Source organism: Juglans microcarpa x Juglans regia, chromosome 4D (genome assembly GCF_004785595.1).
Source record: "Juglans microcarpa x Juglans regia isolate MS1-56 chromosome 4D, Jm3101_v1.0, whole genome shotgun sequence".
Classification (NCBI taxonomy): Eukaryota; Viridiplantae; Streptophyta; class Magnoliopsida; order Fagales; family Juglandaceae; genus Juglans; species Juglans microcarpa x Juglans regia.
Genome location: NC_054600.1, coordinates 34,374,625 through 34,443,980, shown reverse-complemented (window position 1 = coordinate 34,443,980; position 69,356 = coordinate 34,374,625). Strand labels below are relative to the sequence as shown.

The 69,356-nt window shown below is 35.7% G+C and overlaps 9 protein-coding genes, 3 long non-coding RNA genes and 1 other non-coding gene across 15 annotated transcripts in view; 7 read left to right on the top strand and 6 right to left on the bottom strand.

Moving 5' to 3' along the window:
* Window positions 1-6,818, top strand: part of LOC121260381 — a 17,929-nt gene extending 11,111 nt beyond the window's left edge. The window contains exon 3 of the long non-coding RNA XR_005939707.1: window positions 6,805-6,818. This is a non-coding gene — a long non-coding RNA (uncharacterized LOC121260381). The remainder of the gene's footprint in view (window positions 1-6,804) is intronic.
* Window positions 1,446-2,234, top strand: LOC121260380 (14 kDa proline-rich protein DC2.15-like). The gene has a single exon (XM_041162235.1). The coding sequence runs from the start codon at window positions 1,541-1,543 to the stop codon at window positions 1,925-1,927; it is 387 nt and encodes a 128-aa protein (XP_041018169.1). The 5' UTR covers window positions 1,446-1,540; the 3' UTR covers window positions 1,928-2,234.
* A 1,105-nt stretch (window positions 6,819-7,923) lies between the features above and the next one.
* On the top strand, window positions 7,924-15,691 carry LOC121259251 (PX domain-containing protein EREL1). The gene is made up of 10 exons (XM_041160756.1): window positions 7,924-8,489; window positions 9,475-9,585; window positions 10,495-10,593; window positions 10,797-10,883; window positions 11,725-11,833; window positions 12,037-12,836; window positions 13,569-13,733; window positions 13,821-14,063; window positions 14,659-14,877; window positions 15,257-15,691. Exons 1-10 carry the CDS (start codon window positions 8,400-8,402, stop codon window positions 15,506-15,508), a joined length of 2,175 nt encoding a protein of 724 aa, XP_041016690.1. The 5' UTR covers window positions 7,924-8,399; the 3' UTR covers window positions 15,509-15,691.
* Window positions 15,692-16,017: 326 nt separating this feature from the next.
* LOC121259252 (adenine phosphoribosyltransferase 5-like) lies at window positions 16,018-20,161 on the bottom strand. 2 transcript variants are annotated; one of them, XR_005939544.1, is made up of 7 exons: window positions 19,870-20,161; window positions 19,630-19,740; window positions 18,719-18,811; window positions 18,033-18,182; window positions 17,859-17,948; window positions 16,932-17,004; window positions 16,018-16,274 (listed from the first exon to the last, which is right to left on the bottom strand). XR_005939544.1 is itself a non-coding variant. In XM_041160757.1 (7 exons), exons 1-6 carry the CDS (start codon window positions 19,958-19,960, stop codon window positions 16,933-16,935), a joined length of 576 nt encoding a protein of 191 aa, XP_041016691.1. In that variant the 5' UTR covers window positions 19,961-20,160; the 3' UTR covers window positions 16,018-16,274; window position 16,932. The 2 variants fall into 2 exon arrangements, 1 of the variants encoding a protein (XP_041016691.1); XM_041160757.1 differs by having other exon boundaries at window positions 17,859-17,917; window positions 19,870-20,160.
* Window positions 20,162-28,141: 7,980 nt separating this feature from the next.
* Window positions 28,142-31,383, top strand: LOC121259489 (myosin-11). The gene is made up of 2 exons (XM_041161094.1): window positions 28,142-28,434; window positions 28,890-31,383. The coding sequence occupies exons 1-2, from the start codon at window positions 28,372-28,374 to the stop codon at window positions 31,140-31,142; spliced, it is 2,316 nt and encodes a 771-aa protein (XP_041017028.1). The 5' UTR covers window positions 28,142-28,371; the 3' UTR covers window positions 31,143-31,383.
* A 654-nt stretch (window positions 31,384-32,037) lies between these two features.
* LOC121259490 (E3 ubiquitin-protein ligase KEG-like) lies at window positions 32,038-36,022 on the bottom strand. The gene is made up of 5 exons (XM_041161095.1): window positions 35,828-36,022; window positions 35,021-35,398; window positions 34,803-34,894; window positions 34,219-34,692; window positions 32,038-33,212 (listed from the first exon to the last, which is right to left on the bottom strand). Exons 2-5 carry the CDS (start codon window positions 35,387-35,389, stop codon window positions 32,258-32,260), a joined length of 1,890 nt encoding a protein of 629 aa, XP_041017029.1. The 5' UTR covers window positions 35,390-35,398; window positions 35,828-36,022; the 3' UTR covers window positions 32,038-32,257.
* Window positions 36,023-39,623: 3,601 nt separating this feature from the next.
* Window positions 39,624-44,303, bottom strand: LOC121261541 (UDP-N-acetylglucosamine transporter UGNT1). Its single transcript, XM_041163968.1, has 10 exons — window positions 44,085-44,303; window positions 43,550-43,626; window positions 42,713-42,874; window positions 42,473-42,606; window positions 41,750-41,880; window positions 41,620-41,664; window positions 41,424-41,521; window positions 40,711-40,818; window positions 40,182-40,238; window positions 39,624-40,064 (listed from the first exon to the last, which is right to left on the bottom strand). The coding sequence occupies exons 1-10, from the start codon at window positions 44,251-44,253 to the stop codon at window positions 39,990-39,992; spliced, it is 1,056 nt and encodes a 351-aa protein (XP_041019902.1). The 5' UTR covers window positions 44,254-44,303; the 3' UTR covers window positions 39,624-39,989.
* A 5,486-nt stretch (window positions 44,304-49,789) lies between these two features.
* Window positions 49,790-52,989, top strand: LOC121259681 (auxin-responsive protein IAA29). Its single transcript, XM_041161368.1, has 4 exons — window positions 49,790-50,204; window positions 51,810-52,084; window positions 52,194-52,287; window positions 52,642-52,989. The coding sequence occupies exons 1-4, from the start codon at window positions 49,906-49,908 to the stop codon at window positions 52,694-52,696; spliced, it is 723 nt and encodes a 240-aa protein (XP_041017302.1). The 5' UTR covers window positions 49,790-49,905; the 3' UTR covers window positions 52,697-52,989.
* On the bottom strand, window positions 50,773-58,357 carry LOC121259683. The gene is made up of 3 exons (XR_005939618.1): window positions 58,219-58,357; window positions 54,232-54,234; window positions 50,773-50,786 (listed from the first exon to the last, which is right to left on the bottom strand). It is a non-coding gene; the product is annotated as an uncharacterized LOC121259683 (long non-coding RNA).
* Window positions 54,968-56,023, top strand: LOC121259682. The gene is made up of 3 exons (XR_005939617.1): window positions 54,968-55,138; window positions 55,231-55,392; window positions 55,634-56,023. It is a non-coding gene; the product is annotated as an uncharacterized LOC121259682 (long non-coding RNA).
* TRNAR-CCG lies at window positions 56,728-56,800 on the bottom strand. Its single transcript has one exon. It is a non-coding gene; the product is annotated as a tRNA-Arg (tRNA).
* Window positions 58,241-60,960, top strand: LOC121259680 (probable clathrin assembly protein At4g32285). Its single transcript, XM_041161367.1, has 2 exons — window positions 58,241-58,533; window positions 58,674-60,960. Exon 2 carries the CDS (start codon window positions 58,730-58,732, stop codon window positions 60,698-60,700), a length of 1,971 nt encoding a protein of 656 aa, XP_041017301.1. The 5' UTR covers window positions 58,241-58,533; window positions 58,674-58,729; the 3' UTR covers window positions 60,701-60,960.
* Window positions 60,961-65,930: 4,970 nt separating this feature from the next.
* LOC121261569 lies at window positions 65,931-68,974 on the bottom strand. 2 transcript variants are annotated; one of them, XM_041163996.1, is made up of 4 exons: window positions 68,479-68,974; window positions 68,167-68,322; window positions 67,369-67,749; window positions 65,931-67,148 (listed from the first exon to the last, which is right to left on the bottom strand). In XM_041163996.1, exons 1-4 carry the CDS (start codon window positions 68,824-68,826, stop codon window positions 66,204-66,206), a joined length of 1,830 nt encoding a protein of 609 aa, XP_041019930.1. In that variant the 5' UTR covers window positions 68,827-68,974; the 3' UTR covers window positions 65,931-66,203. The 2 variants fall into 2 exon arrangements, with proteins under 2 accessions (XP_041019930.1, XP_041019931.1); XM_041163997.1 differs by having other exon boundaries at window positions 68,167-68,353; window positions 68,479-68,612.
* Window positions 68,975-69,356: the final 382 nt, after the last annotated feature.

The window sequence follows — 69,356 nt, the reverse complement described above, 5'->3', positions numbered from 1 at the left end:
TCTAACTACTCATGTATATCATGTGGACCATATCTAGAAATGGGCTTTAAAAAAGAGTGACATTATAGATAGATGGATAACAATATTATATATTCTTGTAAAGTTTCAAATACATCAAAACAAGTGGGACAACTGACAGTGAATAATTTATGAAAAAGCCGAAAAGAATTAATGGGAGCAAGACCATGTGAGAATATTGAGAGATATGCAGCATGCATATAGATCTAATCTATTCTCGTGCTCTTGGTTGGGATGGTTACAATTTACTGAATAAGTACCAAGTACTGTTCATTTGTCAACTTTCAAACCTTGGCATCAGTGGCCGGGAAGCTTCAAGAATTCATGCATGCATGTCATGATCATCCGCACAACACAGAGCATTAATCGCCGCTAATTATCAGTACTTCTTCAAAGAATTGCAGATATATATATATATATATATATATATATATATATATATATATATAAACACACACCATCTCCATATATATATATATATATACCATCTCCATATAAGCTGTGGTCCATTGCCTTAAGATTGATTCTCAGATTGTTGTCCATATCAGTCGTGTGGAGCCAATCGATATATTGCTTATATTTTGCGTCCACGTTAAATTTACATTATTGATACACTAAATTTGGTGCCATAAAGTTCATGCAACTCATGATGATTCCTAACTTTTAGTCTAGTTTTCCCTTCGGAAATTTCGTCACTATATTCGCTTTTCATTTTGTTAAAAAAAAAGTCATGTAAGGATATGGTTTACCATGCATTCAGGGCTAATAATTAGATGCATACATGCAGCTAATCGCGTTCCCCAGACCTCATTGCTTCCCAATAATTGAAAATAAACCAACCAAATAATGGACGGAAAACAAGACAAAGGAATATCAGAGTGGTTCACGCCTGTCGACACAGTTTATAAAAAGCTAGCTGGAAGCCATGAGCGGCCGCCTGCATTAGTTTGTGTCTTTGGTTCAACTTTCTTTTGCAACCGCCCATTCCAATCTAGGGCACTGAAAATAACTGCTGCTCTCAAAACTTCGGACCATTTAATGGCACGATGAAGACTAGTGAATGTCAACTTTACAAGATCAGTAGTTAAGATTTAAGAGACAACCAGTAGTACTAAACTCATTTCAACAATTCTTTTGGGTTTTAGTCCAATTACAGTGCACCCAGCTAGCTTTTTTAATTATCATTTTTTTTTAATCCTTTTACTGCGTCTCAAGTTAGATCAAAGCCCGCCCGGCCCGTAATTTGTTTTTTAGAATAGACATAATTTCCAAGTGAAATTATTACATAATTAATGTCCCAGTAGGAAACAAAGTAAAAAACTACCTCTCGGCCAAATGCTAGCATACAAAAATTCCAACTGTTACACGATCGTCCTTTTCCGCTCTCTTCCACTCATCAATCAGACGACCAACATCCTCCTCACAATTTCCTTTAAAAAAGATGCTCTCCCTCCCCCGAAGAAGGTACCTAAAGCCCTTGAACTAGCTAGTAGTACTACTCTTAATTCCTAGCTAGCCAGCCATGGTTTCCAACAAGCTCTGCGCTGCCATTTTAGTCATCTCTCTCCTTTTCTACTTCACAGTCTCTAGTGCATGTGGTATATGCAACCCCAGCCCCAAGCCCAAGCCCACTCCTTCGCCTGCTCCCATGGCAAAATGCCCCAAGGACACATTGAAGCTTGGAGTTTGCGTCGACCTTCTTGGACTGGTTAACCTTGAGCTTGGATCCCCTCCTTCCAGCAAGTGTTGCACATTGCTTGGAGGCTTGGCTGACCTTGAAGCTGCACTATGTCTTTGCACTGCCATTAAGGCCAATGTGCTTGGAATTAACTTGAACGTGCCTGTTACACTTAGTTTGCTTGCTAGTGCTTGCCAGAAGTCAGTTCCTCCTGGTTTCGTATGTGAATAAAAAGGAAAACAAATTAACAAGGGCTAGCTCTGGCAAGTAATATGTTCTGCAGTGTGTTTCTTAGCTTCTAGGGTGTATTTTTGCTTCTTGTTGCTGTTCTGGGTTAATTTCTAGATGCTTTGATTTATTTTTTGCTCTTTTTCCATTTGTTATTTTTTGGGGACCGTGATTCGGGTAACTAGTTGTTCCCATAGAGTAACATGTATGTGATTTGTTCAAATAAGTAGGCAAGCTGTCTGTTTGCCTTGAGAGTGTTTATCAGAAAACTTATATATGTCTATGTCAGAGCTGCATGCATATTGCTTTATTAGTTTTCTTTTCTTTTTCTTTTCCCATGTTTGAAATATCTTCATGTTTTAAAATCGAGTTATATATATTAAAGATCAGAAACAAATGGCATTACTTTTGCTAATTTACAAAAGTTGAGTAATTTTTTTTTTTTTTTGGACAGCTTATATAAATATATATATATCCCATTTATAATACAGTATCTGATCAAGGGCTGGGTTCCGATAGAACCGGTTTAATTAATTACTTGCTGACCCAGTTTTCGATTTTGACAAATTATATATTGATTATATATTATTAATCACTAGTTTGAGTATTTTGTTGAATGGATTGGTTGCTTTTTCAAATGCTTTAACTCATCATTTTGTTTTATTGTGATCTAAAAATTGATTGGCAAAAATTATAATTAATTAATGAACAACTAATTTCTTTTTTGTAGTTAGAATATTCATGAACGTACAGTACTTTTAAGTTCTCTTGTTTGATTTCAAGAAGATCACCGAAAGAGACCGCGTACTAGTACAAGCCAATGATGGAAGTTACCTCCAAGAGTTATAATTATGTATGTAGACCAACTCTATTATAATAAGTTACTGATGATCGATCTTTGGGTCCCCATGCATCCTTTCTAGCTGGGACTGCCCTATATATATATATATATATATATATTGATTGGTGGCCGCACCAAAACCTAATTGTGAATTGATGATTAATATATTAATGAAACATTAATATTTTTCAAGAGTAGAACTGCACTTTCTAGCAAAACCAATATATAGATTCTCAAAAATATTAATATGCATTTAACTTCAACAACTAGCTAGGGATCGAGCTAATTAATTTTCTGGCTTAACTACTTCTCTTGAAAAATATTAATGTTTCATTAATGGCTCAGCTAAAAAACGTACCTATGGCCGTTATGTCACGAAGACAGCCTTTTTTTCTTTTACACGCGGCGTTAATTAGCTTGAAAATTGATATATGGAGCATTTATGGAATACGTAATTTCTTTAGATCCATCTTTACAAATAGATAAAACGATTCTAGATCTCCGTTTCATTTGAAAATGTGAGATTGGCGTTTAATTAATAACCATCGATGATGAAATTAAGAGGTAGATCGATGACTTTAATTATTTCTAGATAGGTGTGAATTAAAATGGAATTTCTTTTACCATTAATTAATTATCTGGACGAATTAGTAGCTCTCCTCGATCGCCAACAATTAATTAGTATCAAAAGAGATCAATCAAGCATGCAGCTTTACATTAATATTGATCAATACTCAGAAGGAGTACTTTTGTTAAACGTGGTTCTAAATCCGATTTGAATGATTGATATTCATGCATAAAATAAAGACATGAATAATCAGACATCACATCAATGAGAGAATTTCTATTAAAACTTTGTCTGCAGTATCATTTTTCCTTGTGCATGCATAAGATATATGAGATCGATGCAGTACTAATTCTCATGTAATTAAGTTTCAGTCGTACGTACGTGTATAGAATTGAAAACGGAGATTAAAAAAAAAAAAAAAAAAAAAAGGTCAAAGATGATATAAGATACTGCATGCTGAGCAGGCACACACCATTTGGAGGGCCCAAACTGTTTTTGTGCCCATGTGGTACGGTGAGGTGTAATCGTCATACAAAACATGGTTGACATCATGACTGATCAAGAGGAGCCTAGCTAATAACTCTTACACATAACCTTTTCCTCACCAAATTAAGTGCCTACTTCTCCAGCATTCTTCTTCTTCTTCTTCGATCTTCTCTCTCTCTCTCTCTCTCCCTCAAAACATTACGCTAGCTACTAGGGTTGAGATGATCGAACAATTCTGCATGGGGGTTTTAAAGGGTCCTCTCTGTGGTCTTCCACAGCTTTCTTGAACTGTATTAGCTAGGGATCGGAGCTTCTTCCGGGAGGTGATCTCGTGCAAAATAAATGTCATAGATCAGACAATTCAAGAAAGTTGTGGAAAATTGCTGATAGGATCTGTAGTAGTACTTGCTATAATTCGAGCTGGTCTACTTATGATCATCACCATATATAAGAGGTTTGCTAGCTGATCTGCTTGTAAATTCTTTTTGCAACTCTATTGACAAGATTGGATTTTTGTTCCTTTTGTTCTCCTTCGTGCTTTTTTTTTTTTTTTTTTTTTTCCTGTGATATATATAAATATTTTGGAAAACTTAATTTACTTTTTCCTGGCCGTATTATTCAATGTTTTCTCAATTTCTTTCGCTTGCATGTAGGAAATTAAATTGTAATCTTGTCGTGATCAGTAAGAAATATTTGATGCCGTATTTAGCTATGATCTAATTAATGGTCATGCGATGATTCTTTAAAAAGAAAAAAAAAATGAACATGACTTGACTCCCTTATATATAATTCCTTTCTCTGTCTTTCCCTTGATCTCTTGTAGAAGGCAGAAGTTCGTATTATGAGGGACTAATGCAACAAATAGGAAAGGATCGGAGCATGTATATCTTTCATATATCTGCTTATTGGCAGGTAAGTTCAAGAGATGCATGGACGTTGATGACAAGTTCTTAAATTTCTCTTTACTTAATTAATTGATCAGGGATTAATTAAGCGACCCTGCCTGCCTATATATGTTTGATTTCCTAATTAGCTTATACGATCGATGGCTCGCTCTTTTTTTGTCTTTAATTATCTTAGTACGACGAACGACTGCTAAAAATTTTATCCCAATTACAATTTTAGGCATGCAATATTGGTTTAATTATCAATACTTTTAGATGCAATTTAGATATTAGTGGGATAAGATGAGATGGTTTTAATTAATTAGATAAGATAAGATGTGATGATTTTAATTAATTATTAGATAAGATGAGATGATTTGAGTCTTTATAAATTAATTAATTTAATTAAATGGACAGAAAATTGCCCAAACAGATGGAGGGGCGGGGGTCATTTTACGTTCGTGTCCGTTGTCACTATCAATGTCTAGAAGCAATAGAGCAGTACTACTAGCGGAATATATTTTTACTTTTATTTATAATTTTACTTATAAAGCTTATTTTGTTAATTTTTTTTTAAATTTTAAATTTTATAATTTTCAACGTATCAATAATTGATATATGAAGAAATAAATTTTTTTCTAAATTTTTATTAAATATATTTAACATTTTCCATGTTAAAAACTCATCACCAACTATCGGACAATGAGCGCGCTAGCTTGCACATTAAATGTGCATCGCAAATTTGCACACTAGTGTAAATATTTTTATTCCTTGAAGAATTTTTTAAACATTCTTAATCATTAAAATTAAATTAAAAAAAATACAAATTCACTAGAATAGCAAAAGTACTATCGTTGATCAATGCGATCATGACTTTGCTAATTTAGAATTAATTTATAGTACTGGTTGTGGAGAATTTTACTATAAGAAGAATGTTTATTTACTATGAAAATTATGTTTTCTACCAAAATGATCAGTCACTTGTCAGCACAAATGCTCTTCTTTTTTTTGTGATAAATTAGAAGGAATCAGCCGGAATTTGAATACTGAAATTTACTTCTAATCAATTTAATGATTATGCCAATTAAGAAAGCTGAGACGACGACTGACCCAACTTATTAGAATCATTTCCTCGTCTATATCTTTTTATAGGACTCCGCGAATCTGGCTAATACGCATGCAATTAAAAGTCAAGATTGAGAATATTATTAATTCGTTTAATAATTTTGGTTGAGACGTTGATCTGACTGACTTAGATTATGGGTGTTGAATTGAGTTGAGTTGAGTTGAGATGATAAAATATTGTTAGAATATTATTTTTTAATATTATTATTATTATTTTAGAATTTAAAAAAGTTGAATTGTTTATTATATTTTATGTTGAGATTTAAAAAAATTGTAGAGATGAGTTGAGATGAGTTGAGGGGAGTTTAAGTTCCAAACATATTACACACGTAATTTTGAACTCTATTCGACGCAAACTAAACCCAATACATGAAGACATTCAAACATTTTTTCTCAAACATTATTAGACAATTAATTAGCACCACCAAAAATAGAATTTTAAGATTCATTTAATTAAATCCGCCGGTTTAGAATTAATTAATTTATACATAGAATGCGATTAAGCACGCCCAAATTTGACATGACATCACGAGTTGCTAGTAGCCCTAATTGTTGTACGTTGCTGCTTTTAACTTTTGAGAGGAGAAGCATTTAGGCATGGTTTGGTCACACAAACTAAATCATTTTATCTCATTTCATATAATTATTATAATTTTTTTAAATTTTTACATAAAATATAATAAACGATTCGAGTTTTTCAAATCTAAATAAAAATTATATTCTAATAATATTTTATTCAACTTCTAACATTTATCTCATTTCATTTATTCTGTATAACCAAACGAGGTCTTAAGCTATTTCAAATTATACTAATCTTTTTAAAAGGAAACTTATTAAGGTAGAAGGTGAATAAATTATAATTCCCATTTAACGTCCTCTAGAATTCCCGAAATCACAATAATTAATAGATGAAATTACCCACGTACATCTGTATCGTAACACAATGATCTACCAAATCACTCAACAAATTGGTTAGTGATTAATAATGCAATAATTTGATAACCAATAATATTCATATAGTTAATAGAGTGCGTTATACCAAATTTAGTTACGAAGGAAAACCCTTTAAATAACTTTTTAAATGTAAAACCATATGGGACAGCCAAACTCAGAAAAGTCAATTTCATTATTTGAAAATCAGTTACAAGTAATTCTCAATTATAAAACATTTGCTAATTGATTCTCTTATTTGACTTGACAAACAACTTGTTTGCCTCTACCGCAATAGCAGCCAAAACCTTTGACGATCCTCAAACTATTAACTTCTCTCTTGGAACTCCAGTGATTGAACTCGATCATTCAAACTCCAATATGTATTAAGCACGCACTTAAGAATTTTCTCACACGTAAGCACTTGGAAAGACTCTCCAAAATCTCCAAGGCCTAAATCTCTCCAGACCCTAACCAGTAGAATCCCTTAAATAAACCATCTGATAGGAATTTGACTTGCAGTATAACTTTGTTGACGGAACAAATCTAATAAGAGTTTGAGTCACAGTGAAACTCTACTAATGCATTTTGCTGGCGCCTGATACTTATCTTCTTAACATTGGCAGTTTCACATTCAAACTCTTCTCTGGATAATATCTATTTCTTAGAACTTGAATTCTACACTTTTGACTTATCTAAAACACTTCCTAACAACCTCTAGATAAAATCAAAATAGTCATAGATAAAATCAAAGTGTTTTACATTCATCCAAATTACAAAACCAAAAATAAGATAAACTCTATCATCTTATTCACTTAATTATATTCAAACTTATCAACTTCGTCACCAATCCTAACCAAACTTTTGCATCCACAAATAAAGTATCTTGATACGCATGATTTTATCAAATCAATTTATTCAGTAACTTGAAGAAACAACCTTTTTCAAAACACAAACAGTCAAAAACAGACCACTCGGAACATTACATTGAATTTGATGGGTCACTAACTAGTGGCCCCATAAACTTCAAGATCCAGAAGGTATCAACCCACCTCATGGGCGAAGCCCACATTCCTAATGGCCCAAGACAAATAAATGCCGTCTCTTTAGCCTTCTCTAGCCCTTCTTTTTTGGGGCAACGCCAGTGGTTAATTGGCCTTTCTCTTTCTCTTTAGCGTTGCCGTAGAGATCGAAGCAATTTGCAAGAGAAGATTGTTAGGTGAGTTTTTATTTTTATTTTTTATTTTTGCGGTTCAGTAGACGGTAGACCCCAACCCGAAGAAAAGAGGCAGAATCCAAGCAGGTGACAAAACTGTGCTCAAGGCTCCGTCCGCTTAGCCACGTTACCTTGGCAATTCGGCCATTCACCGGTCGACGTGCGCCGTCGGATTGCACCTGACAGCACTGTACTTAATGAAACTGTTCGGACTCCACCTGTATCTTCCCTGCTCTTATTTCTGTTGCGTCCGATCCGATCCGATCCGATCACCAATACCCTAATTCGTGAGAGAGAGAGAGAGAGTTTTACTGATAGAAAATTATCTAATTTAGATTCCTTCAGAGAAATTTCTAGAAAGATCAACCTCAATTCGTACGAGAGAAAAGATAATTGTAGACGGAGGGATAGAGAGTGATCGGAGGATGCAGGGACGCAGTCCTCCTAAGCACAGGCACGATGGCACTTCTCCGCTGCCTCTGGGAATGGATTGGAGTCCTCCTCCAAGAAAATGGGTATCTTTTTCTGTTCTTTTCTATTTATTTTTAAGTGTTTTTAATATAGCTCGCTATTGTTGCTTAATCGGAGAACTTTGGGACTTCAGATGAATTTGAATTTGATTTTATTGGTTCGGTTTGTATGAGTTGGAATTTTGAGTTCATCCACCACTTGGGGTAATCCATAAGCACTGAAATAAAATAGGTTTTCAGCATAGAATTATGAAGATCTAGAGCTTCTCGATTACTCGGCTCGATTTGAATTTCCAAATTTTTTAAAAGTGAATTGAACTGCAAAAATTGAGCTCATCAAGTTCATCAATTTCTAATTAGGGTTCAACACTCCCTAAATATAGACCAAGTGGTGAAGACCTTGGTCTTGGGGTTTTACTTCGTTCAAGGTTCAAGGTCCAAGGTTCAACGCGCAAACAATCATTTGGGGCCACACCCCTGTGAAAAGCCAACGATTTAACCAGTTTCGTGTAGGAAAACTTCTTAGAGTGCATTGCACGGGACCGGGATTTATTCTGCAGGAGTGAGTCCAAAGGCCTTGGAGAGGTTCTCCAACATAATAAAAAAAAAATAGGGTTTTTTTTTTTTTTTGGTTTCTTTTCCCTAATTTTCACTTACCGCAATATTTGACTTAGTCCATGAGTGTTAGTCATCGTCATTTTAAGCTTGAGCACTAAGTTGAGGATTGGACCTCCTCTAGTTAGCCTAAGATTCTTGCTAATAGACAGTGTCTTTGTTTGAAGTATTGGAGTTGGTTTTCTAAGTTCTTTGCTCTCTTTCTAGTGCAATTATATTGTACTCGCATTGTGCTGAAAATAAGCAATGCATAGCTTTAAATTCTTCAATGTAAATGAACGGCATTTGAAGTGCCATGACTCTTCAGCTAATTCAGTTTTCACTCCTGCATGGCTGAATTATAGTGATCTCTTCGAATTATATTTTAATTCTTTTAATATCATTTCTGTCTCTAAAGTTCATATTCATCATGCAGAAAGGGCGGGACACTGTGTGGCCACATGATCCCCGCACAGGATGGAGTTACTGCGTCACTATACCTTCCTGGGTTGTCTGTCCAAAATCAAGAGATTCAGAACCTGTAGTGGTATTCAAATTAAATGACTCTTCAGTGTTTGTCTATGCTTAGGGTTAGATGCTGTTTTTATACCATATTCTAGGATTTGTTTGAATGAATATTAATTTCCCTCACTATGGATACTCAATAACGTTGTGCTTTGATATGTACTAATAAAAAACGACAATGCTTGGAAATATACAATTTTGTTTTGAATGTTAAGTTTACACATCAAACGGGGTTGAAATCCTGACCTCAATCAACACCTCATACTTTTTTTGGGGGTGGGGGTGGCCATTTGGCCCTAAGGCCATTGGCTTTCATATTTTTGTGATTTTGTAATGTGTTTCAGGCTTTCTACTAGAAAAGGGGCATTCCTTATTCATGGTCAAGCCATCTCTTATGTAACTTTTTGTATATCTTATAATTCCTGAAGTCCAAAATTGAATGAAACAGGCTTACAAAAATTAACACAGTTGACAAGCATTTTAGCATAATGCATAATGATGAAGAAATGCTTTTTATGATTCACATTACTTGTTATAAAAATTCCTTATCGGCTTGATTTGAAATTATTCATTGATAATTATTTAAGGTATCTCCGCTTTTCAGATAAAATTTCATTAATATTTATTAAAAATCCTCTATTGGTACTTACCATAAAAAAAAAAAAAAAAAAAAAAGGAACTGTATTGGTATATGTTGCCAGTTTTCTGGTTGTATTCTTGCTTTCTTCATGAGAAATTAACAGATGCTCCCCCAATTTGATAGTGATTTGAATTTCGTAGAATGTTCTTATGTTCATTTAAGTATCAAACTAATGATCCAGAGCTCTGTTTTAACATTTGATCATATTTCAAGCTGAATTGTCAGTTTCATGGGCTTTCATTGTTCTTTTTATCATTCTACATGTTTGGTTTTAACATTTTTAAGGGGCAGTTCTACAGGGTTCAGGTTGGTGTACAATCCCCAGAAGGGAATACGACAACACGTGGCATATTAAGACGGTTTAATGATTTTTTGAAGTTATTTGGTGTGGTAAGCTTGTTCATTTTCTTAGCAGTTCGGTACTTACAAACTTCATTTTCCTTGTCATTTCGGAATTTGAACCAAATTGTGTGAACTTGGTTATTCTTTGAGTATTTTATGATGATTAAAAAAAAAAAAGAGGCCTTATGAGTTTTCACTTTTCATTTCAATAATTACCAATTGTACAATGTTCTTATGGTTGTCTTTTGAAGCTTAAAAAGGCATTTCCCAAGAAGAACCTCCCACCAGCTCCTCCCAAGGGACTGTTGCGGCTGAAAACCCGGGCTCTGTTAGAAGAGGTACCAGTGTGTTCTTTACTTATTAACTATGTTGCATTAGCTGTATGGTCAATTTGTGTAGGCCACTTATTCCTCAGATAATCACTGCTAGAAGCATTTTATTATTTGATACACAGAGGAACTTATAAATTCTTTTCATAACTAAAAGGCCGATGAGAAACTTATAAATAGCTCTTAGAGCTACTGAAATTGTGATTAGAAGTTGATACAATGATTATAAACCCAGCAATCCTGCTAGTTTAAGCACACCAATTAAGGTTCATTGCTCTTGTCGCTTTTTTATTTTTACAAGGGACCAGAAGCAATCCTAGCTTTTTAAACAACAAACAAAACTGCAGCAGCAGTATAGCTAGTGCCTTCCAGAATGAATGTGCTACGTGACACTTATCAAAAAATACATGTTACTTGCTTGCTACCTCTTATATTTTCTTAAAGCTCACTTGTGGGAAACTCCTTGCCGAGGGCCTGTGCACCCCTGGGATTATTTGGGACGTTGTTCGTGGTCACCCAATGCCAATAAAAAAAAAAAAAAAAAATTCTTAAAGCTTAATTTTTGTCCATAAAAAAGTGCTCTATTGGGCTCTTTCAATTACATGTTGCAAATTGATCTTGTGTACGGTCTGTGCTTTTTAAAATTCTGAAGCTGTTATGGTGGAATAGACCCTAAGTTTATGTTGCAGTGCCATCTGAACAATATTTGAAACTTTAAATTTGAGGTTGGATTTTATTCACTTAAAAAGTTTAATTGAAAATTCATGAAGTTTGATGTGTAAGATAAAAGGCATTGTTTTTAAGATAATACACAGTGATTAGTATTCTTAAAAGACTTGCTTCATTACAGCGAAGGTGCTCTTTGGAAGAGTGGTTGACAAAGTTGTTGTCTGACATTGATTTATCAAGAAGCGTTGCAGTGGCATCCTTTCTTGAACTAGAAGCTGCTGCGAGGTTTTGTATGTACCTTTCTAGCTTCAAGGTGTACCTAAACAATTTTTTGGTTGTGCAATATCTATGTTTGTACTCATACCAAAAAAATAACATCCTGGTTTGGGAATATTTAATTGAAATCTTTGTATCTTTCAGCAAATAATAATTTGTTTTGTTATTGGAATTACGAAGAGTTAAACATTTCATTCCATGTCATAATGCATTTCAGCATTCCAAGATGTAAATCAGCAAACTTCAGAAGCAAGCCCTGCTTCCAATAGCACAGTTTCTTCATTGGAATTACCACCCCATTCAAGCTCACCTGTTGTTGCTGGTAGCTCATCAATCACAACAGATTATGGCAGTGATACAGCATATGAGACATCTGAGCTAGGAACCCCACGGCTAGGAAGGGATGACAATTCTGAAATTGGTTTTGAGGATCTATCGTTGGATGAAGATTCACTAGAAAAGCTAGTGAAATATGGCCTGTCCAATATTGACGAGGGACTGTTTATGGGCCAGACTATTCTTGAGCAGTTGGAAGGCCTTCCTAGGCATAAAATGAATGACAGGCATCTCAACAACGTTATAGAAAAGGATAAGTATAATGGAAATGCTTCTAAAGCTTCATTTTTGGTTGGGAATGGGATGGAACTTTTCTCAGGGCAAGAGCATGGTAAGGTACTTGGTCATGCTCGCAAGCTCTCAAATGAGAGTTTTGGAAGTGATGTAAGTTCTCTGAGAGGTAGTGAAATGTCTAATTCTGGGATTCCAAACTCATCTGGTGACGGATCTTTTGACCTTCCTGGTGGTGCCGAGTGTTCCGGTACCACAGAGATTCTTGGCAGTGCAGACTTTCAGTTTTCAGGCGATGCTCAATTAGTTCTTCCGTTGGATCAGCGCCATAAATTGAACAGAGTTCTTTTCACAATGCAGAGAAGATTAGTCACGGCAAAAACAGACATGGAGGACCTTATAGCTAGATTACATCAAGAAATAGCCTCGAAAGATTACCTTGCAACAAAGGTACATTTAATCATGCTATCTGGATGTGAAGTGTTCAGACTTACTGGTTTGGTTTGACCTATAAATAAACTTCCATTATCTGCCCACTAAAAAAACTTCATTATCATTTCTAGTTTAATCATACACCAATTAAATCGTAGTGTACTGATAAAAGATTTATCCTCTTACTTGTTTGCTATTTGGATTCCCTTTGCCCTGAAAAATAACTCTAGTAAATAAACTTTATCTTCTTAGGTGTGTATACTTTCTATGTACTTTAGGTAGCACCCATTTTAGATTTTCAATAAAGCAAGCTTACTGAAAAGAAATAGTAACTCAAGTAGTTTTACTCTTTAAAAAAATCTTTTCATCTACAGTATTCATTCTATGGTGTGAGATTTTTTTCCTTTTAAATTCCAGAACTATTGAGTTTCAATACCTCACACCCACCCACCACATGCCAACTTACATTTGAGTGGCTTGCATGACAGGAATAATACTGAGATACACCTTGCTCATACTTCTAATTTGAAGTATGGATTAATTACACTCAATTATGTGTTGTAGTTATAGTGGATTTTATTTTCATGGGAGAACATAATGGCTGCTGCGAGCCTGCCAATGAATTTTTTTTTATCGGTAAAGGTGTAAAATTGACAGATCATTTACCAAACTTCCTGCTTGTAGACCCATTAAATCGTTGAATATTGCTTGGATGCCAGTCGATTACCATAACAGATTGAATCTACTCAGGTGAAGGATTTGGAAGTTGAACTGGAAACTTCCAAACAGAAGAGTAAAGAAAACCTACAGCAAGCACTCTTGATTGAGAGGGAAAGAGTTACTCAAATGCAGTGGGATATGGAGGAACTCCGGCGAAAGTCAATGGAAATGGATATGAAATTGAAGCACGAACAGGTTATATATCTTAATCTGCTTTTCTCCTCTTCAATTTACATCTTTCCCTTATTATTATGTCACTGATGATATGTGGAATGTTACCAGAATGAAAAGTCACATACGGAGTCAAGAAAAGAATATCCTGTTGAGGAGAAAGATTTGCTGCTGCAGGAGTTGGATGCTAGGAAAGAGCAGCATAACAATTTGTTGAAGCGATATGAAGAGCTAGAAGCAAAATCAAAAGCAGATATTAAAATTCTTGTTAAAGAAGTCAAATCTCTCCGAAGGTCCCAAACAGAATTGAAGCGGGAGCTTAGTCAAACACAGAAGGAAAAGTCTGAAGCTGAGGTAGTTTTTTGATCTGCTGCAATGTATGAGTTTTTTATTTTTACATGGTGCTGCTTGATTAATCTGGACATATCAGGAGGCCAAATAAAAGGGACATAATTAATGCTTCGACATGGATATTCGTAAACCTCCTGGTGTGTTCAGTGTCTGACAAGTATCTGATATAACTCTAACACAGCTGGATACATGGCTGATATATGTCCATAGATAAATATGTGTGTGTGTGTGTGTGTGTGTGTGTATTTTTGAAATTTGCATGGCCATGGTGGTTTATGCAAATGTGCTTAGTGTAGGAGTTATGGGTGCATAGGGTACTGATGAACACAATGGAAATGATTGCTTCTTATGACAAGTTTTCCTTTAATTGGTTAGTATACTCTGCAGTGTGTCTCCCCATTAGCATGACTCACCAAGGACTCAGTTAATCTCCGTGATCCTCTCCTTTTCTTTTTTCCCCTTTTGGAGCCTACATTCATACTCCAAAGTCTAGGATTGACATAAACAGAGCTGTGATACTTTTTATATATGATGAAGATAAACAAAGAGTACAATGAAAATTATACCATGATTTTTTTTTTTTTTTTTTTCTGTTTAGAAACTCATTCAACAGGAAAGACAAATGAGAGAGCATGCCAAAACTGCAAGGGAAAACCTGCTGCATGAATGCGACGGTCTTATCAGTCGGCTACAAGTGTGTAGCATCAATTTAATCAAGGAGGATGAACATGACTTTGTTGTGGATTCTTCATCACTGGCAGACGCTCTACATTTGTTAACAACATCCGATGATCAGATTGGCCCCCTACTTGCAGAGGTACCTATTATGTATTTTAGTATTGTAGTTTTCACATTTTATTTTTAAGAAATGATATTTGCAGTCATGGAATGCGCAAATGCTGGGCAATCGCTACATGAAAAAAAAAATGAAATTTTTTAATAATAGACTTCACTCTTTTTCAAAGCGATTGTCCAGCACTTGCACACTCTACGACTGTATGTAACATTACCCTTTATTTTTTATGCCTTCTCCATATTCAACGTGTATCTAGAGCTGATCTATCGTTATGGTTTATCATGTGTAGTCTTCATGTATAGAATTTGATGCAGCATGCCTATGTTATGGATGTAAAATATTTCCTCCCATGTCTTTCTCAACTTCACCTTACATGGACATTTCCTTGGAAATTGGACAGGCGCAACACTTGACTGAAACAAATGAAACCGCTGCTTCTGGTGGTGTTGGTGAAATTCATGACATGAATGACGAGACAAGGACAATGGATGAAGAGTTGAGGAAGATGCTAGCAGATATCTTCATCGATAACGCTAGATTAAGAAAACAGGTGAATTTTATTATACGCCGTGCTCTCAAAATGGAGGACATGTCTAAGCAAGATGGGGCCCCTTCAGAAAAAATCGTAGTAAATACATCTGTAGAAACATAAAATGGGGATACAATTGTAATTTTTTTTACCCTTTTGAGAAATGTACTTTCTGTTTGGATGCCACTCCGGTCAATGGTCCGTTGTTTTATACAGACAGTTTGTCACACTGATGTAACAGTTACAAAATTTTGTGGTTGCACAAATACAAACAATTATGTAAAACAAAGATGGAAGTTCAGTGCACGTTCGCTCTGCTGTTCTCATCGAAAAATGTAGTGTCAATTTGCCATATGATGGAATAGATGGAACTGACAGGCTTAACAGTCCCGTATTACCTTCGTCTGGTTTAAGTTATATTTTGAGTCAACGCCCATGGTTCTCTTTACACAAGGGGAGTGCCTTGCGCGGCAGGTGAACCAAATGGGGGAAAAGACAGGTTGATTTGGGAGACAGAATACGGAGCATTTGCAAAAGCCTAACGCAAGCAAAAGCACCAAAAGCAAATGCCTCCAACCTCCCATCCCACAACTTAAGACACGGGCATAATAAAATTGAAAGACTCGCTAAAATGGGCACTAAAAATGACTTAAAAAGAACAAATCAAACATCACGGGGCAACAATTCTTCAACCAGGAGGCTTGTTCCAAAACTATAAATCGCACATAACAGCCTACAGAAGATGCACATCTCATGCATAGATAAATTATACAAATCGATCCAAGAAATGATGGAATTCCGCCAAAACTCGGTAGAAACTCATCATGGCCTGTTTGCTCAAGCATCATCTTTCCTATAAGTCAGCCCAAGCAGAATCAAGCCCACAGATCTGCAATGTGAATAACATCGAAACAACTCATTGTGGCGCCGAATTGGAAATGCGACAATTCAGCTCTGACGAAATAAATGTCACTAATTTAATTTAGTTGTCTACGAGTCGTTATCGTATGGATCAGAGGTTTCGACTGCAAGACAATATGCAGAAATCTGATGTAGCAGACATTAACCTACGATGCTAAGAATCCAGAAATTATTTCGTAATGTAAATAATTACTTTGAATAAAAAATATATTTACTATTGACATGAGATTTTGTTTGGAAGATTTAAGTCCCTCCAATTTTATTGATAACACTCGACAGAGGGGAATACCGTGGCTGCATCCCAAGACCTTGGATTGACTCGCATAGATAAAGAAAATCAATATCCTGTGGTAACAGCGTAGGCACGTAAATGTAATGCATGTCTTTTCTCATATTACCGAGCAACACAAGTGGGAATGAATTTCATTAATTTATATGCATAGTTGAAATAAGAGCCAAATCAGATTTAAGACAGGAAATAATCTTTGTGCACTTACTACTAGAATAGAATCAATTCTTTTAAGATTCTTAGACTAATGCAAAAAGTGAGGAACAGAAATGATCATCCACTGCCCATGCATTTATTTTCTCAGTACGAGATTTTGATTTCAGTATATGGTGTTACCTTAATAACAATTTTCTATTTCGCGTGGCTCCACAAGTATATAGAGTGGGGTCCCATTAAGCCTGCGTTGTCCCTGAAAGGTATTGGGTTGTGAAAAGAGCATCTCAGTTCCAAATGTCCATCTCTAACAATATTGGCCAGGGAGGAACAGGAAATATATCATCCAACTATGGTAACATTGAATGAGAAATAAGTATAGAGCATGAACGCTGGAAACGCAATGGCATCAAATTTTCTTTTCTTTACTTTTCTTTTTTTTTGCTGGAAAAGGGTGCAAACATCTTTTCTTCCTTTCACTTTTTGCCCCTTTTTTTATTGGGGCTGGGTGTCTTGAGAACAATAACCCAACTAATCCCGGGAGTGTACAGGCCCTTGACAAGGAATTCATTTCACCTTTTGCCCTTATCTAATAAATCATTCTCGATAAAATAGTTTGCATAGTCAGATTTATCATGTAAATCTCATATCAGTCTGCTGTTTCCACCAATAAAGAAAAATCAAGATCAGGAATTTTTTTAATAACCAAACATACACTTAAGACCATATACTATTTTTTGAACTACTACTCCTACAGTTTCAAAGAGTTTGGCAACAATGTTAGATTGATCCAAGACTCAACCGAAACATACACAAGGCATGGGGAATCAAACAGTCGAGATTCAAACATAATTCATAAAATGTTTGAAGTTAACATTTTATGCTTTTCAAAGGTAGTTTTTCTTGATAGGTAGCATATCATAAACTTTGTAATCAATAGCTTTACATGCTATTCATCACTGTGTCATCAAACAGTTCCATATACAAATTAATAATGACATGGACATCTAATTTATGATATGCTATTGACAAATAAGAAAATAGGATGAACTATTCAGAGACCAACAAGGAAAAGGAACAACAGTTAAGATATAGGGGTTTAAGCATTACCTTCACCTCAGGCAACCCAACAACGCATGCACATTCAACCACTTCAGCCCCCACACGTTCTAGATAAACAGCATATTTGCATTTCATAAACTAATTACGAGTTACCGACTGAACCAGTACAAGAGAATACAATAAACTAGAAAATGTAATTCTTAGAAAATATTGGGAACTCACCTAAAAGTCTTATTGCTGCTGATAAAGTCCCGCCTGTAGCTACCAAATCATCAATGATCAATGAACGTTCACCAAGTTGAACAGCTCCAACATGCATTTCCAGACAATCAGTTCCATACTCCAGGACATAAGCTTCAGAAATCACTTCACCTTTATATGAGCAATGTGGGAAATCAGAATAGTGAAGTACATTCTGTGAAGCCCCATGAATGCTTATCCAAAATATATATTAAACCATTAGTTATAATAACTAAACATCCCAGACATTGTCTTCAGCAAACAAGAATCAGTAAGGTTTCTAATCTAGCTGTCAGAGTTGGCTGTCTGTGAGTGTGTGCGTGTATAAGGTATAGAGAGAGAGAGAGAGAGAGAGAGAGAGAGTAGTCTGAGTTCGTCACCAGACATTATGTTGACTAGGTGTTCATTTCCAATCTACAAATTAAAGTGGTTCTTTATTCACTTACAGTCACTTCTTAATTAGCTACTTTTTCCCTGGTTCAGTCACTATGCTAGTCCAACAAATTTTACTTGCTCCGTACAGAAGCAACATGTGGCCCTAAATGGAGTATTAGTAAAACATACAGCTTGATCTACCAAATGTAGCAGCACCATTGAAGAGTTACTATTTCTAGTTTTCAACAAATAATGAAATGATCGCTTAGAAGTACCATTTTCATTCAGCTTACCTGGTAACTTTCGGGGCTTACGTAAAGGAACAAACTTTGCACCAATAGCCAACGCAATGGAGGGACCAAACATGAATCCCCTCGCTTCGACCCCTACAAATAATTCGCAAAGATGAGAAATATGCGAATAAAGCACAGAAGCAATCACTATTACAGAAATCTGATCTAAATGCTATCATTTTGTAATTCTGAAATCTTCTGTATCTAATTCCCCTTGTCAACCACAAAAAAAGACCTAGATGATTCTATGGCCCTTAAATAACAAGTTCCCATTAGAAGAGCCTTCAATGACAGGGAAAATCGAGTGACGGTGGAGAGCTCAATTGTTTCTAGCACAGATTACCTCTGAGGTGACTTAAGCATCAACAAGTTGTGTCTTATTCATGTTTCGGCATCGCCCGAATGCAGAGTAAACGTTCAAAGGGCACATAAGTAACTGAAAACATGTCGATCGAATTCACCCTTGCCCTGTGATTATTTTAGTGATGGAATCAACATTACGTGATTCGGACAACATAAGGTGAGGAATCCATTAGGCAAATAAAAACTAGTCAAAATCCTATCCAAGTTTTCTTTCCAATTGTGCTTTCTATACCATAGTAGCCAAAGCATAACTTTGGACATGTCTAAATAGACCTGCAATTTGCTTAACAAGGACTCTGGCACTTCGGTCTCATCCAGCAGCGACAAATTAAGAGGTTGTCGAGATCAACTCAAATAACTTTTTTTAAAAATGGTACTAAGCTTCCAGAGTTTGCTAGGCGCAGAAACCAGTACTTGGATGATATACGAGTCGGAGACATCAGTGGAGGGGTAAAACAAGTGCCGGTATAAACTATAAAGAACTTCTTGTACTGAAATTTAGTAAAAATTGGGGTCAAAACAATTTTAGGGAGAGAAGGAGAGAGAACCAGCAACAACAGAGATGCCCATGTCTCTGTAGCGATCAACGAAAATATCCACCGTGTCCTTGAACGCCTTGGGATCCAGCAACAACGTTGTTATATCTTGAAACATTATTCCTACACAAACGAAAATTAAAGGTAAAAATTACATACAGTCACTGGAAGCTAACAGAGCAAGATAAAAGTTAAAGTAAACATCTAAAAAAAACCAAACGGAAACAGAAAACGCAGAAGAAAACATTGAACCTGGCTTTGGGAAGTGAGGAACGACTCGAATGGCTTCGGAGATGGCTTGAAGCCTTGGGTCTCCTCTAAGTCCATTCTCTGCAGCAAACATGATCAATCTCTCCCTCTCTCACGGATTTCCCTCTCTTCAATGGCGAATGGGGTTTCCAAGAGATTTCCGATAGATTCAGCAAAGATTTTCTTGAATTTTCTCTCTCTCACTCAGCCAATCAACCTTGTTGAATAGTAGCTTTTGGGTTTTTCCCTCCAAAACTGGGTTGCAGGATGAAATTCTCGCTTCTCTCCATGTCACCTGTGAGTGCTTTAATATGTTGTCCGAACCAGAGCTTTGCGCATACTGAAAATCGATCGAGCATTTCAACGCGATCTAAAGCGCGTGTAAGACACACTTGATCACTCCCCTGTTCTACCTTTAGGGTTGGTTTAGTTTTACAAAATTAAATTATCTCATTCCATATAATTATTATAATTTTTTCAAATTTTTATATAAAATATAATAAAAAATTTAACATTTTTAAATATTAAAACAAAATTTATATTATAATAATATTTTATTCAAATTTTAACAAACATATCATCTAAACTACGTAACCAAACGAGGTTAGTCTTTAGGCACGTTTGGATTAAGAATCGTTTGGATAGTGAGATGAGATTAGATGATTTTAGATAAGTTGAATAAAATATTATTAGAATATTATTTTTTAATATTATTATAATTTTAAAATTTGAAAAAATTGAATTGTTTATTATATTTTATGTGAAAATTTAAAAAAGTTATAATGATGAGATGAGATCGTTTCTTCCAAACAAGCCCTAAGAGTTGATCTAAACTCATCTCATTTCATCTAATCATTACAATTTGCTCAAATTTTTATATAAAATATAATAAATAATTCAATTTTTTTAAAATTCAAAAACAATAATAATATTATAACAATATTTTATTCAATTTTTAACTTTCATCTCAACTCACTATCTAAACCTAACTAAGGTTACGTTTGGGTAATGAGGTAATTTCAAATATTCTGTAAATAGTACTAAAAAAATAATAATAAAATATTAAATAGTAATAAAAATATGAAAAAATTAATGATAAAATAATAAATAGGAATATAGTATTATAAGAATACTCTAGTACCCAAACTAGTCGTAAGGCTCTGTTAGGGTAGTGGAGTGTTTACAGAACACTCTGTTACTATTTATTATTTTATCATTAGTTTTCGTTTATTTTTTACTATTATTCATTTTTATTCATTATTATTTAATATTTTATTTTTTTATTTTTACTATTATTAGTATAATATATGAGATTATCTCGCTACTCAAACACAACTAATTTTTCGGTACGAGAGTCATCGCCCTTAATTTGCATCTGTTTATTACGTTTATTGATTGACAATTATTACTTTTTTATATTTAACTCTATTCAATTCGATAAAATTCAGAGAAATAATCATATTTTTATTAAATGGTCAAATAAAAAAATTATAAAAATATATTTATATCATTTTTTTAAAGTTATAAAATACACAAATACTTTCATTACAAAAGAATTTCGCTAAAATAAACGAATCTTAATGAATTATGTCAAATATAAAATTATTTTTCTAATAAAATGAAAGTAAATTCGACAGATTCATGAAATTATGTTAATTTATAAATTTATTTTTATAAAATATATTTATCAATTTTCTATAAAATAGTCACATGGATATTATTTTTGTAAAAAATTATAAAATAATTATTTTTGCTACTTATTACGGTAATATCATACATCTCGTATGGTCACTATTATTGTGGTCCACAACAATCACCTTTTGTAACTTATTCTCCAATTATTTTCTTTTCATTTTATTATTATCTCATTGATTGTATTCATTATGCAACTCATCATTACATAAAACATTATTAATGTCAATCATAGTAGTTAAAACAGTTACAACACATCAGTTTTTGTAATTATCATCACTGTCACCTTTATAACTCGAAATCAATCACTATCTAATTCATTATTAAAATATGATATTTGTTTTATTTACCACCAATCAAGAATCATCTCTCTTTGCTATATTTTTTGTAGCACATCTAAAACTAACATAATCTTAATATTAGGGAAACATTAATTAGAATGCTTGGAAATATCTTATTGTCAGATAAGATGTGATGTTGACATCTTAAAAGATTAAAAAAAAAATGTAAAATTTACGTTCTCATTATATTATCTATCCTATTACGACGCTATAAAACTATATATAAACTTTTAAATCAACCATTATTTTTTAATTCAACAAGGCATTGTCAACTGGACCCGTATAAGAGACATGCACAAAGATAAATAATATATACAAATCTCCTACGTGTATACATTTAAATCTTTTATACAAAATAACCCATCGAGAAGAGTGCGATAATTTCTTTCTTAACATATTTATAAAGAATGAACAATCCTCTTTCTGTAGAATTGAATTTATGAGATTAGTTAGATTTATAAATTTTTTCATAGTATCAGAACCTGCTACAAGATGAGTGAGAATCCACACTACTTACTCCTGATAAAGATCAAGAAAAATATTAGCCTACACGTGAAGGATTGTGTTAAAAAATAATCATATATTACCTGTAGACAATATCTTGAACATATTTATAAAAAATAAACAATATTATTTTATAGAATCGATTTTATGAAATAAATAAACCCCATAAATATCTTCATTTTTAAACATGGAGGCCATTTTTTACAAAAATTCGGTGTAAAATTTATGCATTTAATACTTATACCTTCATTACACATGCACAATATATCAATTTTAAATTATACGTCCAGTACTGCCTTCCGATTAAACGCAGAAAATATATATATATATATATATATATATATTATTTGACGAACAATTTTTAATAGATACTATATAACAAAACCTTCTCCATCGTGTAGAAATGGAATGTCAACGGTTGAGACACGCGCGGGTGATTCGAAGTAGGAACAGCAGTCAGCACACACATCAATCCCGCTGTCGTTTTTTCAATCTTTTATTTTATTTAATTTTTCTGTAAAAATCGATACTGCTGTAGAATGTCTGACTTGTACATGCCTTTTCAATGTTTAGTGTATCTAACCAGTCTAACCGATCAAAACAGGCATTTATTCTATATTTCGCCCAAAGAACCACACCGTCGGCCATTTTAAGATCAACGGTGATTCGACGGCTACCGTCGACATCAGCGGCCATATTAGGTTTAACTTGTATATGATCGAGTTTATCCCGTTCCTGCCTCTAATACTTTTGAGAACAACGAGGTAGTGGCATTCTGGTCATTTAGAATAAATTGACGGCTACTGGTTGGCAGAGAATCGAGTAGCAGAAGATTTTAGAGATTTGGAGTTTGGTGGTGGTCCCAACTCCCAAGGGTGGTCCCTCGTCTTTGCATTTATGACGTGGCATTGCCCAATCTGAACGGGAGCTGTCTAGTGGGCCGTTCACGTGGCATGATGAAAAGACTTAAGCAGCGATGGGTCAGTGGGAATGCGACACGCGTCGAGATTGGCAATCTATGAGCTTGTCGTTTATTGTGTTGTATATAATATAATATAAAAACGAATTTAGTTTTATGTGTATATTACTCGACAGAATATCTAGGCCTGTGTTTAATATCGCGGGCCCGGCAGTTGGATACGACCAACGTCATGGTTCCAACGCATGCAAAAACCTATCAAAAGTATCAGGCGTGAAGCTTTGACAGCACGCTCCGTATCTTGTTTAATTTTATTGTTGGTTGGTTGGCAGAAACACCGCATCACTGCTAAACACATTCAACGACTTCTTGAATTTGAAAGGGATCTGTGCTCTGCTCTGCCCTGCCAACGAATTTCACATTTGTTTTGTTGTGTTGTGTTGTGTACCTTTCTTTTTTTCATTTTAATTATTTTTTTAATAACATATAAAGAGAATAATATTAAATATAATAAATATATATATATAAATCTTGTTGTTAATTTTAAGAAAAGGGAAGAAAATTTCTTATAAGAATATCCAGATAGTTATAACTGAATTATTATTATTATTATTATTATTTTGTAAGAAAGTGAATGAATTATTGAGGAAGAATGACACATGCAGCCGCAGAAGGGGATATTATTGGGTGGGGGTGGTTGTTTGTAATTGAGATTGGAGAAGCAAGTGTTTAACAAACGTGAAGAAGAGCACGTGGAGGAAGCAGGAGCACAATGGATTGTCGTGGTCCCACAAAATAAAATCAAAGGTACAATATTACTGTTCACTCGCACGCGAGTGTACCAAGGAAAATATGATAACACGATCATTAAGAGCTTTGGAGTTTGGATAGACCACCACATCTCACATCTCCTAGATTACGATATCCCCCCATGTTTCTATCCCTTTTTTATGAGGTACGTTCCTGTTGAACGGCACAGATCGACCCTCGTACTTTATGATCTTGACCGTTCAATTCGACGTCTGTGAACATTAACAAAAACAAAACAACATGGACGCGTACACGCAAGGTCAAAGAAAAAGATAAGCGGATCAATTTTATGTGCCCACGCCTATCTTTTCCGTTTTACGTGCCAAAGATCAACAGTTTTAACTCCGTAAAAAAAAATTTACCCTCCTTTTTTAAATTCTATTTGCTGTCTTTGTGATAATGATAAGTTTATTATTTTATATCATTTATTATTATTTTTTAAAAAATTTGTTTAATTTTTTTTTTATTTAAAGATTAAGAAAGTGATTAATAATAAAGTTGTATATTTTTTTAATTTTTTTTAATGATTACTTAAAAGAAAATCATAAAAAAATAAAAATTCAAATAAGAATAATAAAAAGGTGAAAAGAGGAAAGCAAGCCTATTATTATCATAAAATTAATAGATGCAGTGTAACTTCAGGCACTTTTAAAATTCTATACATGGATTTATTTTTTATTTTTTTTAAGATGTGAGAAATTTATTATTATTAAATAATTATTTATCATTTTATGATAATAAATACATCACATCTTACATAATAAAATAAAAATAAGACAAAAATATAGTGGATAAACATTACTCTTTATTTAAACAATAAATTGGGTACGATAAAGTGCAAGATAAAATGTTGGACGGTGCTATCACTGTTTTAAATTTCGTACTGTATCGGTTAGTACAGTTGAAATTTTCTGTATTGATCCAGTGGCTAGTACAGGTACTCTATACGTTTCCTACCGGCTCAAATACCAGTCATACCAGCCTGTATCGACCTATATTTTGGCCTTCAAATTTTTTTTTTCATTTTTTCAAACTACAAGCTTATTTTTTAACTCTAAACTCAGACTAGGTTATTTATAATTTATATATATGTATTTATATATAATTTATTTATATATAGACTATTATTTTGGAATATAATTTATATATATAATTTATTTATATATTGATTATCTCAAAACGATATACAAAATAGTGTCGGTATCGAAATATTTCGTTCCAGTGTCTTGACCGGTACGACTTTCGGTACGATATTCAAAATATTGCTACTCCCACTACTGGCAACGTTAGTTGTTTTCTGTTTTTTTGTTTTTTTTTTTTTTTTTGACTTTTTTTTTATGTATTTTTTTAATATTTTTAAAAAAATAAAAATATTATAATATTATTAAAAAAATACTTACTTAAATAAAAAATAATAATAATAATAATAAAATAAAAATATCTCAACAGTAACTTACAGCGGAAAGAACAAATAGAAAGACTAGCATTTTCTTAAAATGAGAGTTCATTTTATAGTGTCGGAAGTAAGTGATTAAAAAAATTATGTTTTTAAATAGCTTTATACTACATACTATTCACTTGATATAATTTAATTTATAAATTTAAATTAATTATACCACATAGTATGCAGGGTAAAGAATTATTAAAGACATGACGTAAAAGCGTAGCCACGTATTTTCTATGTAACAAAATAGCCAAATTTGTAAGAGTTTAGTAGAATCGAAGGGTGCAGAACAAAGACGCATTCTGATAAAAATAAGCACGGTCACAGCATAAGTATCTAACTATCCACACTTTAGCGGTGCTTTTTGGATTGTGTGGTCGATATGAAATTAGATCCTTTTAAAGATTTGGGGCCACGTCGACGCATGATATTTCCATTTAAATAAGGTAATGGCCGTCAACCTCATACCACCAAATAATAATGAGGCCTATCTACGATCTATTTTTATATAGCCGATGATCTGGGCGAGCGCGACACTGACTTTTGTTTATATATTTGCTTTATTTATCCACTGCATTATAATATCTCCTCCGATTATGGAAAAAATAAATAATAAAAAAAGGTGCCAGAACTAGGTCTTTTTTAATTTTTTAAACATTTTTAATATATAAAATTAAGATAGTCATTCTCGTTGGCGCCTCTCTCTTTTCTCCGCTGATTTTTCAATATCTTTATCAGATCCGAGTCAGTTCCTTTGTAGCAAAAGTTAGTTAAAAAAAATAAAAAATAATAATAATATTATACATCACATTTATTTTAATCATATTAAATAATATATAATATATTTATTATTATTAAATGATAAAAAAATATGTAATAAATAATTATTTAATAATAATAAATATGTCACATCATACTTAATGAAATGAAAATAAAATAGTAATATAATATATATAATTTAAAAAAAAAAAAAAAAAAAGATGCAGATAGCGGCAGCTTGAGATGGCATCTCAAGGTGAATGAATGAATAGCAGAGATAATTGATGGTTGAGATGCAGACATTGCCACTTTAAAGATTGGAAAATGTTTGTTTTCCTTCTAAATGTGCTCTTAAAAGGATCTGAGTGGTTTTTTTTTTCCTTTTAAATATTTAAAAAAAGTTACTATTAATGAATTGAATTTGTAAAGACAACCTCACATCACCTTTAAAGATCATATCAATAAAATGACAAGTAACAGCTAATCAAATCCATGACTGAGATACATGCAAAGGTACTTCAACATAGCATGAAGCCTTAGAAAGGACCTTTCATCTGTAATATCCTCTATGCACCTTTTCCAATAGACAATTTTTTTTTTTTTTTTTGGCAAATTAGTTTGTCACATCCTTAACATTTAACATATTCAAATTTGTAAGTGGGTGGTACTACAGCCACCGAGAATCCCCTACAACTGTATTTCTTTTTTTTTTTTTTTTATGTATTTTTTTAATCATCTTAAATATTTTAAAAAAAATTCACAATATTATTAAAAAAAAATACTTTCTTGATATTAAGTAAAAAAAAAAAAAAAAAAAAAAGGTATCGGGACTTTGTAAGTTTATCGTGTCAGTAATGCAAAGAGCAGATGCTCAACACCGTTCATAAAAGCAAAGAACATTTTTCAAACACTTTTATATTATTCTTTCCCTTGTAAAAGAGAAATAAATTATGGGGGGAAAGGTATAACTGCCAATGGTTACTTGAAAACTTAAGAATTACCAGTCAACGGTTAGTAGTTATTGCATTTGCTTCCGCAGCAAAAAAAGAAGAAGTAGTTATTACTGTATATGCATTCAGTGGATTTGTAGCCCAACCAACCTCCGATCCAACGTGAAAGAAGTTTTTATCATATACTTATGGGCTTGGGTTTGTGAGGGAAAGAAATTCATGCAGAAACAGGCATGGATTCAATATAATGCTCACAGCCGAAAAAGAAATAGAAGCCCAATAGTTTTGTTAATTCAACCAAATACAGCCTAGCACCTATTTCCACTTAGTTTATTTTTGCAGATAAAATAAAATAAGATGAATTAAGATTAAAATTAAATATATATTTATAATATTATTTTTATTTTAATATTTTAAAAAAATAAATTTTTTATTTTATTTTATATGAGAATTTAAAAAATTTATAATGATTAGATGAGATGAAATATGATAAGTTGAAAAAAATTGTAAAAATAAATAATATTTATTACTCTTCTTTTCTCTCTCTCTATAATAAATCTTATTTATTTATTTTTTTAAGAAAGGAATAACTCTTAGAAAAGAAAAATAAAAAATCCCTGGTGGAAACTATGACACGTGACAGGTACCGGGTTCATCCACGAACCTCTGCCTTTCTACCCAAGCAAGCTTTATAGACGAGTCTTGCCGATAAAGTACACGTTTATCCACTTTTTTTTCCTCTCTTTATGTACTCCTCGACAAAACTTTTCCGGCTCGTTTCTTTCATGTGAAACTTAACCTGTCTTTCCCGGCGCAACTTAGCCTTTATCGAAAGGAAACTTGTGGTCCTGTACTATCGTGAGCCTTACCGTCTCTTTTCCCTCCAATCCAATCCCTTCCTCTTCTTGCAAGCCCTCCCTATTCCTTTCACTACTCACATCACAATCTCTTCGTCTCTCTGTGAAAACTTGTGATTTCTGTTTGGGTGAGATTGGTGATGAATGGGATGGAAAGAGGAAGTGAGGGATCAGAGGAATATTAACTCATATCAGCAAGGAGCACGGATGTGCACCCCCGAGGTTGGCCATGGTCTTCTCTGCCGCTCTACGCCCCATTCTTCCCGCCACCTCTTCTCACCTTTGCTCCAAGGTAACCCCCGCCCCCCTCTGTGTGTGTGTGTATTTCCTGGTTTCATGATATTTTGTTATTTGGTTTCCGATTTTAAAGAAAGGAAATGAATAACTGGGGAGAAGGAATAAAAAGAGATGATATAAACAAATAATGACAAAATATACTTCGAGTTCCCTGGGTTCCTAAGATTAAAATATTTTTTTACAAAATTAGCCAGCGTTTGGGCAAAGCTTTGGCAGATTGTAATTGTAGTGAACAGTAAACTTAATGCTCGTGTGCTCTTCACAGAAATTGAAATATCAATGGATCTAATGAGCTCTTCCTACTTAAAAATTGATTGAGTGGTAGTGAATGTGAAATTTGGGGTTGATATGTTTCTACTTATCTTTGAGACAAAAGAAAAGAGGGTTTATTGGGTTTTCCAGATATAAGGGTAAAGCAAATTTCTATGGTGTATTTTTTTTTTCCTGCAGTTATGCTACTCGAGGCTCAACAAGAGGCAGGATAAACTAGCTTTTTGGACGACAAAAAGAAGAGGCCATTGCTTGAAGGTCGTTAGAGCAGTCTTAAATAAGAGGAAGATTAGCATTAATGACAATGGGCCAACTGAGTCTGCAAAGATTCTTCTTAAGAGATTGTTTGAGCAGACGCAGAAACTGGAAGAACAGATGACCCAAGATTCTTACACCCCTGAAGATGTTCAGCCGCTGCTTAACCTTGAGGTACTGGAGTCTGATCTTCAGGCTGTATTGTCAGCCTTGAAGCAAAAGGAAGAAGATCTACAGGATGCTGAAAGCATAGTCTTGTTCGAGCACAGTCAATTAAACTGTGCAAAGGAGGAGTTGGAGCGGCGGGATGAAGAAATTGCTGCTGCTCGCTGTAAGCATGAACAATTAGAAGAGGAGATGAAGAGATCTACTCGTAATTTAGCTTCTCAAGCCAGGCAGATAGAAGATCTAAAGCTTCAACTCAAGAAGAGAGACGAGGAGGTTGCCACTGCCCAGTCTTCCCTATCTTTAAAAGAAGAGGAAATGGAAAAATTGAGAGTTGAATTGGTGAAGAAGATTGAAGAAGCTTCGAAGACTGATTCTGAACTTAAATCTAAAATCCAGCTCTTAAATGAAGCCAATGAAGTCATACAGAAACAAGAATATGAGCTTCAGGGACTCCGGGAAGCTATCAGGGAGAAAGAAGAAGAACTAGAAGTTTCCTCGACCCTAAAGAAACTTGAAGATGAGAAGCTAAAAGCTGCAGAGGCCAATTTGGAGAAGAGGACAATGGAGTGGTTATTAGCCCAGGAAGAACTGAATAAATTGGCAGAAAAAGCATCCAAACATGCAAGGGAAACAGATGAAACTCTTGAGGATTTCAGAAGAGTAAAAAAACTTCTTGGTGACGTGAGGTCCGAGTTGGTTTCTTCTCAGAAATCTCTGGCATCCTCTCGGCAGAAAATGGAAGAGCAAGAGGTCCAGTTGGAAAAGCAACTAACAGAACTTGAGGAACGGAAGAAAAATGTTATGTCTTATATGTTGAGTTTGAAAGATGCCCAAATTGAAGTAGAGAGTGAGAGAGCAAAGCTTAGAGTTGCACAAGCTCGAAAGAAGGAGCTTGAACGGGACCTATCCATGGAGAAGGAGCTGATGGAAGAGTTGCAGGAGGAGTTGAATAAAGAGAGAGCTTCTCTGCAGCAGGCAATCCAGGACATGTCATTGCTCCAGGAAGAGCTAGACCGAAAAAACACAGAATTTGAAAGGATGAATAATATTCTCCAGGTGAAAGAGTCAGAGTCGGTGGAGGCTAAGCTTGAAATCCAGCACTTGAGATCTGAGCAGGCTGCACTTCAGCTTATCTTGGAGGAGAAGGACATGGAACTCTTAAATGCAAGGAAGAAGTTGGAGGGATTAAACCAGGAAATTGGAGAGCTAAAGAAGCTTATGAACAGCAGAGAGGACCAGCTTATTTTAGCCACAACTATGCTGAAGGAGAAGGATGAACATGTTCAGTTGATGCAAGATGAGTTAAATGATGTCAAGCTGAAGTTCTCTGAAGCTAATACTGCGGTGCAACAGATTGTAGAGCTAACGAATAAATTGGCCATGTCCATTAAGGATGAAAACTATACTGCAGTGAGTGCATTTGATGACATGGGCCACGAGTTCCTCCAGCAGCTATTAGAGAAACCTACAGACGATTTTAGTTTGCAGAAAAGACAAGTTGAGACTGAGCTCAAGTTGACCAGAGAGAGCTTAAGAATGAAAGAAATTGAAGTGCTAGCTGTACAGAGGGCCCTAACACTCAAAGACGAGGAACTCAGAACTGTTATTGGGAGATTAGATGCAAGGGAGAAAGAACTACACAAGTTGAAGGAAGAACTGAATGAAGATGCTAATGATCTGGGGAAGCTTTATGCTTTGGCACAAGAGAGAATTGGTGATGGAAGTATTGGGGACTTGGCACTTGAGAAGCTTCAACTTGAGGCAGCTCAATTGGAAGTTGAGGCTGCAACTTGTGCTCTCAGCAAACTTATAGATATGGGTCGGCAGCTTTTAAATAATGCTAGCGTACGCCTTGATGCTGACAGTGATGCAAGTGTCTTTCCACAAGATGACTCCGATACGGGGATAGATGTGGTTGGGCACAGTGAATGTCTGACTGAGGTTAAAAATGAAGTTGAAAGGCTTTCAGCTTTGACAGAGCAGCTTGTGCAAGAGGCTGGAATTGCGTAATAGTAAACTGACTATGAAGCTAGCGAGCAGATTTTGCATACACATTGTTGACATTGTCTAACAGCACCAATTCATATGGATCCGCTCCTTTATTGTGACATTGCTGACGAAATATGTTCATATGTGAAAAGTTAGATTTTTTTTTGTTTTGTGGTAAAAAAGTTTTTACTTGCGAGTATTTATATTATAATTTCATTTTTTTTGAGTTAATTTGATGATGAATCTGGAATTGAAGCGGTCATTATTTGCATAATCTCTCTCTTGATCTTCCAGCAGCCTCTCTCTCTCGGAGGCAGGCCCAATGGTGCACAGGCTTCTACCTCGCACAACATGCCTGTAGATTTTATAACGTCAATATGCCTCGATTTTATACGAAGTAAACCATCGAAAACCTACTAAAATCTAAGCATCGACGTAAACCTGGGGTTTTATAACATCAATATGCCTCATTTTTCCCGACAATCTGAATGGGATTTTCCATTCGTTGCAGGAATCGGAAATAAATAGTGCGGATGCTGAATAAGGAAATTTAAGTAATGTAGGAAACGATCGATGTACTGAAAGGGTTTCTTCTGAGACCCACATCATCACCCCTAATCATGTGCAGGGCCACAACCCCACATCACAATTGCTAGAGGGAATACCTAGGTGACCGTGATTCATGAGGGATTTTCTTCTACATCGCTCGGCCAAGAACCCGTACAAGTCTAACGTCATTGGAAGTACCCCAACAAAGAATCAACGAGTCTAAATACCTGCAAATTGCCATTATATTCATAACCTATCCGAGTTTTAGGACTTGGTTTTCCAGAATCTAAAACAGAGCACGTTCATGTGCTAAACCAGCCAACATTACTAATAATCACAGCAAATTAGTTGACTAGCATAAGTGAATCTAATAATCACAGCAAATTAGTTGACTAGCATAAGTGGATCTTTACAAATTATGGACAGCCAGACATGTCTGTGCTGAAGCTATACATAATAAACATTTGGCAGAAACATTAGTTCCTATTGTACCGTAGCTGGAAATCAGTCAAATACCCTGACTGGCTAACAGACTAGCGATGCTAACCTGCATGAACTTTAGCCAACTTTAACTCTGGGCATATAAGCTAAGCAGGGCTAACACCTTCTCTGAAAAGCATATTTGCCACTTTTGGAGGGATCCACAAAGAATTGCTAGCATTTTGGCCATCCATGTATTGACTGTCGGTTTGTATTGAACCGGCCTCGTGCTTCTTCACTTTTGATCTCCCCATTTTCTTTCCAACAAAGATTCCTAGCTTCATGGCTGTAAATAAGCCTAATGTAATCAGAAGTGGTCTCACTGCCCAGTGAAAATCCTCCAGGTGTTGATACTTCCTCACCATCCCTGGACACTTTTTAAATGTAACCATTTCTACTTCAGCTGGATCAGCCAAGAAGGTGGTCCATTCATCTCCAAAAGTCAAAATCCCTGGAAACTTAACTATGAGACACCCGTTTGCTAGGATCCGCCAAATCCTTCCCGTTGCCCAAGTCCCACTCCTTTTACGAGGCCATTCAAATCGAGGGCTCAGAATATTGGTTTTCAGTCTAACAAACTGGCCCACATGGTAGGATTCTGCCATCTGGAATTCGGAAGGGCTTCCCTTCCAAAGAGTTTCCATCCCTATAAATCCAACAGCCACACTACCATCGCGATTTATAGAATGAATGATACCTACTGGTGAGTGCTTCTTGTCTTCTTCCTTCAAGCATACCCAATCACCAGCTGCCAAGCCAAATGTTACCCTCTCCAGTGTTGTTATGGGAACTCTTAATGGGTCATGGACGCCGTGGACCCTCACCAAAACAAAACCATCTCTATCTGTGTCACGTTCCAAACCCAATACCGTCCCTTCTAGGACATCCATGTTTTCTGGTTTACGTGAGTTTGGTGCATTTCTGGAACGCACCATGTCGCCCACTTGCAGATGATCCTTGGCAAGGAACCACTCTGTGTAACCGGTATTACTTGGTTTTTTCTTGATTGGCATGCTCCCAAGACCCATCCAGCCTCCATCATTGTCGATGGCATTCTTCAAGCTGCAAGTTTTGTGATCATCAATAACACAAAAAAAAAAAAAAAAAACAAGTTGTAAACGGCAGATCTTTCATTTGTCCCACTCAGATTTACTACCATCTGAAAGATATCTCAAGGGGAAAAAAAGAGAAGCCAAAATATTACTGTACAAAAAGAAGAATAGTTCCCTGGTGCAGTTTTTGAGCATAGCAATTCTTATCTTTTCATAATTTTTTTTTCCCTTCTTCTTCTTCAAGTGTTTGCTTTGCTTCTCAATCCTCCATTTGGCAGATTGATTAGTCTTAGACACTGGTAGGCCAACTTGAACACAGCAAGATACAGTGAGCTTGAACCGTTCTTGGGGACAGCTGCTTAGAAAAAAGTTTTGAATTCAAAATATCTATAAAGAATTGCCAACAGCCTGATGGCACACAGCCCATGCACTTCTCTAGATGGAGAGCATGGGTTCGAATCCCCCTCCCCCATTGTATCAATATATATATATAAAGAATTGACAAACAAATATAAGCCACATAGAAGCAACAATATGACAAAGACTATTTGGCACTCATACGAGATTGAGCCCAATGATCTAACCATCCCCTCCAATAGGGGAGGATATGCTATTAAAAGATTATTGACTTAACAGTGCTGATTTTCACTGAAGAAAATACATTCTTAGTCCTTGACAATTTTGAATTCATTAACTGATCTAAAAAGTCCAGGCTGGAGGCTTACAATTTTGAATGCAGTACCCTTATGTAGTCTAAAATATGAATGATCATTTCATCTACATATGACCTCTACTTTATTCATAAACTTGTACAGCCAATCAAAAATATCACAGAGCCACAGACTGGGTATAAGCTGTCCTTGAATTAGTGCAAGTCACACATCCCAACCAATGAACAAGACTAAACGCAGCATGGCAGCAGTTTCTGGCAGCTAAGTCCAAAGGCAACCTAATATATGAGAAGACATTTGTCTGTAAACGTGAATGAAACATACAGATTTAGAACGGAGAGTTACCTTCTAAACACATGCAGTATGTGGGTCATCAAGGGTCGATTCCTCAAGTCATACTCAAAGCAACCGATAAGAACATTGTCCAGTAGAGGAGGAAGGCCACCAGGAATATATGGTGTTTCTTGCTTTCTGACAACTGAATGATAAATTTCATCCACCGATCTCTCACGCCAAGGCCGAACACCAGTAATCATCTCAACAATGCAACAACCAAATCCCCATGAATCAGTCTCCAAGGATATTGGACCTCTTACTTCTGGTTGCCATTGTTCTGGAGCCATATAGTTCGGTGATCCAAGCCTGCGAGCCATACCTGAGCTTGGCAATGGAATACCAAGCAGTAGATACGGAATACCAACATCTCCTAGGAAAGCTTGGTTATTTTCATTAAGGAGCACATTAGAAGGTTTAAGGTTAAGCACCAAGATCTCTTTTGAGTGCAGTTCCAGAATTCCCTCAGCCAAATCAATACCGTACCTGTAACCAGCAGCATACACTCAGAACTGAACATCAATTCTTCGCTATTTTACTCATTAAGTAGAAATACAATAAAAGCATATTTCCTGTCCAATCCGGACCCAACCCACCTTAAAACATCAGGCAATGAAAGCTTCTCCCCTTGAAGGCGAGCCATTTTGTCACCAACTGATCCCTCATAGAACTTCATAACGATGCATATCTGTAATATAACAAATTTAAAAAAAAAAAAGCGAGAAAAGAATATCACTCTTTACCAACCTTGAAAAGTCAGACAATATAATCTCCCTATAGTGCATCAAATCCAAATACAAGTACGAAACTCAACCTTTCCACTCATAACTGAAACCCCATGTAGCCAACAAACACCTCCTATCCCTTGACATTTGAAAAGCAAATCCTCTAACTTATCCAGCACAGCCCTTGTGTGATCCTCTTTGATTGAATGTAAAACTTTGACAGCCACTTCATGAAACTCGTCATAGTCTTCGGTTGACTGATGATGAGTTGCTAACCAAACATCCCCGAAAGGGCCCCTCCCTATTCTGTGTCGAAGTTTCAATTTCGCAGGTTCAATCCATGAGCTTTTCCGGCTTGATGAGGTCACCACGGTTGTTCTAGGGTGGTCGGGATCATCTTCAAGAAGCTCGAAGTCAAAAGAAGCGTCCGGTTGTGTGGGAACAATTTGTTTAGCCATTTCCTTAATCTGATATAAAGCAAGATGAATTTGATTGTCTAACAAAGTCTTAGTTTTTACTAGCAAATCCAATCAGTAATTACAAGACAAATATCAAAACGAATTATACGATGGGAAAGGATTTTTCATATTAAGAAAGCTAAACGCCCTCGTCTAAACTGAGCTCAGCACTGTTTGCATGCTGAGAAACAGGAGGAAAAGTCCAGAATCTTCAAGCTAACTTTCTAAAAAAAAAAGCATACGCTTTTGAGGAGTTCATTGACGAAAAAACTTAAAGCCAATCTATCCCCTCGTAATCATTATCCATAGAGATGAAAGCAAAACCAAGCACAAGTTCAGAAAAAAACAACAACAAGAACAATAACAAATCGGTTCTCTAAGAAACCAAAACAAACCTTCGAAGGTAAAAAAAGAAAAAAAAAAAAAAAAAGAACTTACAGAAGGCGAAGTGTCGACGAATTAGAAATAAAATAAACAGGGAGAGATAGAGAGGAGAGTTGCAGAAGGCAGAAATACTTTCAATTCGAGGGTTGAAATCCGAAAGAGGAAGTGGAGAAGGTATGGGAGAGATATTTAGAAAGTTTGGTGAAGGAAAACGCAGAGAGGGGGATGCACGTACATCCACTCCAACTGCATTGAAGATTGAAGACCCTTTGCCTATGGGCCGGTGTCTCCTCAGGTGGGGCCCTCCAGAATGTTCAATCTTGATCCAGTGGGCCATTTGGGTCGAATGACCATTCAGCCCTGTACTGAATTGTTTTTAATTTAATTTAAAGCGGTGCTACTCCCACCGCTAAAAACTCTCGTTAGGATTTCCGCTATTAATTTTGGAATGAATTTTTTTTTTTGTATTTTTTTATATGTATTTTTTTAACACATTTAAATATATTTTAAAAAATAAAAAAATTCATAATATTATTAAAAAATAGTTACTTAATTATTAAGTAAAAATAATAATAAAATAAAAATAAAAATAAAAAACTCCCAACAATAAAAACTAAAAGTAAGAATAATATTTTCCTTTAATTCATCCATTAAAAATTGATGGACAATAATAACAACTATTGAATTTGTTGGTAGGGCAGTGCCTAGAGCCGCACCGAGAACGGCGATAAGGTTATTTTATTTTATTTTTTATGTATTTTTTTAATCTTTTTAAACATTTAAAAAAAATCACAATCTCATTTAAAAATATTTACTTAATTATTAAATAAAAATAAAAATAAATAAAAACATGAGTCGGTAAGAATGGTCGGGAGAATATATAAGTCTTGCATAGATTCTCAATATAAAAAAAAAAAAAAAAAAAAAAAATCCCATAATCTTTTTACAAAATGCGTACCCGAGAATTATACACCACCTAAGACTTGTACCATTAACAAGTTCATAAAAAATTCTAATTAAAAGACGAACTATTTTTTTAGCTGAGCTCTTTAGTCAATGATCCTGGGTTGAGATTGGTGGGCGGGCATCTAATCTAATATTTAGGAACGTGTAGTAGGATAACCGGAAGTCAAACCCTCTACAAATTGCATTCTCCTAATGTTGTTAGAAGAACATAACCCCAGAGAAAACAATAGTAATATTAAAATTATAAAAAAAAATTATAATAATATTTTATTTAATTTTTAATTTTGATTTTTAGAATCATCTCATCTCACTATCCAAATGAGACCTAATATTCGAGAATAACATAATCTAGAGAAAAATTTCCAAATCTGATTGAAAATATCTCTCAAAAATGAAAAAAAAAAAAATTCTGATTTCCGCATAATTAATTTTCTATAAATAGTAATATTTACTAAAACGCAATAATGTAGCGGAGTAGGAAGGGGCCACCATCAGCACTGTAGAAACTATGGCCAGTGGCCACCGTCATTTTCTAACCCGCTAGCCTGTAACTCATCCTTTTCCTTATTTATTTTTTAGGAATATTGTATATTATATTAGCCACTATTTATTCTACACCATAAACTTAACGTGAATTTTTTTTTTTTCCTTCTTAAAACGCACGTTTTGAAGAATCAGCAGGCCATTTCGAATTTGATTATTCGTTCCTTTCTCCCTTTCTTCTCATGGTGTGGCAACTGTAAGCAGGTAAAAACAGAAAAAGGCTCAAACTGAAAGGGACCCTTCTTCTTGACAACAACCACCCAAAAATAAAAAGAAAAAAGAAAAAAAAGAAGTAGACGTTAGTCTAGCCTAATCTATGTTTTTAAATTCTATTTTTTAATTATATTAAGACTTGCATTGGCATAAAACAAGAACTCATTTAGTTACCGTAAGAAATATGGTTTGAGCATCAACCCCACCCTATGGGCCTATAGTACCATCAAAGGCCTTGTAGGATAAGTTAATTGTAACTTGACATCCAAGATACCTAAGAGACAATAATAGTGCATCTTTTAGTGGATATTTACCTGTAAGTCCTATATCAAATCAAATGATATTATTATAATATTAAGTGGCTAACGATGCATGACTTTTGAAATGTCCCCCTTTTTCTTTTATTTTTTCCGTTTGTTAATGAGCAGATTGACATGCCGTGAACCATTTTGTAAGCTGCGCGAGGATGACACAAATTATAATACATAGGGTAAAAAGAACACAATAATATGCTGGCAATCATGTTAGAACAAAATAAGATGATTCTAAACACTCGTATCTATTTTAAACCGCTACAAACTGAAGTAATAGATTAATGCTACGTTTAGATGTTAAGCTGAATTTGATTGAGTTTAATTCTTTATGAATAATAATAAGATGAGTAGTGAAGAGAGTTATATAGAGTTCATCTAAACTAAATTTAAAGTGTACTTGAATATTAAGATGAGTTTAATACTTTTTATAAAAATTTGAAAAAAATTGTAGATCTCACGTATAAATACGTGTTAAATTAAAAGGTTATGAGTTCTACGTGTAAGGAAGTTTTAAGTTGAAACGAATTTAGTAATTTGAGAATTAAGTGTTTAGATATTATATTCAACTTAAAATTAGACTGAACTAAACCAAGTCTTGCAACCAAACGCAGCATAAATGAAAACACAAAGGAAAAATTTTCTTTTCGAGTTCCAATTTCTCGAGAGTGATGTATGCCGATGTGTATGCAATTACGGGTCAGAGTAAAGGTGGCTACCGTCTAGCTCTATGAAGTATGAGATTTTGTAGAAAGGATAAAAAATATTTGTCCGGGACTTGCATACCGGTGTTGGTGGATGAAAATAATTTGTTTGTATGTGAATAATCGAGCAGTGTTGTCTTCAATAATCGGTAACTTGTAAAGCAGGGCTCTCTGTGTCATTGTGGCGTAATCCAAATTATCCCCGTATGTTCCACAGTTATAACGTGAAAGTTGCTCTATCTTAAATCTTTCTCGTATAAGCCCCTATTAACACGTTACACGAGAAAGTTTCCTGCCAAACAATCGTGAAACTGTTATAGAATAGGTGCGACAGGTCCATTTTTGCGTACCTTTACATGCATATTAATGATTTCAACGAAAAAGCCCTCAGTTCTTGCTCAAATTGATGACTCCAAATGACCAATCAATAGTTTTCATTTCAAGCATGGAATTGGTTCGTAAGAGATCATAACCATTAACCAATGAATTGGATCCATTGGATGGAGAACATGTGTCCGATAAAAAGGTCAAAAGGACGTATTCACTCCTCCAACGGTTTCGATTCTAACAAAACAACAAAACCCGAGCCAATTCCCTACAATGTATGTGTATTTTTTAAATAGCTTTCTTATTAAAAAGAATATATCTTCCTTAAATCATCTTCATCTTAATTTAGCTTTTTGGTACATATTATTAGAAGGACAAGACACAAAGCCTTAAAAAAAAAAGGCCCTGTATAGTACCCCCTTGGTCTAGTTGCATCCCACAGCATGCCATTAGAGGAGGTTATAAGAACATTAACGCCTCGGCTAGACAGAATCAACTTGGGATAGTGACAAAATACTGTAGCATTTTTATTTTTTATTTTATTTTATTTTTATTTTTTTTATGTCGGGGAACCTCTCCAAGGCAGGGTACTTAAGATCCACTCCTGCAGAGTAAATCCCAGTCCCGTGCACCGCACCACAAGGGAGTGTAGCCTCAAAAGATTATTTGTACTCATAAGGTGTTGAACCTTGGACCTTAAAGGGAGTGATACCAAGACCAAGGAACTGGACTGGATGTATGATCTAATAAACTGAAGTTACTGCAATTTGTAGTCAGACTCGGATATTCTAACCACCTGTTTCTCCCAGATTTTCTGCCTATTTGATGTTAGAAGCAGTAAAACAACTGAATAAAGAAGGGGGGGGATAAAGGAAGAAATGGTATGTAGTCATTTGGACGCATCATATCAGCATGGGGTTGCAACTACACACAAATTCTGTTTTAGCTACTAACACCTAACCATCTATGGAAAAACTAAATCAGAATAAGAAGGGCGTTGATTCCCTTAAAAAAAAATTGGATCAGCCAAAATCTCCAGTCTTCATACCTGTAAATCTCACCTTCCAATCAAACAAGAATTAGAGGAGAAAACAATGGAGCAGCAACTCATTATCTCTAATGAAAAGATTGGCCATGAAACAGCTTGATAAGTTACTTCCCCATGAGCTTATAGTAGGCATACAAACCAGAGCCGAGAAAACCGAGAAGTTGCCCAATAACATTAAACTGCAGATAGAAAACATTACCTTATATTAGAGGAGCGATAAGGGGAACGAAGAAAGAAATATAAATACAAAATGTGCCCATCAGCGTGAGTGGTTTGATTAGGAGAATGACACTCACAACATCAAATGGAAGCCCGCCAAAAACCATCCAGCCAAACCCAATGGTAAAAAGATCCTGTAAGAACCCAACAATCATCAATTTTCAGAAAATGGGTAGAAATGATGTGACCAAAGAATATTTAATAACAGCATAGCAGTACAAGCGGTGCATAATTGAAATTGAATGGTAAAATAGCATTTGACTATGTTATTTTAAAAATTGGGAAATACTCTAGCCACAAAGGGATTACACAAAAGCAATCCCACAAACTGACGTGGCTTAATGTGATTCGTCAGATTATAAAATTATTTTTATTGTAAAGTAGATCTAAATGATCAGATGAATCCACATCAATTTGTGGAGTTACTTTTGTGTAATTTCTTTGTGGATGTAGCACTCCTCTTAAAAATTTAATTGGTTGGACCCTCCATAAATGGCCTGGCACAGTTCAAACAGTTCAGAAATAATGCACCACTGCATGCACCATACAACACCATCATGTCCCAAGCTGCAAACTGGGTGCAAGGAAAAGCTGGTAAAAACAAACCTTCAGATTCCCACAAATCGTCTGTGTCAGTGCTGAATTGAGAGTCGTGTTCAGAAATATGCTATAGTTCAAGAAGAAAGCCAGTATACACGAACAAAGCAACACAGCCTGCCAAATAAATTGAAAATATAATGTATCAAGGTTGTAGAAATCCTTCAAACAAGTAATGGCATAAAACACCTAGGACATTAAACTTTGAGACTTAGCCTCAACGAACTCAAACCGTTAATTGCTTAAGGCAATGAAAAGATCCTGTGGGGTGTCCAAGCACACCACACAATAATACAAGTGATAGTTTACAAAACCCATGCACAAGCGAGAGATTTTAATTGCTCCAAAGAAAAAAGAGCATGGCAGATTCAATCATCTCAAGCTTAATATGCAGTGAAATGATTTCCTACTGGAAATAAATCAATGAACCATTCCAAAAATATGACATATTGCATGAAGATTTTGCTCTGACAAAATGCTAATGCACTTACTTTCTATGCAGCTAGCACAGAGAATAGTTTAAAAAACTAAGCTACCAGAACCAAAAAAGAAAAAACAGATATAATTTTTGCTGTTCAAGGATGAAAAGCCAGATATATTGGTGTATAGACAGGAAAAAAAATTGGACCCTCCTGACATTGTCAAAGAATATTAAGGAGATTCGAGATGACTTTAATCATGAAGGACATATATATGAGATTTCACTGAGGTGCAAAAACTACCAAAAAGCCAGGTGAGAGCAGGTAAGGGAAATTAATTGTAATCTCCAAGTCACCACGAATAAATGTCCAAAACAGCAGAACTGGTCCACATATTACTCCTGTTATAGGAGAAATATAATTGTGTGTCATAAAATGATTGAAATAATCGCATTACTTGATTCAAATGGAAAATTCAGGTTAGGAATTGTTAGCTTACCATTGCACCACATAAGACCAAAGCTATTCAGACCACTGGATTTCCCTGAGAAGAAAATGCTGGTGAATATTCACAAAAGATGCAAAAGCTAGCGAAGAGAAAATACAAAAAAAGGGGGTTATAGTGCTACCAATGCGGGCTATGGCAGCGAGATATATTGCTGTGGTGATGTTCGATAAGAAAACAACAGCATAGCCATAGCCATCAAAGGAGAAGTCCCGAGCTCCAGCAATAAATGCACCAAGAACAATCAATCCAACACTGATAACATCCTTAATTTTTTTTTTTCCAAGTTAAATATAGGAATTCGGAAGTTGGGCAGTCAAGTAAAAATGTCTCACAACTGGTCCTAGTAACACAAGGCTTTATAAATGACCCGGAGTTAATGCTTATAAAATATAACATCTGTCTAGCAAGATGCCTGAGAAGTTTGAATTCGAAAATAAAGATTTGGACACAGGTCAATAGAAGGGGGTGGGGGTGTTTTTTAAGAGATGAGAAGCCCAGTTCGATAATTAACCCAAAGAAAATAGAGCATGGCAGACTAAACCAGTATTGATAATTGTGGAACGGGGCTTCTCATCTATTAAAAAGCACATATTAATCATAGGCTTTTCTTTTAATCATCTTAGAATTCTTGTTAGTAATACCTGATCTTTAATTAAATATGTTCACAGATTATGCACAGGGCTACACACTACCCTTGGGCCTTGACAACCAAGTAAGTTATGCAGTTCATATTTATGAGCAAAGTTCCTAGATGCATCAACTCAAAGATTTTTCTGTTTTGTGGACTCAAAACAGCAGCTAGACCAACAACAGTTGCAAATAGCCATAATAAAGAGCCTTTTACCTTCCAACAATAGAAGGTGTGTACTTCTGCCCTGCCAGAATATACTCCACAACCATTGTAAATACCACAGTAGTCCGCCTGAGGGTGGTGTACATGGGAACATTTACTCCACGGACAGACTCCATAGTGGCTAGCTTTCAAGGAGAGGTAGTGGAAAAGTAGATATTAACAATTATTAATAAACACTGTGCTAAAGACTCAACCACCAAAAGGAAGTTTTCAGCATTATGAAATGCATACCATGTAAAGCAAATATGCTCCTGCAAGAGGAAGGGTACGCCTTAATGTCGTTAGTGGTACAAATGTTGTGGCATTACCAGACACGTTCAAAGATTCACCTACTGCGAAAGAAATTATCTTCAAGCGTCTCATTGCATAGAGAAAACAACATGAACATATCATCTGCAGTGGACACAAGATACAATAATATGTATATAATTTTTAACAGGGCTCATGAACAAACAGTTCTTCAGTTCAAACTGCAATGCCTATCTGGAAAATCTGAAAGAAAATCAGCATAAACCATATACTTCCTTTAGAGAGAGAGAGAGAGAGGGGAGTGTATTAATTAAAAATAGAAACAGAAGTAATTGGAGTAAAAAAGAATATCAATGTAGAAGAGTTACAAAGTTCTTCATCAAGCCAAGTCTTGCAACATTTTCAGAGCAGAATCTGGGAATAAATTGATTAGGTGAAACTTAACCCCAATGTGATTTACATAAAGTATCTCTAGGGGTTGGAGCCCGGGAGGGGATCTAACAAAGGTGTCGGAGAAGATGACAAACCATGAAAAGGTTTGAGGACTGCATCGCACTCTAGCACAAGAGTTTGAGCAGCGGCCTAATTGAGCTACGATAAGCAAGCTAAGCAAAATCCAAGAAAAACTAGTGGCCTAAATGATCAGAGTGAATGATGCATAGTTTATTAAGTACTAAGTCCATAAGCAATCCATTAAAAAAGTACCAAAAAGGGAAAACGGAATATGATACTTTGGCTGCTTCAGAAACGTTATTTCATTACATCAGTTGTAGCATTCTATAAATGGTGAAAGACAAAGAATAGCAAGAGACTAAATACCTGAAAGAGTGTGATAACATTTGCGCACGGGAAGCTATAGGATGAAAGAGCTGCTTTGTTGAACAATATCAAGAGCACTGCAGAGCAGATGGAAAACAATTAAAAAAGACAAGTGTAAAACGCGATGTATCTGAATAATTTCCCACTGCTAGATATATTCATGGTAACATACCATGGAAAGAGAGAAATCCGGTACCGGAGAATCGCACCAAATGGCATAAAACTTTTATTTACATACTAAGTTCTTTCAAGTATAACATATACCTTCCGTACACTTTCCGTGAACAGATGCATATAAGCATATGGAACATAGCAAATTTTGAACCACAGTGGATGACATGTGGAAACTCATTTCTCATGGATTTCGGCATCCAGTTTTTGACGAGATAAACAAATTAATTGAAACCAGAACAAGATTGACATTTAAAGTTCTTCCAAATGTTAAGACTCCGAGATAAATTGGATGGATTAAAATCGCAATAATAATAAAACAGAAAGGTCACTTGCTCTTTCTTAATGTATTGGAGATATATACCTGCGCAGGACATGTAAGAGATCGCAGCGTGGGCTCCTCGTTTGGTCATGGCAGAACCTTGGAAGAGCATCTCATTCCCTTTGAGAAGTTTGTCTCTCTCCTCGTCACGTGGAGGATCCGACACTGGTAGCATCGGATACTTGGACGAACTCGACGCCTTCAAGGACATCTCTCTCCTCCCGGCCGCTCTAGCTAACGTCCTATTTCAAAGCCGACTCGGAAATTGAATCCGTCGTTCCAAGCCAATAACTGGCGATTCGTTTATAATTGGATCGGGTCGATGACTCGGAGCATGCCTCATATAGGGGCGTAATACGTCCTGTTTGGTCCCGTTTTAGACAAAATTAAGAATCAAACTGATATGAACTAGTTTTACATTTTTAAAAATCAATTCCACATCAATTACCTCCTAAATCGGTACTTCTAATTTTACTGATTTCGATCCGGTTCGATCTGATTTTTCGATTTTTATATAATATATATAATAGTATATTATAGTACTATAATATATAATATTATAGTGATAATATAGTGATAATATATTGTAATATATATTATAATTGTATTATAAACTGTAATGATATATTATAATATATAATATAGTGATATATTATAGTATATTATAATATATAGTGATATAATATTAGTATAACTATTAAGATAATAGACTATAGTGATATAAAATTTTAAATTTTAATATTATATTAATTAGTAATTTATCCTACAATACAAAACTATTTTATATATAATTATATATTATATATAAGAATTATATACAAAATAAAAAATTATAATATATATATGAACCGGTCCGGTTTGATTTCAGAAAAAGAAAAATTAAAATCAGACCAATTTTGATCGGTTTTAAGAAAAATAAAACTGGTACCGGACCTAACCAAAGTCGATATCAGATAAAATCTACCGGTTTGATTCGATCCAGTCCAATTTATCAGTTCACCGATTTTTTTTACACCCCTATCTCGGTACCTAAAGTTTGAATTGCGTCATAAATTTTACTTTGAAAAATACTTTGTTTTGTAGAATTACACAAAAATAAATTTATAAATTTTTATTTTTATTATTTTGTGTAATCTTTTTATGTCTATAATAACTCTATTTTATTTTATAAAAGAGCGAGATTATTTATTAATTTTTTTAAAAAAATATATGTGACGTTTATATATTCTATAATTATAAATATCATTTCATTTTTAAATTACGTACTGTTTCCATGTTTTGTTTATGATTTTATTTTCAAAACATAAATAGTTTTGTGAACATATAAAATAATTTAGAAAAGAAAAAGGTCTTCTTAGAGCTAAATCTATTGGATTTTTACAGCAAATATCTTATATCTTCAGCTATAAAACACGTAACAATAATTTAATGATCCGAGATTTCAATTCCAGCAAACCTGTTTTCAAAGAAAACCAGAAAACGTGTCTGAAAATCGATCTCAAGGGTGTGGATGCCCAATTCCCAACGTTAATTGGATTTAGATGCAGCTCTTGGCCCGAACCAATCGAAGCCGGGTCCAACAAAATTACGTGGACCGAGCTATAGCTGTTTTACTCAGTCAGTCGTCAATCTTAAAGGTATTCCTGGTCAATAATTTTAATTAAGGCCCAAGTCATGTCAACCCTTTTTTACAAGGCTTTTTCAATAATTAAATAGTGTTTCCGTTCCGTTTTGTAACTAGCGATTCGGCTTTTGTATTTGAATTAAAAATTAAAATCATTTTATCAATTTGATGTTAATAACTTTAACCAAATCACGTTATTTATTTTTTTCAGTAATTTCAGTTCAAATCTTCATTAGAGTGCTGTGATTATTAAATTAGTTGGTTGTAAAATGAATAATAAAATAATTATATTTATATCGTTATTCATGATCTATTGTAATGCATGGTATTATGATGTTAATGAACATTTGAGTTTAAATGATTGAATTCACGTGTTCCATGGTGTTGTGTTGACGCAACATGCCATTAGGGTTATTGACGAATTAGTGCTAAAAAAAAAATAAAGAAGTATTGATCTCCAATAAAATCATGTCTATTTTATTTCTTTTCGAAACTCATGACTTTTCTTCTTCCTTCGTTCCTTTATTTTATTATTATTTTCCTACTTTTCGCCTAAGTAGGTTAAACGTTTTGAGGATTGGTCATAAGTTCATGACTATCGCCGCCCCGCGATTTAAGCTCATCACCGGCTAGCAAGAAAACATCATTTAAACATTTAGCAAGCAATACAGCTCAGATCGATGTTAACGGTAGTACTACATGACGACCGACATCTTAATTGTCAGTGACAAAAGTCTCTAACTGGTTTCGAACATTCAACAACACGAAATTTTTTGTTAAGCCATTTCATTACGTATGTATTTTTTTTTTTTCGTGGTCATAAGAATATTCGGAGTTTTTGGTCAAACTAACTATTGAAATTGCGGTATCTCAAGGATAGATGGGTCCAGTTCAAATGCTGATCAATCATGATTGTTGAACGCAGTACGAAACAATGAGAGAAGGTAAAAGTATAGATTAAAAAAAGAACTATTTCAACGCGGAAAGATGACTCATGAGGGGTGAGGACGTACTAATTTTCACCAAGAAAAATGATGTTTAAAACAAAAGAAAGAAAATCATGTCTGTCAGCAGCAGAGCTTGGTGCCCCAACACCCATGCAGCGACATGACCTTCGTTGCGGCTGGTTGCGAGGAATTAAACGAACTAATGATGAAAAGAATCTCATTATATATACCAAGGACTACATGCATTTTTTTTTTAACATTAAAAAAGAAAAAAATAGAAACTGTTTAATCTTGGACTTTGAAAAATGGGGAATTATCATGCAAGCAGATCAATCGAAACAATTAAACATGGTGGGTCTTTACGTCTGAGACGAGTACACATGCATGGGTTCCTGGTCTTAAGTGCTACAACGTCTTGGGTTCAAGATCTTGAAATGAACATATTGTCAATGCTAAACTTTGAAGAAACCAAAGGTTGCCCCACGGGTAAAGATGGAAATAAACCTAACGACAACAAGCCATGTTTGGGTGATCCCACGTTCCCACGGCCACGGGTGCCTTTGCGCATATATCCACTTGGTAACTAATTTAAGGGACATGATACATCAATGGTCCAGAAATAGAGAGACGGTGTGGGATCTAATTAGCTTAGTGCATGTCTTTCTTTTCGATCGTGAATAGGGGGGATGAAACTGTACAGTTTCACTGTATATATATATATATATATAATATATCTCTGGCCTCTTGGAGGCCGCTCCATTCCATCGGATAAGATCATTAATGCATGCTTTACATAAGTTCTTCTTATCTCTGAACTCTATATCCTATCAGAAGTGAACACATGTAACATGCAATGATTCCTCTTATATATATATATATATTTCAATATTTTCTGCATATATATATATATAGAATCTGAATTACTAAATTAGAAAACAATAAACATGCCACTTAAGATGCTCTATCACTAGTGATCTGATTACGATTTATGTTGAAAAGGTCCATTGCATCAAGCATGCATGTTGTATACAGAATCGGGAGATTGATTACGAGAGGCGTATATCTTCAGTGGTCCTCGATCTGCCACCTACCGATCGAGTCTGAAAGTCCATTAACATTCAATGAATGACAAGGTAGTCTTGTCCATGTAACCTATTTTATGGGTTTGAATTTATGAGTGGCAGTTAAGGGGGACAATAGTTATCAGGTTTTGTACATTTGCAACTCGATGCTGGAGTTGGGTTCCACCAGTACTGGATCAGGGTGAGAACCTTGGGATCATGTCATACATGTACAGATCTTTAAGGTGGTCTAGGTGTCTTCTGATCATACATATCTTGGAACTAGTCTGGCCTCCAGTGTGGGTTCTGGGGCACCTCGCATGTCAAGCCCTAGCCTGCCATCACGTGCACTTCACGAGGTGCACGTACCCTTTCCCCTGTTCTAAACAAGTGCTGCTGCCTCCTGCTATATTGGAACAGCGCGTAGAGGCCGCCTGCACTTCCAATTTGGAGCCACAAACGAACACATACCAAACGTATAATATAATATGTTGTTGGCTTCTTTGTCTCCGACATAATATTCCCCCACTCCCCTCCTCATGATCTCTCTCTCTCCCCCTGTTATTGGCTTAGATTAATTGTATAATTAAACTCCGACAAGAAGAATTTTCATTATTTTGATCTAAAAAACATTAGTATTTTAAAGTATAAAAAAACATTAAATAATAAAGAAGATCAACGAAATGTTTTAGCATGGAGGTTCGTGAAATGCCTCATCATGATGCTCTGTTGACGGGGTTCTGCCGACACACTGGACATGTTTATAGTTTGAACTCATGTGATATATCCCAATAGTGAAACCGAAACGTGTTTTGCACTTTGGTTCATAGTTGTCATAATCCTATATATCGAAAATATCAACCTAGAAAACTGACAATTTTAGATTCGACTGATTTAACAGTTGGATCACCGTTAGTTTTTTAATATAATAAATATTGATAATATTGGTAATTATAAGTGCATCTATAAAGTATTATAGAGAAATAGATCATATAAAAGGAGAATATATATATATATATATATATATATAGCAATACTTTAGGTTAAACTTTCTTTCTTTATTGGCCCACTTGGTTTAAACTTTTATTGAGTGCTTGTACGTGAAGGAATTAATGACTGAATTGAGCAAGCTCAGGACGCCCGGCATTGAGAGTCGGCCAGCTAGAAAAATGCTAAATAGTTGGACTTTCACGAGCCCAGATCAGAGAGTTTATCCATTTAATTATGACATACCTTGTCAATTAGCTTTAGAAAAAGTTGGAATATTTATCATCTTGTCTACAAATATCGATGTAACTTATATAGACGTACGAGTAGTTCAGGAGTACCTCAGGTGATTATAATGTCCATGTACGTAGCAGCAGCGCTGCATGACCATGAATACCAACCAATCCAAATGTGAGGCTAGGGTAGATGCGATATCGCTAGTCAAGCAGATAAGTAGCAGTTTTAATAAAGAACAATGCTAGGTAGAAGCTCAAATGTACAAGTTTTATATAAGATTTTTGTAAAATTATAGAATTCATCAAGAAAATGTGAGTTTTTTACAATTTTCTATGGTGGGATCTACCTTTTTTTTTTATAAAGAACTTGCATAAAGTTTATGTATTTGGGATTTGTATATGTCATTTGTCCCGGAGGTTGAACAATCGTGTAAAATGCTTCTTGCCTAAACAATTCATGTACTGTTCCAGTTCGCAGGTTACGAAGGACAAACGCTAGCTCCAAATTAATCATGTTATCATGTGTAGCCGAAATTCATGCTTTAAAGAAAAATATATATTTTGATTCATTATACCACTGAAGAATCATGCATGTTGGCTTATAAAGATTTTCCTAAACTAATTAAAATCACAAATATATAACCGACGAGAGAGAGAGGGTTGGTGAATGCGGGGGCAGATAAGAAGATTAAGACTAAAACAGAGGGTGGGCTAAGGCAATCTCGGCACGTTGGTGCACCCTTTCCTCGCCTGTCTATATCACTGCTAGTCTTTTAGCCGACCCAACTTCCATGCTGTCCCCAACTTCCTCTCTACCAGATGACAATGGTCATTTTCATCTCCCTCTCTCTCTCTCTCTCTCACTCACATATATATACACTCATATAAGTACTTCATAATCCCTCCCAATGGAATCTCCATTCACCTTTGAGCCCCATGTCTAGCTAGCCTTTTCCTCCATATAATTTCCGGAACCTTACGACGTTGATTTTTCCGCTTGTCATATGTATGAGATTGATGGAGCTCCAACTTGGCCTGGCCCTTCCAGTTCACAGTCCAGTACTGAAACTGAAAGGGTTCGACCTAAATGATCACGAGCTTGAACTGAATGGACCAGTTGCCTCTGAACTATGGAGCCATAGCAGCGGTTGTTTGAAAAGCGACAAATGGGTGAAAAACAAACGTAGTTCTGAGGAGGCCTTTGGAGACCTACCACAGATCACAACCTTCCCCCTGACGTTGTGGAATGGCCAGCCAAACGAGGACGATGATCGGAAAGGAGAAAAGAAGCCTTACATCCTCGACAAGTAAATTAATTTTTATATTTTGATTTTATTGGAATTTTCACTTATATATATGTTGCCCTGAATAATCTTTACATCTTAGTTTTAGCTGAATTTTATTATTATTTTTAAAATATTGAAATCTTTCTAGCTTATTATATGTGTGTGTGTACACGTTCTCAGAGGTGCTGAGCCATAGATTACCTCTTGGAATAATATTTTCATATATTTGTGTGATCTACGCGCGCTAATTCATTTATCCATGCATGATCAACATATACATGATGCAATCAATTTTCTTTTAATGCATTAACGTATATAGGAACATAAGACTTATATCATGCATGTTTTTTCAATAAAGAATGCTAATTACACTTATAAAATCTTAATATTGTTATATAAGAATTAACATAAACTTGTTTGGAAATAGATCTCATTCCAAAATTCTTATATCATCTCATCACAAACATAATTCAAATACAAAATTTTCAAACTATTTATTGCAACTTTTCCAAACTTTCAAATAAAAAATAAAAAATAATTTAATTTTTTTCAAATCCCAACAAATATTTTTACAATAAAACTATATTTTTTTATATTTAAAAACTATATATATTTTAACAATATTTTTTATTCAATTTTTTTCTCTCATTTTTCTAAACTCAAAAAATACTCAACTCAAACTATTTCTCTATTATTCACAAACTATCTTATTATTATTCATAAAATTCTCATCTTATCTCACTCTCCAAACTAGGTATTTTTCAAGAATATTATTCTTCAGGGATCGATAAGAGATGTTGGGTGGCCCCCGATGATCTCAAGTGGTTCCGCCGTGATTTTCCGGAGTTAATTATATGTGTTTTAATTTGTTACATTATTGGCAATGTAACATATTGTAGTTCGTTCCTCAATCCTAACTATCAATATTTTGGTGGCTATTCCAATTTTCCTTAATATATAAAACAAGGAACCAGGAAAAAAATAATCAAAGGGAAGACATTATCTTTATTATACATTTTCCGGTCTGAGTTAATATGAGTGCTGTTTTTTTTTTTTTTTTTTTTTCTTTTTTTTTTTTTTCAGCAAGACATTTTTAAGGTTCCACGCATGATCCTTCATATATGGTCAAAATTGTATCCCCACTCCCGTTAACGTACAAGATTAATTTAATCACGAATTAACTGGACTTGATATATATATATATATATATTGGTTTATTTCACCCAAAAAAATGTAAATAATTAAGATTAATATTGGTAAAGTATTAAAGGAAAAGTTTTGTAATGCTTAACCAAAAGGGGGAAATCTTTTGAGGAAAAAAGAAACGTTCAATGTATATGTATATTCGAATTTACGAACTTGCCTAGAACAAAACTACTTATAATTGGCACCCAATTAAAAATAACTAAAGGCTCACTTCTATATTTTTGTTAAATTAATTACAAGCATATCATGTTTCAAATCTATCTGTCCCAATTGATTAATTTTTCATCTGTATATTAATTAGATGGTTTAAGATGATCAGTATTGATCGAACCTGAAAGGCCGCTAGTACATATCATGTATCTAGCATCACTCATATATTAATAAATGATCGTCGGTTTTCAAATGTGATATATTATATAGGAAAGAAGAGGAAGAAAACCATTTAGTGGGGTGGCCACCCATTAAATCATGGAGGATGAAACAGCTCCACCAGCATGATCATGATCAGAGTGGGCAGATGAATAATGCAGATCAAACGGCTCATCATTATCAGAGGAGTACTGGTGGTGGATCATCAAACTCTTTGTATGTCAAGGTCAAGATGAAGGGGGTAGCAATTGCAAGAAAGATTGATCTAAGGCTCTACGACTCTTATCAGGCTCTCAAAAACAGCTTGATCACCATGTTTCCTAATGGTAAGTCGCGGGGCGTTTACAAATATATAAAAATCAAGAGAATTTCGAGTAAGATTATCGGTTTTTGATTTTTTGGGTTTAATTATATGCTTATGAATCTCTTGTGCAGGCCGCCAAAATATTGATAAAGATGGTGCAAGCTATGCACTCACATATCAAGACAAAGACGGTGACTGGCTGCTTGCCGGAGATGTTCCTTGGCAGTACGTATATATATTTTTTTTATATCTATTTTGCAATATTTAATTTACACTGAAGTTTAATTTTAAATTTTTATTATTGTAAATTGAATCTTCATGATATTATATATATTATATTTGTGTGTGTGTGTGTGTGACATCCTCCGCACTGATTTACAAATCTAGTTTTTTTTTTTTTTTTTTCAAATATCATGAATTCTTTTGAAAATAAATTATTTAAAATGTTTTAGAAAATAAAGACAAGTTCACATGATTTTAGTGTTTTCTCATTTTTTTTTTTTAATTCAAATAATTTTCAAATGCATGGAGTCGTGACATGTAGGAGATCGATCATGTGAAAAAACGATGATTTTGCAGAACTTTCACCGAATCCGTGCAGCGTTTGGAGATTCTGAGGAACGTCGACGGTTGATCGATCAGCTGGATAATGTTAACGTTGCTATATATAAATATATATGATCTATTTGACTTTTCTTATGCAGTGCATGATTTAGCAAATTAAACGTACGCGTATGGTCTGTGATAAGTGATTGGAGAAAAAACATTTGAACGTTATCCGACAGAAAGGAAAGAAAAGCGAAGAGAAGAGAAGAGAAGCACATGAATTGCTTTGTTTAATTACCTCATGCAGCATTGTGTATTTCGAGAAACCACAAGAAAAAACTTTATATGTGATATAATGAGTGTGTTTTCAATTGTTTTGTACGTTGAGTTTCAATATTTGATCAATTATATTATCTTAAAAACAAATAAATTAAGTAGCTCGAATGATGCATTTTCTCTATTTCAAATTATAATTAGTGAGGCTTAATTACACTATAAATTAACAAATTTGTGAAAGGCTCGTGATTATTTCAGGTGACCTATTTAATTAAAACGATTAGAGCATTCATTATGTGCGTTTCGACCATCAACATTAATCTTGTAAAGGATCAAGTACTTCAATATTTAATTTACAAGATTCGTGTTGAGAAAATGGATTAATTTATAAGAAATTCTCAAAATATGCACATGCGGTATTTTCAATATTTTTTTTATGAGAAATGATAGTTACAATCGTGAGTACGTAAGTGCCATATAATTATTTTTAAAAAAAAAATAAATACGAGACTTACATAAAAAGAAATTAATTTTTTAATAATAAATTTAATTTTTTTTAAAATAACTGTACAGTACAGACTACACATTTCATGACTATATATATAGTATTATTTCTCTTTTATATACTTATATGATCTACACCTGACTTAAGTGGGTCCCAGTCCATATCAGATTTTTACAATAGCACTAGAGCAGTTATCCGAACTATAGGCCCAAGCACAAGCTTAGGGCTGGTGCATAGTGCGGGCTTGGGCCTGTAGTATAGCATCCCTCCAATAGAAAAGATCGTTACTGTTATCCCACCCTTAACAATAGCAACCAGCTCCCTAAACTAGCCCCTTGCATGCTTCTCCGTTGGCAACACCAGACCCCTGCGCTAAACCTCTCTCTGTAACTTCATTGTTCATGCTTGTGTTCTTTGTGCTAACGGAGAACCTGTTCACTCCTCAGGATCTTAGGCTTTCTATGACAGTCCTTTGTTTGAGAAAATATTCCGTGTATTTGAAGATTCCTTACGTTGAGTTTCGGTGTTAAAGGCTTAAAGCGAACGCAAGTACACAAGTTGTTTGATGAAATGCGTCTTAGAATCTTGAAAATGTTTCCTTTCTGCCGAGGCTGTGAAGTTCAAATGGAATTTGATAGCATAACGATGCCTACTCTGATCGCAATTGCTACATACTCTTGCAATAGTCTTTCAAATTGGATTCTCTCTCTCTGCCTCACCTATCATCTTGTTTTTGCAAAGGAAACAGCGACCGTGATTTGATCTCACTTGAGTGTTTCAAACTCAAAAGCAGACAACTGTTTTTGTCTTCTTTTGTGAAAGCATGACATTCATGTCTAAACTTTCTTAGATTCGGTCCAAATCAGAAATCTTGAAGAAAGCATATATTAAGAAAAGAAAAATGTTGTCCTTATCTCTAATTTTGCATCATTTGCTTGGATGTTTCTGCGGCATCCTTTTCTTTCAGCTATCAGAGGACCCAAATTCCAATCCTTTCTCCCCACCCGATAGGTTAACGTAAGCTACTACCAGAGGTTATTAACATTTTCTTCGTCAGGCGACAGTTGACTTGGTCCTACGGGATAATTTAACTCAGCTATAAGTTCTACTTTCAAACCTCAGGCAATTGGAAACTCAGCTGGTTTGAATACTGGGATTGATCAAATGGGTTGTTGCAGCATTTGATGTACTATCCGTGAATCATGTGATGGTTAATTTGGTCAAGTCCTATTTAATTGGCTCGTTGGAGATTTGCATCCTTTGTCTCTACCGTTGAAATGGATGATTACCATTAAAAAAGAGTTAAAGGTAGCGGTTAGATGTCTCAACTGGGCCCACCTGGAGGACAAAATTATCATTGTGTTATTGTCAATGTGATCAAAGATACTAAAATACGGGCAGTTTGCTATTGGCGGAAAATGAAACCGTCAAAGGTTAGGCTGTATGTCATCAACGAAGTCCATAACAAAGATGTAGTAGTATGAGATTATATTTGAATCTAGAGGCTTAGTTTTTCTTGTTTTGTATAAGAGAAATAAGAATTGATACTGAGCCAACGTGTTAAACTCCTTACTTGTCCTCTTCTCCCTCTCCTCTGCCTTTATTATTGAGTTTGTCCGTGGCTGTGCATGTGCATGAGTGCGTTGCTGGTGCTGCTCGGTAATGGAGGTGTGGTGTGGAGATTCTCTTTTCTTCTTATCTGCTAGTTTCAGCTTGTCTCTACTAAACAAAGGACTGTTCCGGATGAAGGTTTTCTAGATGTTTCGAATTGAAATTCTTGTACAAGTTCAGTTAATTTATTCTGATCGATGTTTCTAACTACTGCTAATTTTATTGGTCAGTGGCTGCTCTCAGCAAGATGATAGACTACTGGAACTTAAGAAGCAAAGTGAGTGAGTCTTAGCATTGAACCTTGTACACCGAATGCATCATGGGGTTCCCATATTGCGAATCCCTCGTGTGGATTGTGACTGTGCTGGCAACTCCTGCCACATCAATCGCCTGTAGTTCTCCATCATCATTTTCACCTTTCATATATATTCTTGTTTGGTTAAGAAAGTTTCCAATTTCACTTGATGCCAGAAGATATATATGCTTTAGGCATTTCTGGTATAATACTGAAAGAACTGTTTCTGATGAAGCCTGAAAGTGCTGATGGACTTTGTGAAGGATCGATTCTTAAGCTTTAAGTAGTCCTTGTTGCTTTGATGTGATTGAGATTTAAAATATTGCCCAATGATGCAGGAATCTGGGTCAGAATGTATTGAGTGAACCCACGGCTGAAATTGCATAAACAACCTGACAGGTAGAGTGCCTCTAGAGATTGGTAATTTGACCAAATTGATTTCCCTGTAAACGAATGTGAGCATTTGTCAGGTGCTCTTTCTGTTTTATTTTTTAATAAAATAAGCTTTCTTATATCCATCTGTTAATCTCCAAGCCTCTATCCTGTTACGGAAGTTTTAGCCCAAACAACTTCTTTGGACCGTTTAGCATTAGAAAAATCTGTCGACAACTCATGGGTTTTTCCAGTACAAAAGAGCTATTGTTTTAGGAAGACAGCAGCATATTTTCCTGTGCTTGCAGCCTTTTCCATTGTTTTGATCAATATGATCAAATGGTTAATTGCATCTTCTTCTGTGCCGGGAAAGACACTTGTTGCATCCCATTTCAAGGCAAATATGGACCGTTAAGTGTCAGCAGTCCATGCTTGTCAAGGACGTTCTTTACATCTTTTCCTGCAAATTCAGACAATTTTCATTTTTCCTTGATCAATACGCATGTTACTTATTTGTTCCTGAACTTCTTTTCATAGTTGATGCTGGCTCTTCCTCCAAACGGGACGCGAAGCATGTAGGAAGAATAGTTGGAATAGGATTAGGATGTAAAGCTGGTTTTGTGATAATCTCATCACTGTTCTACTTATGGTATGGAGTAAGAAGGATTTACCTGTACAGGTGTAAGTACACACAGACTCACAAAGGAAGGGATGATTCCCCGCTAAGATGGCCCCATTTTGGGTGGCTTTATTGGTGCTGTAAAGGACCAGTTTCCCATATATGATCTTAAAACTTGCTAACAAAATGTGATGATGGTTGTATCAATGAAGGCCATCTGGCTTGATGTGAGGCTCGAAATACATAAATTCGATATCAACCAATCGTGTGTTTTTTTTTTTATGGAAATATGGATTTGTGAAAATTCACAGATCTCAACCCAAGGAACTTTACGGTCCTTGCTGCAAGACTTTTAGTGCATTACCATTCTCAACGACGTCTCGTATAATGGTAAAATTATTAAGTAAAAGGAACCGTAATTGCCAACCAATGTCGAATACTCGATCACGGTGGGACTCGAACCCACAATCTCCCGCTCCGGAGGCGAGCGCCTTATCCATTAGGCCACGCGATCTGATGCTCTCGATTGGTAAACTTTATAATAACTATTCATTCAAAGCTTTAAATTTGCTTTATTTTAAATAGACATTTTTTTAACATTTTTCACGACCAATTATTATAATTATTAATTTAAAATAGTGTAACAGTAGTTATGTATAGTTTATATTTAAATATCTTTCCGATATCATTCATATGATATAATTTAATTTAAAAAGTAAATTTTAAAATTAGAATCTTATAAATTAAATTATACCATATGAATAGTATATAGTATAAAAGTTTTCAAATATCACTGCTAATTTAAATATAAATCTATAAATTCTCACGTAAATAATCAGTCTGTGCATTACATAAGTGAAGTGACATATTTATAAATTGAAGTATATAAATGACGATAACTTCACTGCCGTCTCGACTCTTAATACGAGGCCAAGCTAGAAAGTAAAAGACATCACAACATGCCCGAGTCACTTCTTAAACTTGATCCTCCTAATCAACAATCCTTCCTGCCGGTTGATATCTTATTTGATAGGCTATAAAACACAGGATTCTGGTAAAAACTGACCCACTTTTACTTCTTTATTAATTGTATCTAAAAACGAAGCATTCGGACAAATTCAAATCTAAAGTAACGGGATTCAAACACAGTCGATGTCGAAAGCCAGTGGTCAGATTCCAAAAATGGCTAAGGTGACAATAATGCATACAGCATGCTCCAGCTCTCTCCTCCCATCAACACACCCTTTGTTGCTTGTATTGCACCCACATTCAATACAATTATATTATACACATCAAATATATATATATATATAATCTATTTTACAAGTTTGCCCCCAAGTCTTCGCACTTCCCATGAGGTGGACGCTTTACCGAAGCCCATACTAATCAACTTCCACGTGTCCTTCTCATCCAACCGCCGAACTCGTAAAATATCTCCATCACCTTATGCCGTACGTGTTCATTTTTGATAATTTAAAAAGGTGAAAAAAAAAAAGAAACAAATGTATGTAATGACGACCCGTGGGCCGGGTCTCTCTCCTCGCAGTAGAGGAGTACCGCTCTATTGTACCGTTAGGTCAATTGGTTTTTTTGTTATTATTATTATTGTTATTATTTTAAAAAATATAAAAAAATATAAATATATTAATAGTTATTTTTTTTAATTATTAAATAATTAAAAAAATAAAAAAAAATTAAAAATATACAAAATATCAAAATACGAGTATAAATTAAATAGATAAAGTAACATTTTCTCCTCCTTAAAATCCCCCGCACCGTCACGCAGACACCCCCATGTTTCTTTCGGACAGCTCAGCGCGCGCACACCTCTCGACGCTTCCGGCCAAAGGGTCTTCTTTCCCAGATCTCAGATTTATCCAACGGTTAATGCCCATCCGCGTCACCGGATTCCAACCACTGTTTAAATCCAACATTTTTTCGTATTTCCCAATTTTGTTCCTTTCCCTCCCCACTCTTCAAACCAACCACCCCCCAGAGAGACACAGAGGATAGTTGACCAAGAAAAGCAAGGTGAACTTTCTGGAGCTTCTGCTTCTTCTTCTTATTCTTCTTCTTCTTCTTCTCCTCTTTCATAACACGATATATCTGTCGCTCTCCTGCCCTGATCGGCTGAGCTCGTGATCCTCAGTGGTCGTTCGGACCTTTTACGCCGAGGAAAGTGACCGGATCCGGAGTTCTTTTCTATAGATCGCAGACTTCTCTCCCGCCTGCCGACGTTTTTCAATTGTTAGTTTTCGCTGAGAATTCCACCTGTGTTTTATTAAAAGTCAACTACTCACGAGCTTAATTCATTTTCATTAACTGTTCATTAATTACGAGGTCAATTTTAACTAACCTACTTCTCCATTTAAATTTTATTCTTTAAGGCTTAGTTTTGGGATTTAAGAAGCAGAAGCAGACGAAAGGGTAGCGTACACTGCGTATGGCGCCGAGCACGATCCGGAAGGCGATTGGGGCCGTCAAGGACCAGACGAGCATCGGGATCGCGAAGGTGGCGAGCAACATGGCCCCAGACCTCGAGGTGGCGATTGTGAAGGCTACGAGCCACGACGACGATCCCGCTGACGAGAAGTACATCCGCTCCATCCTCAACCTCACTTCCTACTCCCGCGGTTACGTCCACGCCTGCGTGTCCGCCGTCTCAAAGCGTCTAGGTAAGACGCGGGACTGGATCGTGGCCCTCAAGGCGCTTTTTCTCGTCCACCGCTTGCTCAACGAAGGAGACCCGTTGTTACAGGAGGAGATCCTATATGCCACGAGACGGGGCACCAGGCTCTTGAATATGTCCGATTTCAGAGACGAAGCGCATTCCAACTCCTGGGACCACTCCGCTTTCGTGAGAACCTACGCCATGTATTTAGATCAGCGCCTGGAATTGATGCTTTTCGACAGGAAGAGCGGTGGTAGTGGCGGCGGCGGGAGTGGTAGTGCTGGCGGAAACATGAGATTTGGGGGCGGCAGAGATGATTTTAGGTCACCTCCGCCCTCAAGGCCATATGAATATGATTACGGAGGCCGCGGCGATAGTAGTACTCATGAGTACGGGAATTATGGGATGTCGATGAGACGGTCTCGTTCATTCGGGGATGTGAGCGAAGCAGCTGAGAAGAGGGGTTCGGTGACCGTGACGGTCACCCCACTGAGGGATATGAAGCCCGAGAGGATTTTCGGGAAGATGGGCCATTTGCAGAGGCTCTTGGACCGGTTCTTGTCGTGCCGACCCACGGGTCTGGCCAAGAATAACCGGATGATTTTGATTGCGTTGTATCCGGTGGTGAAAGAAAGCTTCCAGTTGTACGCGGATGTCTGCGAGGTTTTAGCGGTGCTCCTCGATAAATTCTTCGACATGGAGTCCCCGGATTGTGTTAAAACCTTTGATGCCTATGCGAGCGCGGCCAAGCAGATTGATGAGCTTGTTGCGTTCTACAATTGGTGCAAGGACACAGGTGTGGCGAGGTCGTCCGAGTATCCAAATGTGCAGAGGATTACTAGTAAGCTGTTGGAGACGTTGGAGGAGTTTGTCAGGGATAGGGCCAAGAGACCTAAGAGTCCTGAGAGAAAACAGGAGGCCGTGGCTAAAGAGGATGAGGAGCCTGTACAGAGTATGAATGAGATAAAGGCATTGCCTGCCCCGGAGGATTACACTCCCCCGCCTCCACCGGAGCCTGCGCCAGAGCCTAAGCCTCAGCAGCAAGTCACTGAAGACTTGGTGAATTTGAGGGATGATGCAGTTACCGCAGATGATCAGGGGAACAGGCTAGCCTTGGCTTTGTTTGCTGGTCCACCCGCGAATAATGCAAATGGATCGTGGGAAGCATTCCCGTCGAATGGACAGCTGGAAGTGACATCTGCTTGGCAGAATCCGGCTGCGGAATCCGGCAAAGCCGATTGGGAATTGGCACTGGTTGAGACTGCGAGCAATTTGTCGAGGCAGAAAGCAGCCTTGGGTGGCGGGCTTGATCCGCTGTTGTTGAACGGAATGTATGATCAGGGAATGGTGAGGCAGCATGTAAGTACTGCCCAGTTAAGTGGAGGGAGTGCTAGCAGTGTGGCATTGCCAGGGGCGGGGAATAGTACTACACCTGTTTTGGCTCTCCCCGCACCGGATGGGACAGTTCAAACAGTTAATCAAGACCCATTTTCCGCATCCTTAAGTATTCCACCTCCATCATATGTGCAAATGGCTGATATGGAGAAGAAACAGCAATTTCTTGTGCAGGAGCAGCAACTATGGCAGCAATATGCGAAGGAAGGGATGCAAGGTCAAGCTAGTTTGGCCAAGATCAGCGGGCCCGGATACTATGCTGCAGGGCCAATGCCCATGATGCCTTATGGCATGCCGCCGATCAATGGAATGGGAACTCCAGCCGGGTATTACCACACTCCTTACTGATTTTGCCTTCTCTCCACATATATATGATTGACTTTTCTTTGTTAATTTCCATATTCATTTCTAGTGTTTTACCCTTTTTCTTTTCTTTTTTTTCAAATTGTATGATCTTATTCCTGCTATCTTTTGAATGAGAATTGTGAGGAGAGACGGGGGCTGTGTTGAAAGGACGAGTGATATTGGGGAATTTGATGCCGAGAATTTGTAAACTAATAGTGGTCTGATTATGTTTCTGTAATATTAGAATTTTCTTGACCTCTTTACGTTCACGTGTTCCTCTTGTTTTAGATCAATACATGACATTAACTCCATTGAATATTTTTTTTTTTTGATAAGTACTTGTTACTTATCAGAAACAAATATTATGAAAAAACTGTTGATTTTTTGGGTTACACAAAAGGCTCAGTCATTTCATTATGTAGAAGGACAAGCGTCCCCTAATATGGCTGCACTAGTTCACGGTCATCTATTTCGGCTTTGTCCCTTGTTCTTGGCGAAGGGATTCTCCCATTAAATTGTGTTAAGCAAGAAATATAACTGCAAAGCCCTTGTAAAGAAAGACCTACTAAGTTTCTTTCTACAAACACCAATGAACATAGTTAGGGAATCAATGAAGTTCTTGCTAAAAAATAGCCTGGGGGCAATAATTTTATGGCATCAAATGCGCTTTAATGGCTAAATCATGGATTACTAATACCATCGGCGAAAATGCTAAAAAAAAGTCCAGTTACCGCAGATCGAAGTTTCCAAAGAACAGAAAAAACAAGATTAATTTAAATTTAACTTCCCGCATTATTAATTAGTATCGTATTTCTTTTTTATTGGTAAGTATCTTGATTCATACCCAAATAGTCTAAACTAAACATCTTGTTCGTGAGCACCCCCAAAACTTTTATGAATGTAGAAGCAAAGACTTTTTCCCCACTTTGAGAAATTTGCCCACTGGGGTTAGAGGGAATAAAGAGTCCATAATCATGATGTAGTTGTGCTATACTAGTGTAACTTATCTTGTGGGAGATGGCATTGGATGCCATGTGTTTTTAGCTCTACCGTGCGCATGCTTGTATTTTTCATATGGTAGCTCTACTCCATGTCTATTTCTTGACCTTTGTTCTGCTGTCAAGTGTAACCACTGAGAACCCATATATTTATTTATTGTGGCTGTTGTGCACCCATATATTATTATATATCCAGATTTTAGATGAAAAGAGTGGTTTGAGTTCTCTCTATAATCACAACGGCATGTAGACCTTTTCTCTGCTACTGGTTGCAATTGTTTCCTAGCTCTGTCGGTGCTGTGGATCTGTGTCATCCATGTGACCTTTACTCTGAGTGAAAGTCCTAGGAGTGTGTAGTCGGTATGAAATAAAAGACCAACAACTTACGACTCATTTTTTTAATATGATCACAAAATTATTTTACATTTGAAATTATCATTTCTTTGCAAGTTGCCTTCTCTTTTAGGATCCAACTGTCCCTTATTTTGTATCCATATATTGGTTTAATAAGGAGTTAAGTTGTACTTATGTTTCAAATTTTGGGGTCAAAGTGAAATTTTTTATACTTTGGTATCATAACTGCAAGAACAGTGATTTTAGACGATGGAGTGTTAATTCCCAACTTTCCGTTAATTAAAAAAAAAAGGTCTATGGGATGATGTGGCGTTATTCCCAGACGCCACTGAGGGAAAAGAGAGAGAACCCAGGGTTAGTGTCGAAACTTGAAAGTGACACCTCATTCGCTAAAGCATGAATCCTGAAAAGAGAGAAGAGAGAGAGAGAGAGAGAGAGAAAAGAACTTTATTGTCTCGATCCGCATGGGTTTAGGTTTGGGTGGTGTTTATCATTGTGTTTTTTTTTTTTTAATTTCCTTTTGGGAAGTGGAGGGAGGGAGCCGAACCACATTATAATTAGAGATAATAAAATATGACACAATTTATTACTTTAATATGAACACAACACGATAATAATAAGTTTGAATTTAATCTTAACAGGTTCGAATTTGATCTGTTAAGACACAATTATTTAACGAGTTGATAACGGGTTAACCCGTTTTGATTCGTTAAGAAATTTAAAGTTACAATTATAATTTTATATCTAAAAATAAACTTGTTAGAATTTTAATTTTGATATTTTTATCGTTTGGATTTTTAGACTTATAGTTAGTTTTATATTTTTTTATAGATATTGTAATTTTAACATTTATATAAAATTATGATAAATTTAATCAGGTCAGTTTAATCCATTTACATAAACAGGTTGAAACGGGTCGAGTTGTGTCGTGTTAACCTATTTCGTAGTATTCACTAACGGGTTAAAACAAGTTGGCACAACACTATCTGATATATTAATGAGTCGTGTTAGAATTTGAGATTTTGACATGATAAGCTTAACGGATTGTATTCGAATTGATTCATAAAATATAATATATATGTTTTGACATGATATAAACACGATCCGTTAATACAATTTAACACCCCTCCCTCTCCCTCTATAACTATCCATCTGAAGCTGTTAATTCGCCATGGCATCGTGTCCGCAGTTTCCACACCAATCCAATAAGGCCTCGTTTGTTTTTAAGAAACATCTCATCTCATCTCATCTCATCATTATAATTTTTTCAAATCTTCACACAAAATAAAATAAACAATTTAATTTTTTCAAATTTTAAAATAAAAATAATATTAAAAAATATATTCTAACAATATTTTATTCAACTTTTTAATTATAATCTCATCTCATCTCATCTTATCTCTAAAAACAAACAAGTCCTAAAGGCTATATTTTGGCACCCCTATAGGCCTTGACGCACCACTTTTTCTTTCCGCATTATTATCCTACAAAATAAAGACCTATCTCTATACTATTCCTTTATTTGTTATTTTTTATTTTTTGTCCTAAAAACAAAATTTAGAATAGCATATGATGCCTTTGGTGGGTGGACCTTCTAGCCATGACATGCAAGTACAGCCTGGAACTACCGAAGCCACACCAAACTACACATCGGAGTAATCGCCACCTGTCACCTACTTTGTCATTTTAAATTAAATTTGATTATATTATTACATCCGAATATATATATATATATATTTATATAAATGGTTGATAGAGATTTAGGGTGTGAAATCGTGTATAATCTTTGAATAGTAGGATTTACATTAAAAAAAAAAAAAGTTTATCATATGGGTCTCGTGGATTTTAAAGGATCTGCGAATTTAAGTATTATACTCGGTTAGAAGGTGATGGTTAACCCATTTCTTTTAAACCAAGAAAAAGTTACCAAACGAGAGAGACTCTTTCCTACCTCAACTACCCTCTCTCCTCTCTCGCATTAGGAGGACTTGGTTATTTCAGTGCATTACAACTGATTTTTACAATAAATGGTGAGGTCTCAGTTGGATACCATAGACAAGAAGGTCCCACCATAATAAGTTTAGCGATGTAAAATCGTTTGTTGTGGATCGTGAGGCGATGTGACTTTGGTGGTCCATCTCGATTCTCTTCATTATTGGAAATAAGAGAGAGATCAGAGATTCAGAACCCCAATAGTCAAACTAGAACCTCAAATTATCGTTGGCTCACCTAAAATAGTTGCCCAATAATTAAAATATCAGAGCATTGAAGGGGTCAATGTGGGGCAGCTCAGCCGTCCCACCGTCCTTTTGTTAGATTTAAATCCCCATGATTCGATCGAGCGATAGGCACCGGGTGGACGCTGATTAGCAAAATCCAAAAGCCCCTTTCTCGTAATAATTTCAATTCTGGTATTCGTGGAGAAATGTGGACCCCATTCCATCACTAATTACACACATATTATATATATATATATATACACGCATATAAAAATTCTATCTGCAGTCATTTTTACGTATTCTTTTACATACTTTACTAATATAATTAACTGTACTTTTTTTTTAAAAATTGAAAATAATTTTTTTGACCAATCACATCAGTGAAGTGCGTAAATAGTATGCAAAAGTGATTCTATGTAGCCGAACTCATATATATACATATATATATATATGTGTGTGTTGTGTTTGTGGAATCTAATTTATTGTTGTGGCGGTCTGAATTGATGATTCGACCCAATAATGATTCTTTATGGTTTTTTAGTGGATTTTTAATGAGGCTCTTTTTTACATTGTTTTTAACTCAAGAAGCATCAAGACAAAAAGTTCGCTCGACTTTCAGCTTAAATGAAGATCAGACAGAAAGTTCGCTTAAGTCTCGCTTGATAGTGGGCTCGAGCGAAGGCCAAGCAATGAGTTTGCTTGACAATTGCTCGATTTGACTCTCGAGCGAAAACTAGACAAAGAGTTCACTCGATACGCACTCGACACTACGCTTGAGTGAATATCGCATAAAAATGTAAATTAGGATTTCTGCCGTGTAATCCTATAAATATACTTATTTTGTACTGTATGAGTTTTTTGAACAGTGAAAATCGCCCCAAAGTGTATCTTGAGATTTCTATACATAATAAAATTCTCTACAGCTTTGTGGACGTAAGCACGTTGCCGAACTATATAAATTTGTGTCACGTGATTGATTGTTCGATTATTTCTTGTTTACTTTTACTTTATTATCATCATTTTTTCACAATAATATATATATATATATATGTGTATGTGTGTGTATATATATATAGATCTCATATTTACATACTTTTTTATAAAAATTATATGGTCTTTATATACTCTATGACTACAAATATCATTTTTATATATTATTTACGGATTCCTTCGATTGGGATGCCCCAAAGAGACCTTAGAATAAGCCCATAAGAGGTCTTAGACTAGCAAAATTCTTTCCAACTTGCGCAAACCTCGCAGCCCAAAGCTTTCCACTCTCCATGCGCAAACCATTGTCCACATCAGTACTTCCTTTTTTTCTCATACGATTGGGCTTAAAACCAGATGCAGCCCAAATAAAATAGGACCACATGGCACAAACTCATAATTTTACGAGTATGCAGCGTCAGTATAGTTGGGCAGTTACTTCAATTATTATTCCTCGTTGTTATGTTTTGATGGTTTTAATTTGAGATTTTCGTGCGTTTTATGTTTGTCCTACAAAATATGCTCTGGGCCTTGAAATCCACAAGGTGCACTCTCAGTCGTTTCAATTAACCTTAAACATAACTGTAACCCCTTGTCATTGCTTTATCATTTTGTTCCCCCCTCTAACTAGACCAAGTAACTACTTATATAATTACGTACTGACTAATCCTGTAATCTGCCAAACGTTGTTCATTGTGCTTAGTTTTTTTTTTTTCCCTTCCTGCAAAGGCCACAACCACAAGAGTTAAAAAAAAATCAATAAAAAAAAAAGTATGCCCTTTGGCCATTATCATCTGAAATTATCAAATGTAAAACAGAAAGTTCCTGAGTATACTTCGACTTGATCAGGAAGTCAATTCTGCCAAAAAAAACACTGCTATTTCAGTATTTAAACAGCTATCTAATCCAACAGTGTTAACAGATTGGTGCCCAACTGGTGCCATTCTGCTACTTGCTCGAGAAGAGTGAGGACGTGGAAGAAGTCGCTGAAGAAGATGGAGAAGAGCAAAGATGGAACTCGATCTGCAATCTCCGGTGAAGAGGGTAGTTGGAAACTGCACTCTTTTCCTTTTCCTCCTCAAGTTCCCGAAGTGTTATAGCAGCTAGAAATCTCTTAACAAACTCTTTACAACACTCTTTGCCTCTGCATATAATCTTTTGATCACTTTCCCCCTTATGGTCACCGCTATCTCCCCCGACCATTTCCTCAGAGCCAACCTTTTCTTTCCCTCTCGTTCCATACATCAAGCTTGAACGGTCAAACTTCAATATGTATGCTTGATTGCAGCCCTCAAAGAGCCGCTCCCCCAACGAGTCAATGATGTAATACGCATCGGCTTCTACTTTCAACACGAAGAAATGATCGTTCCAACTCACAATGTATACACTCGGCTCATTATCTAATTGAGCTTTCCTATTGATCTTCTTCCAAATTTCACCGAACGACATCGCTTCCTTCAAGAACTCAAACTTTTGGGGGCAAAAGAACCCGATAAAAGACTTGTCGGGCAAGACAGAAAGGGGCCTAAGATTAGCTTCTAAGACTGTGTCAAGATCGAAATGTTTGTCGGGGAATGATCTGATGTAGGTTTCATTGTTGCAGAGGTTTCGCCACTCAGAGGAACCTTCAATGATAAGGCTGTCGAATTGGGATGTGGTGGGCATGTGCTGGTGTGAGTGGAGCCAGTGGGCTATGACCGTAACAAGTGCCGCGCAGGCACTCTCTCCCGAAGCTTGTTCACTCCTTTGGTCGAAGGAAGCAAAGTATACTTTGGTTTTGAGCTTTGTTTGCCCATCTCTGCTCGCCACTTCCTTCACTTCCCAGTTACTTGTTATGCAACTGTCATCTTCAAAATCTAATATTTCTGAAGTCCTCAAAACAGCATCTGCTTTCTGCAAGTGTGAATATATATAAATATATATATATATATATATATATATATATATATCAATTCATAGGCAAAACTATTTTTAAAAAATTATCTTATGAGAAAATTACGCTTTTATCTCCTCCAAAGTATCGTTGATTTTGGAAAATTTGACCACCAGATGGAATATCGTTTTATATTTGAAACGAGGAAAAAAAAAAAAAAAAAGAAGAGAAATTATATACCCGCGGTGCACTTGGGGTCAACGGTTCGCCTTTCCTCTGTCCGGGTCCAAAACTCAACCGCCTTCTCTTCCACGAGAAAAACCCTCTTTTCCGACCCCGGCTTAACTGGGTCTCTGAATTCGGGAACGATTCCAACTCCGGAATCAACGTTGCGTTGCTACTGTAACTGGTGGTGATAGATTCCCTTGAGCCCTCCGAGTCAAACACGGCTGACTCTTCCGAGTCACTGGAACTCACTCTAGGCTTCTGCTTCTTCTGAAAGCTACTTGTCAAGTCCTTCACCTTTGCGAATAACAAGTCTTCTTTGACAGACTCAGCCGAGTTTGGACCGATTCTTTGCGAGTCGGGGGAATCTCTGACCTCGACAAAGCTTAGGGATAACTGCACAAAACAACAAAATTAGAATCCAACAATAATAATAATAATAATAATAATAATAAAAAGGCAAGAATGTTGGACCTCGTAGGAAGTTGTTCAAACGTTACATAATGGTATAAACCATCTATTATTAAATTATCCTTAATCCATGGGTGTGCATACCATTAAAACAAAAAATGCATTTAAATACCAGCTGGCTTTACATTTATGATCTGTCCAAGAAAAAAAAACAAAACTGCTTTAATTTACCAAACATACATGAAACAAAAACAGCCAGCTAGGATACGTGTCCACCAAAATAAATAGCTTAAAAATTACCAAAGCAAGCATTTTTTCTGTAATTTTATTGGATAAAATTATAAATACAGCTTTAATGTCACTAAAGAATAAGTTTATTGTAGGGAGTGAAACGGCATTTACCAATAGAGTGGCCTCGATGGCGAAACGACTGTCCTGTAAAGTCATCGGAAGTTTTCTTTTGATGCGAGTCTCCATCTTCGAAGCCATTAATTCCGCCAAGTTCAATGAAACCTTCCCTAGAACCGCCATTTTAGTCCTCGATTCTGAGCTGTCTCTCTACATATATATCACCCCAAATATTGCAACCTTATATATATGTGAGTCCAGACGCATCTCAACTTATATAATTTGCAAGCAAATATCAAACAGTAATTAATAAGATCTGATGGAGGGCAGATAAAAGCTGAAAGTGATCAGAATTAATTAACTTACATATAAGACGTTAAAAGTGAGATTCCACGGACCAAAAGAACCCTCTTTGGAGATCGACAAATTGCGGACACTCTCAAACTCGTCGTCCCATTCAAGCGGTTCGCATAATTTCCTTAACGATCGGTGCCCGGTATAATTCCTCTGGCACGTCGACATCCGATTAAATGGAGCTAGTACTCCAGCCTTAGGCCCGGATCTCCATTTGATCTCAATCACCACAATCTTATCCCCAATCATATGAGCTGCATCTTCTACCTCTTCTTTACATAAGACTTGGAGCTTCAACTGGCTTACCTTCACCTGCAACTTCTTCATCCCCCCAGTTGCCACCCACGGCGACCACTTCATGATCCTCTGCTTTTGCTGTAAAAACTTCCGAAGATACGTAACCGGCTACAAACTCGACCAGGCAGATTCGTTCCGAGAGAGATATAGACAGAGAGAGATACTTAAGCAGAGAACTAAATATTAGAGAGATACAGAGAGTTGTTAAATTTGGTCAGCGAAAGATATGTATACTTGCCTAAGGTGCATAGCGGGGGGAAGAAAGAGTCCCGTCCGTGGTACCGTGTGAGCCCACTTGCATCCTACGCGGCGCGCCCGTCAGATGATATATAGGCTCGAGTGGTTATCACGTGACTTATGTTTCTTCCTGATGTGAGGTGGCAAATGATCGTTGGCTGAAATGGTGTGTGTCTTGTGTTACGAGGGCTGATGACGAGCACTTTAGAGTTAGATTTCGTCAGAAGCGGATATGGGGAGCTGACACGTCAACGCGGACGGCCAATATACCGGGTTTGAGAATACCCGTAAATTTAGGGAGGAGAGATTTTGGTCATTGCCTTCGAAGAAAAGAAACTTTGACCTTGTCTGCTTAT

Excerpts from the sequence above, each read along its gene's own strand:
- LOC121260380 (XM_041162235.1), top strand. The coding sequence starts at position 1,541 with ATGGTTTCCAACAAGCTCTGCGCTGCCATTTTAGTCATCTCTCTCCTT.
- LOC121259252 (XM_041160757.1), bottom strand. The coding sequence starts at position 19,960 with ATGTTTGCTGCAGAGAATGGACTTAGAGGAGACCCAAGGCTTCAAGCC. Across the intron at positions 18,183-18,718 it reads TAAGCCCCGAAAGTTACCAG|GTGAAGTGATTTCTGAAGCT; the intron begins GTAAGCTGAATG and ends GCTCATATAAAG. Across the intron at positions 17,918-18,032 it reads AGCAGCAATAAGACTTTTAG|AACGTGTGGGGGCTGAAGTG; the intron begins GTGAGTTCCCAA and ends CTGTTTATCTAG.
- LOC121259681 (XM_041161368.1), top strand. The coding sequence starts at position 49,906 with ATGAGATTGATGGAGCTCCAACTTGGCCTGGCCCTTCCAGTTCACAGT. Across the intron at positions 52,085-52,193 it reads GATCACCATGTTTCCTAATG|GCCGCCAAAATATTGATAAA; the intron begins GTAAGTCGCGGG and ends TCTCTTGTGCAG. Across the intron at positions 52,288-52,641 it reads GCCGGAGATGTTCCTTGGCA|AACTTTCACCGAATCCGTGC; the intron begins GTACGTATATAT and ends ATGATTTTGCAG.
- LOC121261569 (XM_041163996.1), bottom strand. The coding sequence starts at position 68,826 with ATGAAGTGGTCGCCGTGGGTGGCAACTGGGGGGATGAAGAAGTTGCAG. Across the intron at positions 67,750-68,166 it reads CCATCGAGGCCACTCTATTG|TTATCCCTAAGCTTTGTCGA; the intron begins GTAAATGCCGTT and ends TGTTTTGTGCAG. Across the intron at positions 67,149-67,368 it reads TGACCCCAAGTGCACCGCGG|AAAGCAGATGCTGTTTTGAG; the intron begins GTATATAATTTC and ends TCACACTTGCAG.
- LOC121259490 (XM_041161095.1), bottom strand. The coding sequence starts at position 35,389 with ATGGCTAAACAAATTGTTCCCACACAACCGGACGCTTCTTTTGACTTC. Across the intron at positions 34,693-34,802 it reads TCATTGCCTGATGTTTTAAG|GTACGGTATTGATTTGGCTG; the intron begins GTGGGTTGGGTC and ends TGCTGGTTACAG. Across the intron at positions 33,213-34,218 it reads ATACTGCATGTGTTTAGAAG|CTTGAAGAATGCCATCGACA; the intron begins GTAACTCTCCGT and ends CAAAACTTGCAG.
- LOC121261541 (XM_041163968.1), bottom strand. The coding sequence starts at position 44,253 with ATGTCCTTGAAGGCGTCGAGTTCGTCCAAGTATCCGATGCTACCAGTG. Across the intron at positions 43,627-44,084 it reads CTCTTACATGTCCTGCGCAG|TGCTCTTGATATTGTTCAAC; the intron begins GTATATATCTCC and ends TCTGCTCTGCAG. Across the intron at positions 41,881-42,472 it reads ACACCTTCTATTGTTGGAAG|TGTTGGATTGATTGTTCTTG; the intron begins GTAAAAGGCTCT and ends GGATGTTATCAG.
- LOC121259680 (XM_041161367.1), top strand. The coding sequence starts at position 58,730 with ATGGCGCCGAGCACGATCCGGAAGGCGATTGGGGCCGTCAAGGACCAG.
- LOC121259251 (XM_041160756.1), top strand. The coding sequence starts at position 8,400 with ATGCAGGGACGCAGTCCTCCTAAGCACAGGCACGATGGCACTTCTCCG. Across the intron at positions 10,594-10,796 it reads TTTTGAAGTTATTTGGTGTG|CTTAAAAAGGCATTTCCCAA; the intron begins GTAAGCTTGTTC and ends TGTCTTTTGAAG. Across the intron at positions 10,884-11,724 it reads CCCGGGCTCTGTTAGAAGAG|CGAAGGTGCTCTTTGGAAGA; the intron begins GTACCAGTGTGT and ends GCTTCATTACAG.
- LOC121259489 (XM_041161094.1), top strand. The coding sequence starts at position 28,372 with ATGGTCTTCTCTGCCGCTCTACGCCCCATTCTTCCCGCCACCTCTTCT. Across the intron at positions 28,435-28,889 it reads CTTCTCACCTTTGCTCCAAG|TTATGCTACTCGAGGCTCAA; the intron begins GTAACCCCCGCC and ends TTTTTCCTGCAG.